This window comes from Nansenia antarctica (genome assembly GCF_963989245.1).
Source record: "Nansenia antarctica genome assembly, chromosome: 2".
NCBI classification, from domain to species: Eukaryota; Metazoa; Chordata; class Actinopteri; order Argentiniformes; family Microstomatidae; genus Nansenia; species Nansenia antarctica.
The window spans coordinates 80605671-80677759 of record NC_137675.1 but is presented as its reverse complement, the minus strand read 5'-3'; the positions used below and the strand labels follow the sequence as shown (position 1 = coordinate 80677759).

Genomic DNA, 72089 nt, shown 5'->3' with positions numbered 1-72089 from the left:
ACGAAATGCAGTTTAGCATCTAACCAGAAGTGCAAATAGTGATATAAGAACATGATATTTATTTTTAAAACATGACGATGATAGTGAACATAACCTGAGGTGACCTCTCACCCTGTGTGATGCTCTTCCTGTACGGCTGAAACTCTGCCACGGACAGGTGTCCTTCTGCCCTGTAGTCTACCTCAGTCTTGTCTCTCTCTGTGTGACACATTAGACAAAGGTTTACAAGGGGAAATAAATACAAACCATTGTATTCCATCAATGTCACTAAAGGAAAATCCAGGCTTATTTTTGCGCTTACGTTTTCAAGAGACCCCGATTTTTTGATATGTGTGACGAGACTTCACGAGAAATCAAAATAAGCCTAGATTTTCCTTTAGTGACATTGATGGAATACCCCCCAGCACTGCAGAGGAGGCTTTGTAGGCAATTGAAGGAATTACTACATAATGCATTGATTCCATGGGAAGATTATAGTAAGAAATAGGCCTATGCCATACAAATATCAAGAGGTATTTACCCGCTCTTTGCTTTTTCTTTGGGAAATTCCACTGAAAGACAGTTGGACAAAGTTATATCAGCAAAGCAGATGTTTAGTTATATTATTTAATATTATTTGAGAAGATGGACAGGGTATGACCAGGGTATGATGGGCAGGGTATGACCAGGGTATGATGGATAAGGTATGACAGGGTATGATGGACAGGGTATGACAGGGTATTATGGACAGTGTATGACAGGGTATGATGCACACAGTATGACAGGGTTATGACAGGGTATGATGGACAGGGTATAACCAGGGTATGATGGACAGGGACAGGGTATGACAGGGTATAACCGCATCACCTTGACTTACCGTTCAGAATCTCATGTCCAAAAAACAGCTTCACCCCAGGAAATGTCCTTCCATTCTCCACATTAACGACTGAAAGAGATACATCCACAGCAATAAATTACTAGCTGGTTCACTCAGAGCAGAGCTGCCAAGTCTCACGCAATCGCTGTGAGACTCACGCATTTCAACCAGTTCTCACGCTCTCACGCCGCACCTCTATTTCTCACGGCGAGAAATAACAATTGTTTAAAATTCCTTGAAAGAAAGCTACCGAACATGAGTTTCGTGGCATCTTTCTGCACGAGCGTTAACTTGAGTCTGCAATCGAAGCGGCAGGCGAGCGCTGATGGAAGAACCTGTGTTCACGCGAGCTGCAAGAACGTAGCAAGCAGTGTTGCCAGATTGGGCTACTTTTGGTCACACTGGACGGGTGGATTCGGCAGCTTTTAGACCGGTTGGGCTGGACATTGTCAATTCCATCTGGCAACCGTGGTAGCAAAATATGTGCATACATTACAACATCGTATCTGGTAGCCTACTGGACTGGGTTTCACCAATTTGGCGTAAGTCATTACTAAATGCAGGTAGTTACTAAACCCCTAGTTGTTACTAGCTAGTTTCAAACTAGTTGTTTACTAATTTCGGTTGCACCACGCCAATCTTTTGCCAATCTCAGCAAGTAAATACTCAGTTTTGGTAACAGTTTTTTGTTTCTCTACTGTAACATAACCAGGTACATTAATAATAACAATAATTCATAATAATTACAATTTACAATACAAATACAACAATTGGGGGTCCCTCAAAAAATGTGGGCGAGCCCTCATTCTGACCGAGGAAAAACCCTGGTATGTACTGTATAACATGATAGCCATCTATGAGCAATGCACTGTATATAAGATGATGACCACGGGTCTTTCTGCTGCTGACCAAGGGGCTGAGTCCTGTTGATGGGGCCCATTTTTCTTTTAGAGTCTGTAGGCTACTCCTGCATATACTGTACACAGAGGCGCCCCGTCCATAGAGGCAACCAAGGCAATTGCTTGGGGACACCAAACAAAAAGGGCCTCCAATTTTTTATTCAAAAAAAAAAAAAAAAAAAAAACTTTTTTCCCCCCCCCCAGATGGGAGTGTTACATTAGTTTTCTTAAGATAGGATAATACATAAATCTGTTCAATGGGCATTTGCCAAAGTAGCCTACTGTTAATCAGTATGTATCCTGTATAGAATAGAATAGAATAGACTTTATTGTCGTTGTACAGTTGCCTATACAATGAAATTGTAGTGGCTCTTCCGAAGGTGCAAAAAAACAGAAAACATATTCACATATTCACAAACATATACACATATAAGATAAACATTTATGAACATGTCTTATGTCTACTGTTCAGTGTCTACTGTATGGTGTATATGAAGATGTTATGACGTTTTATCATGAAAATAATGAACAGCAAGCTAGATCCAAAACTAGGGCCGGTGGAGGAGGGCAATTGTCACATTGGACAGACTACCAAAACAGAAAAATAAAGTATCTTAACGACAGCAAAAGTGATGGATGTCAGAAATACATTACCTGGAGATTCAATAAGGTACTTTTATATGACAGGATATGGGTTAGGGTTATATGACACCTGTAGCGAGATAGATAGATAGAGCCAAAAGTAAAAAGTCGCTGAGAGACGCAACCAGGGTCTGGCTGGTAATTGTATGACGCGCCAAACAATCCGCTGAGATGAAAAGTACGTTATATAAATATCATTTACATGCTCCATGTTGCATGTAATTTGTATGCTACTTGTGGTCCAGTATGTCGCAATGTGTACTAGATGTGCTACTGTACCTGTGGTCATGTACTGTTTTGACTGTTTCTACTGTTTTTACTGTTTTTATGTAATGTGCTTTGCATGTTTTTATGTGCTTTTATTATGTCAAATGTAATTGTTGTATTGTGGCTGTCTTGGCCAGGGCTCCTTTGTAAAAGAGACGCTAGTCTTTCAGACTGTTTTTTTACTTACACACACACGAGCGCGCGCATATGCTCGAACTTCGTAAAACCGTATTATATTTTAGTGTCAGGGAAATAAATACATTTAAAATTGTCCACATCGTCACCCGCCTAAGACCCTTACCAGGGGCCTCCATAATGTTGTTTGCTTAGGGCCCCCAAAAGTCTAGGGGCTCCACTGACTGTACACACACGCGCGCGCACACGCAGACAGCACGTTTTAACAATACTTTACTAATATTAGCTACTCCTTTCTTGTTTTAAGGTATTGATTTTGTTTCATTGATTCTTGATGCTTTGGCAATATTGTTGTTGTGACATTCATGCCAATAAAACACATTTTAATTTAATTTAATTGAGTATTTCAATGCGCCCCATATTCGTGTGGGTACTCGAGTGAGTAGCGGTGTAATATAAAATTATTCTGTAGAGGGAGCATTATTTGATAATAATATTGGTCGAAATACGCTACCCCTGAAATCTCACGTGCCGCCCAGGGGAGGCTGGTTCATTAGGGGCAATTGGACAATGCCCCACCAAAGGGAGAAGAGAGAGATTTTTTTCCTATGACTTCTAGACAGTGTTGCTTCTGAATATCATAGTCCAATCAGCTAGTGTTCTGTGGAGTATATCATAGTCCAATCAGCTAGTGTTCTGTGGAGTATGTTCCAATCAGCTTCAAGTCCCGCCCCTTTCAGGGCAACTTTCACTCTACTCGAAATTGCACTAGGCTGTTCTCGTAGACTTGCATGTAAAATCTATTTTGGTAACTTCAGGCCATTCGGTCATTTGTCTATGGGGTTTTGGGACATGCACAAAGAATCGTACGTGCTTACGTCATGTCATACGGCCGGCGTAGCTTTAGACGTTCGTTCACCTGCTTCACCATGGTTATGGCGGCTAGTAATGTTTGCTTCGTGTTTTTATTTGTTTTGTTCGTTTTGTGTTTTGTGTAATATGTCTATTGGCAACATTCTACTGCTGGTCTTAATTATCAGCGACCGTCTCCGCTGTCGTCTCCGCTGCCGTGCGACCAACACGCAGGGGGAATATGGAACTATACAGCAAATCACACAGCAAACCACTACCGGACTTTGTAAACAAAGTTTTGATATGTGTGACGAGACTTCACGAGAAATCAAAATAAGCCTAGATTTTCCTTTAGTGACATTGATGGAATACCCCCCAGCACTGCAGAGGAGGCTTTGTAGGCAATTGAAGGAATTACTACATAATGCATTGATTCCATGGGAAGATTATAGTAAGAAATAGGCCTATGCCATACAAATATCAAGAGGTATTTACCCGCTCTTTGCTTTTTCTTTGGGAAATTCCACTGAAAGACAGTTGGACAAAGTTATATCAGCAAAGCAGATGTTTAGTTATATTATTTAATATTATTTGAGAAGATGGACAGGGTATGACCAGGGTATGATGGGCAGGGTATGACCAGGGTATGATGGATAAGGTATGACAGGGTATGATGGACAGGGTATGACAGGGTATTATGGACAGTGTATGACAGGGTATGATGCACACAGTATGACAGGGTTATGACAGGGTATGATGGACAGGGTATAACCAGGGTATGATGGACAGGGACAGGGTATGACAGGGTATAACCGCATCACCTTGACTTACTGTTCAGAATCTCATGTCCAAAAAACAGCTTCACCCCAGGAAATTTCCTTCCATTCTCCACATTAACGACTGAAAGAGATAAATCCACAGCAATAAATTACTAGCTGGTTCACTCAGAGCAGAGCTGCCAAGTCTCACGCAATCGCCGTGAGACTCACGCATTTCAACCAGTTCTCACGCTCTCACGCCGCACCTCTATTTCTCACGGCGAGAAATAACAATTGTTTAAAATTCCTTGAAAGAAAGCTACCGAACATGAGTTTCGTGGCATCTTTCTGCACGCGCGTTAACTTGAGTCTGCAATCGAAGCGGCAGGCGAGCGCTGATGGAAGAACCTGTGTTCACGCGAGCTGCAAGAACGTAGCAAGCAGTGTTGCCAGATTGGGCTACTTTTGGTCACACTGGACGGGTGGATTCGGCAGCTTTTAGACCGGTTGGGCTGGACATTGTCAATTCCATCTGGCAACCGTGGTAGCAAAATATGTGCATACATTACAACATCGTATCTGGTAGCCTACTGGACTGGGTTTCACCAATTTGGCGTAAGTCATTACTAAATGCAGGTAGTTACTAAACCCCTAGTTGTTACTAGCTAGTTTCAAACTAGTTGTTTACTAATTTCGGTTGCACCACGCCAATCTTTTGCCAATCTCAGCAAGTAAATACTCAGTTTTGGTAACAGTTTTTTGTTTCTCTACTGTAACATAACCAGGTACATTAATAATAACAATAATTCATAATAATTACAATTTACAATACAAATACAACAATTGGGGGTCCCTCAAAAAATGTGGGCGAGCCCTCATTCTGACCCAGGAAAAACCCTGGTATGTACTGTATAACATGATAGCCATCTATGAGCAATGCACTGTATATAAGATGATGACCACGGGTCTTTCTGCTGCTGACCAAGGGGCTGAGTCCTGTTGATGGGGCCCATTTTTCTTTTAGAGTCTGTAGGCTACTCCTGCATATACTGTACACAGAGGCGCCCCGTCCATAGAGGCAACCAAGGCAATTGCTTGGGGCCACCAAACAAAAAGGGCCTCCAATTTTTTATTAAAAACAAAAACAAAAAAAACTTTTTTTTCTTCCCCCCAGATGGGAGTGTTACATTAGTTTTCTTAAGATAGGATAATACATAAATCTGTTCAATGGGCATTTGCCAAAGTAGCCTACTGTTAATCAGTATTTATCCTGTATAGAATAGAATAGAATAGACTTTATTGTCGTTGTACAGTTGCCTATACAATGAAATTGTAGTGGCTCTTCCGAAGGTGCAAAAAAACAGAAAACATATTCACATATTCACAAACATATACACATATAAGATAAACATTTATGAACATGTCTTATGTCTACTGTTCAGTGTCTACTGTATGGTGTATATGAAGATGTTATGACGTTTTATCATGAAAATAATGAACAGCAAGCTAGATCCAAAACTAGGGCCGGTGGAGGAGGGCAATTGTCACATTGGACAGACTACCAAAACAGAAAAATAAAGTATCTTAACGACAGCAAAAGTGATGGATGTCAGAAATACATTACCTGGAGATTCAATAAGGTACTTTTATATGACAGGATATGGGTTAGGGTTATATGACACCTGTAGCGAGATAGATAGATAGAGCCAAAAGTAAAAAGTCGCTGAGAGACGCAACCAGGGTCTGGCTGGTAATTGTATGACGCGCCAAACAATCCGCTGAGATGAAAAGTACGTTATATAAATATCATTTACATGCTCCATGTTGCATGTAATTTGTATGCTACTTGTGGTCCAGTATGTCGCAATGTGTACTAGATGTGCTACTGTACCTGTGGTCATGTACTGTTTTGACTGTTTCTACTGTTTTTACTGTTTTTATGTAATGTGCTTTGCATGTTTTTATGTGCTTTTATTATGTCAAATGTAATTGTTGTATTGTGGCTGTCTTGGCCAGGGCTCCTTTGTAAAAGAGACGCTAGTCTTTCAGACTGTTTTTTTACTTACACACACACGAGCGCGCGCATATGCTCGAACTTCGTAAAACCGTATTATATTTTAGTGTCAGGGAAATAAATACATTTAAAATTGTCCACATCGTCACCCGCCTAAGACCCTTACCAGGGGCCTCCATAATGTTGTTTGCTTAGGGCCCCCAAAAGTCTAGGGGCTCCACTGACTGTACACACACGCGCGCGCGCACACGCAGACAGCACGTTTTAACAATACTTTACTAATATTAGCTACTCCTTTCTTGTTTTAAGGTATTGATTTTGTTTCATTGATTCTTGATGCTTTGGCAATATTGTTGTTGTGACATTCATGCCAATAAAACACATTTTAATTTAATTTAATTGAGTATTTCAATGCGCCCCATATTCGTGTGGGTACTCGAGTGAGTAGCGGTGTAATATAAAATTATTCTGTAGAGGGAGCATTATTTGATAATAATATTGGTCGAAATACGCTACCCCTGAAATCTCACGTGCCGCCCAGGGGAGGCTGGTTCATTAGGGGCAATTGGACAATGCCCCACCAAAGGGAGAAGAGAGAGATTTTTTTCCTATGACTTCTAGACAGTGTTGCTTCTGTATATCATAGTCCAATCAGCTAGTGTTCTGTGGAGTATATCATAGTCCAATCAGCTAGTGTTCTGTGGAGTATGTTCCAATCAGCTTCAAGTCCCGCCCCTTTCAGGGCAACTTTCACTCTACTCGAAATTGCACTAGGCTGTTCTCGTAGACTTGCATGTAAAATCTATTTTGGTAACTTCAGGCCATTCGGTCATTTGTCTATGGGGTTTTGGGACATGCACAAAGAATCGTACGTGCTTACGTCATGTCATACGGCCGGCGTAGCTTTAGACGTTCGTTCACCTGCTTCACCATGGCTATGGCAGCTAGTAATGTTTGCTTCGTGTTTTTATTTGTTTTGTTCGTTTTGTGTTTTGTGTAATATGTCTATTGGCAACATTCTACTGCTGGTCTTAATTATCAGCGACCGTCTCCGCTGCCGTCTCCGCTGCCGTGCGACCAACACGCAGGGGGAATATGGAACTATACAGCAAATCACACAGCAAACCACTACCGGACTTTGTAAACAAATTGAACAAATGGATTAGAAGGAGGCATCTTTTGTTCCCAACTTGATGATATTGCAACTGGACCTATTACCGAAGTCAAACTTGTGTAAGTAAGTGAATCATCTGTCCTTCAGTCATGATAGGAAAACCAAATCGATGCTGGGAGAAGGAATGGCAGACTGTATTCTGATTGTATCTTCTATGCTCTTTGTATGTTTCTATGCTCTTTGTATGTTTCTATGCTCTTTGTATGTGTCTTGGTGTAGGAGAAACGTAGGACCACGTTGGAAACAAGTGTTTCGGTACACGTTGACGTGTAGAAACTGTAGAGAGAAAATTGTAGAAATTGTAGAGAAAACTGGGGGGGTAGAGGTGATGAAGAGGTCTGTACAGGGGGGGTAGAGGTGATGAAGAGGTCTGTACAGGGGGGTAGAGGTGATGAAGAGGTCTGTACAGGGGGGGTAGAGGGGATGAAGAGGTCTGTACAGGGGGGTAGAGGGGATGAAGAGGTCTGTACAGGGGGGTAGAGGTGATGAAGAGGTCTGTACAGGGGGGGTAGAGGGGATGGAGAGGTCTGTACAGGGGGGTGGAGGGGATGAAGAGGTCTGTACAGGGGGGTAGAGGGGATGAAGAGGTCTGTACAGGGGGGGTAGAGGGGATGAAGAGGTATGTACAGGGGGGTAGAGGGGATGAAGAGGTCTGTACAGGGGGGTAGAGGGTATGAAGAGGTCTGTACAGGGGGGTAGAGGGGATGAAGAGGTCTGTACAGGGGGGTAGAGGGGATGAAGAGGTCTGTAGAGGAGGGTAGAGGGGATGGAGAGGTCTGTAGAGGAGGGTAGAGGGGATGGAGAGGTCTGTACAGGGGGGGTAGAGGGGATGAAGAGGTCTGTACAGGGGGGTAGAGGGGATGAAGAGGTCTGTAGAGGAGGGTAGAGGGGATGAAGAGGTCTGTAGAGGAGGGTAGAGGGGATGGAGAGGTCTGTACAGGGGGGTAGAGGGGATGGAGAGGTCTGTACAGGGGGTAGAGGGGATGGAGAGGTCTGTACAGGGGGGTAGAGAGGTCTGTAGAGGTGGGTAGAGGGGATGGAGAGGTCTGTAGAGGTGGGTAGAGGGGATGAAGAGGTCTGTAGAGGGGGGTACAGCTATTCTCATGCTAAAATTGACTGTAAATCCAGATTTTAAAGTTGATATTCTTCCCCGTGGAGCATGCCCCCCATAACCTGTGCCCCCACCCAAACATTTTACCACTGCGTGCCGGCTGGGTGTGTTCAGGTCGTGTGTCACTCTCTATCATTGAGGATGTCCTCTTGACCTGACGGTAGACGCTTGGACCCAGGTTTGAACCCCGCCTGTCTGTAATGATATATATATATATATATATATACATTATTTCTCCATGGGGTTAAATGACAACATCCAAAGATTACATTACAATGCAGTAGGCCTACGTGCAGTATCTAATGACACTTCTCAGGACATCCTGGATCTGATCTGCGTGGCCACGGAATGGTGTGTATTGTTTGCTGGGTGTGCATGAGTGACTGTGTGTGTGTCTGTGTGCGTGTGGAGGGGGGGGTATCGGTGTGTGTGTGGGTGTGGGGGGTTAATTCTTTGTAACATTTCTCAAAACATCCTGCTACGGCATTGTTTTTAGACTTTCAAAAAAACCTGTTCATTAACTCCGGAACCTTGTGTGTGTGTGTGTGTGTGTGTGTGTGTGTGTGTGTGTGTGTGTGTGTGTGTGTGCGTGTGCGTGTGCGTGTGCGTGTGCGTGTGCGTGTGCGTGTGCGTGTGCGTGTGCGTGCGTGTGTGTGTGTGTATGTATGCAGTGTATATGTCTTGGCTTTGGTACTTTGGCGAAATTACAAGTTCCTTAGAAAGACTAGGAGAACCAATGAAGATTGTATTGTAGTGAATAAAGGCAAAATCTTCTCTGGCTTCCATGTTAGTTGACATAGTTCTAGAGCTTTAACAAGCAGGTGCCTCGCGCTAGTTCAATCTGATCATCAATCCTGTATATTCACATTGCAACGCATTTTCAACCATTTACGTAAATGCCACTTCAACACTCGAAAACAGCATCTGAAGTGTTGAATTTTACATTGACTTGCATGCAATAACTTCAGATTAATGCAAACGAAGCAGAAATAATGTTTTGTTTATTTATCGGCCAACAGTTAATTCAGTCTCATTCGTGTAACCTGCGTGTGTTCTGTGCGTCGCCTACAGCAGTCTGTATCATACACCATTCTTAGAAAGTGGCTTGGCAACCGTCTGTTTCTGAGAACATCTGGAAGCTGTTGCAAGAGGACCTGTGGGAAGGACGGCTCCAGTGGACCGGGAGGGAGAAGGCTCGACAAAGCATGCTGACCTATAAACGAGATGTTTATGCAAGCCTAGGCTATGGCCCTTATTGCAGGGAGTGCAGAGTCTGAACATCTGTCGGTATACATTATGTGAGTTGGGAGTTACTGTGCAGTTGATACAGCTGTCCTATCTTCTTGCTCACTTGCTTTCTCTCTCATGTGTACTACCCCCCCCCCCCCTCCCTCTCTCCCTCTCTCTAAGTGTGTGTGTGCGCATGTACGCCTGTGTGCGTGTGTAATCAGTAACATGTGTAGGCCTAAATGCCGGATGCTAAACTGCATTTTGTTGTTAGTAGGCCTACTTGTACTCTGCGATGACAACCAAGTTTAATCTAATCTAATCTAAACCATCCCAATGTCATGTGTGGGAGGGGTATTTTGAGAGGAGATTTTCACTTCAATTATAATTCAGAAATAGACTGGGTGCTGGGTGGAACCTCAACCCGACAAGGCGTGCTTGTCTCTGGCATTCACGGGAATGTTGCATTGATGTCAATGGGGAATGTGAATGATGATTCCAGTTTGGTACACTACCCAGATCCTGAGTTGGGATTCCAGCATTGTCAGGTAATTATACTGCAGATACACTGACTGACCAGCAGATGGGGCCATCGCGTTATCCTACTCTCCATACTTTCAGATTCTGCTCCATGATGACATGCTTGCAACACGCAATTCCTGCTGATGTTTGAATGAATGAATGAATGGTCTTTATTGTCATTAATATAGTACAGGTACCAAACAACGAAATTTGTGATGGGGGGCTCCCCTGGTGCTAGGAAAAAAAAAACTAAAAACAAGAAGGGAAAAGAGCTGGTTTACATAAATAAAGGCTATGTACACTATCCACTATACTATACTATACAAATAACAGGTGCACTTTCAAACTGTGAATCTCCTGTTCTACCACATCCCAAAGGTATTCTATATTGGATTCAGATCCGGTGACTGTGGGAAGGCAAGAACACGGAACTCGCATTGTCATGTTCATGAAAACAGTTTGAGACGACTGTTGCTTTGTGACATGGTGCATTCATTGTCATGCTGGAAGTAACCGTTAGAAGATGGGATGGGTATCATTGTGTTGTTCTAAAACAGTGTGTGGACTCGTGGTGTGTGTGTCGCTCATCTTCCGCTCATCCATAGGACTCGAACCCTGTTTGCTATTCAAATGGCTTCACGACTATAGCCTAAGCAAGTTGATCCTGGGGGTAGTGGTGGTCTAGTGGATAGTGAGTTGGACTTGTGATCGGAAGGTTGTGAGTTCAAATCCCGCCTGAAGCCACACCACTACTAGTGTGCCCTTGGGTAAGGGGCACACTAGCCCTCAGTTACTCCAGGGGGAATGTCCCTGTAATTCGTAATTGTAAGTCGCTTCGGATATAAATATATATAATGTGGATATAAATCATTATATCCACATTATAAGGATAAAAGCGTCTGCTAAAAATGGCAAAATTAAGTTATTACAATAAGAAAGACACCAACTAAGCCAGATGGTGTTTTGTGTTTGGCATTGTATTGGAGAGTATACTTGAGTGAGAGGCAATGTTTCCCAACAGGAACTTATACTCTTTATTAATATACATTTACAGCTCAATAAACGAATATGATTAACAAAAGTGTTTACTGCTGAATACTTTTTTCATTCGGTTTTCAAACGTTTTTGACCGTATACAGGTAAACACGCGCTTTAGTTAAATTAAGATATGGCCTATAGAAGTTAACTGATATCAACATTGCGAATGATCAGTGTTTGTTTCATGAAGTTGAGTTTTACAATGTCGCCATGGGTTGTCCCTACATCATAGACTTGTATAATCGTATTAAAGGATATAGTGCATCATTATTGTCTTGATATTCAAGTCAAGACTAGTCGAATTAGAAAGATAAAAGATAAACCGTTAACCAGAATGGTGTTTTATGTTTACAGAGAGCTGACTTAAATCCAACAACTTGAGGCTATAACCTTTTTAAAAAACGTGAGCAGAATAGGATTCGCCTTTGTTCCCCATGAATTCAATATCCTAATATCAGTTATAACATCGCAGTCATTTCTTAGTCACTGTCTGTTGATAGCTGAGTGTGTAGGCTACAGTATGTCCTTTTATGGCTAGTCCCGATAACGAAGTGCACAACATAAGGCGTGCTACGGTGCTTTAAGCCTTCAACCAGAGACTCCATGGAGAAGTGCCAAGTGCTGCAGCTATCCACTTAGATCAAATGTAGGGTGAGAGAATGTTGGGTGAGAGAATGCTGGCTGCGTTCCGAAATGGAACACTATTCCCACCGGGGTACCGGGAAACACTGCGGGCGACAACAGACAAATCAAGATTAAGATTCTTTCGCCGGGACCTTTGGAGTCCCTGTATAAAATAACAGTAGAAACCCCGACCATTGTTTTTTCTGCATGAGTACACGGGACTCAGAGCAGGCTCGAACAGAGTTGTTGGTACCAGTATAGGTCCAGTGCAGAGGTAGACAATTATTAGCATTTATTAAACATACACTGTATATAACTTTCATAATCTGAATACGTAGTCCAACAAACCATGCAGTTTCCTTATAAAGGACCTTATAAAGGTGTTATAAAGTGATTGGATGATTAGGGTTAGGGTTAGGGTTGGGGAAATGGACGGGTTCCAATGGAAAAAAGATGTGTGCGTAAAATTCACGTTACGCACAAGGAATGTTGGGTTATATGCAAAGCGATTAGTCTGAATCTTTACACATATTAGTCTGAATTACATAACAGTGGATTTGAAGTGTGTACGCTTTGATTTGCTGGAGGGGGCGGGGTGGGACAAGTGGCGGGTGTGGCTCTTCCTAACTCGGTAGACGTTGGCTCACTTGAGCGCCTCGAGTCACTTGTACTGCTGGCTTGTCTACAAGACAGCCGTCTCCAACCGTCGCGTTTTCTTAGGCTAGAGCGTAATGGTCGCTCAGAAGATGAATCCAACCATCAAATGGTTGTTGTTACTCCTCGGAATCTCTACAATAACTATCATTGCTCTATCAATATGTCTCAACTCGAGTAAGGTGTCGAAATGTTCCCCGCAGCCTCCCCATCCTCTTAGGAGAAAGCACAACGAGCGCAGCGCCGTGTTCGCTGACCTCTCCGAGAAGGAGTACAACGAAGTCCAAGCATACATGGTGAGTCTGAAAGGCATGGGTATATCCAATGGTAAGTTCACCAAACCTTCAGGGAACTTTCTCTTCTTGATAGACCTCTCGCTGCCGAAGAAAGCGGACGCGCTGCGCTACCTGGACGCCAACGGACCAAAGCCCCCGAGAGAGGCGACCGCGGTGGTCTTCTACGGTTCCAAGGGGCACATTAAAGAATACGTGGTGGGACCTCTTCCCAAACCGACTTATCATCGCGATGTCACGTTCGAGAAGTACGGGACTGAGCTCCCCATCAACGCGCGCACAGTCACCATCGGAGAGTATGTTCTTATGTTCAAATTCCTCGAAAAGGAGGTCTTTTCGAAACTCGGTCAAATTCTGAAAGAAAGTTTTGATGTGAGCAAAGAGAAGCAACTCAGTGCTTTCGAAGGCATGCCGCGGGGTGTCAGATCTGGAGACCGACACACGTGGATTTCTTTTTTCAGGGATTTGAGTGGGATGTACATCCACCCTGCGGGGTTTGAAGTATTAGTGAACCACTCGAGCACTGACGAGTCCCAATGGAGAGTGGAGAGGTTACTTTATAACGGCCAATACTTCGACGACGTAGAGCATCTTCAAAGAGACTATGACACCGGAGCTGTGACGAAAATTGTCTATAAAGATGTCCAGAATTATGCCTCACTGAAACCCAAAAGCAAACCCACCGGTTTGAGTCCACAGCAGTATTACGCACAGGGGAAACGCTTCAGTGTCAAGGGCAATGAAGTCATATACCTCGAGTGGAGCTTCGCGTTTGGTATCAGTTCTCTCACCGGTATGAGAGTTTTTGACATCCGTTTCAAAGGAGAGAGAATAGCGTATGAGCTCAGTGTTCAGGAGGCAATGTCAGTGTATGGTTCCGTCACACCTGGGATGATGCTGACCAAGTTTTTGGACACTAGCATAGGCGTTGGACGCTTTGCGCACGAGCTGGTGCGGGGAGTGGATTGTCCCTACGATGCCACATACATTGACACAACCAGATACATTGACATCGACGCCCCTCATACATTCAGGAATTCCATTTGCGTTTTCGAGCACAATATCGGTCGTCCTCTCCGGAGGCACTTTGCGGACTTTTTCCACAATAGTTACGGAGGCATGGTTAACAGTGCGTTGGTGTTCAGGACTATCACGGCCATAGGAAACTACGACTATGTGTGGGACTTCATCTTCTACCAGAGCGGCTCTGTTGAGGCCAACGTGCATGCCACTGGATACATCGCCTCTTCTTTCAAGATTAACGGCAGTTTACCATACGGACACCAGGTGGCGGAAAACACCATCGGAAACATCCACACACACTTCATCAATTTCAAAGTGGACGTGGACGTGCTAGGTGAGTGTCTGTGTGTGGCTTATTTCAATGATTATGCTTATATGAAATGTAGAGACAGACGTAACTCCCAGTGCTTCTCATGTAGCCTACATTTAGTGACACAAAGTCAGAGGCAGACTCTGGGATATGACGTCATAGCAATACAGACTTTCAAAAATGGAGATACAACAGAGACTAATAGAGCATTTACACTGTAGAGTTCTATGCTATTGCTAAAAATTGGAACTCCATACTAACAGGCTCTTAAGCTCCAATATTGATTATACGATCTGACCTGCAGGAAAAACTCAACGCCTTGGGTTTCATTACTGATATTATGGTCTAGTTCCCAGACACTCCTGCCCAAATGCACCAAAGATCTGATGGACCTTTGTGTCAAAAATGGCCTTCATTAAGCCAATGGCTTTACCTTGCATCAAACAATCTCCCACAGCACCCCCCTTCCCCCACGTTTTATTTGCTGGAATCAAATATGAACCAATCTTTACTCAGTAAATTCGCTCCCACTAAGGCCAGGTTTGAGTTGTTGTTATTCCAGGCCTATATGTACTGTGCACAATAGCATGGGAACAAGGTTACTGATCATATGAACTGACCTGCAGGAAAAACTGTGTGTGGAGTGTGTGTGTGTGTGTGTGTGTGTGTATGTGTGTAGAAAAAACTATCATCTCCATTCTCCACTCCACCAGTGCAGCTGGTACTAATGTCTTCAGCCGCTAAACTTAAGTTGCCCTTCCGCCCACAGGGGTCAAGAACGTGTTCCAGTTCAAGGACATGAAGTACGCGAACGTGTCTCTGCCCTGGATGCCGGAGCGTTACGCCATGATCCCACAGCTGGTGGAGGGGCAGCTGAAGACGGAGAAAGAGGCTGCGCTTCGCCACGACACCAAGACGCCGCGTTACCTTCACATCGCCAGCAACCGCACTAACCGCTGGGGCCATCAGCGCTCCTACCGTCTCCAGGTGATCAGCTTCGCTGGGGACCACCTTCCCGAGACGGAGCCCGAGGAGAGGTCCATGTCCTGGGCACGGTGAGGCTCCCTGACCCCCCCCCCCCCTCCCTCCTAGCCCAGGGCTGAAGTGGCATGTTTTGAGGGGATGAATCTCTGTATAAAATAAAATAAAAGTATTATATACATACAACCTAGCTTGCCCGCTTCTCTCTCTCTCTCTCTCTCTCTCTCTCTCTCTCTCTCTCTCTCTCTCTCTTCTCCCTCCCTCACTCCCTCTCTCTCTCTCTTCTCCCTCCCTCCCTCACTCCCTCTCTCTCTCTCTCGTTCCCTCCATCCCTCTCTCCCTCTCTCCCTCACCTCGCTTCCTCGCTCTCTCTCTCTCTCTCTCTGTCAGTAGCTGAGCTGTTCGCTGTTAGTTGACATAGCATCTCTATGTTGGTGGTGTGTTGTTGTCAGGTATAAAGTGGCCATCACTAAGCACAAGGACTCAGAGCAGACCTGTAGCAGTCTGTACAGCCAGAACAACATGTGGACTCCAGCAGTGGATTTCAGCAAGTTCATTGAGGATGACGAGAGTATCGAGAACGAGGTGAGAAGAAGCTGTTGTTTTTGTTGTTTATAAAGGTTGAATTGAATCCGTTAAGTCATTGGCTTCAGTTTTACCTTCAACATGGCTGCTGCACAACAACTTGGTTTTATAAATGGTGAAAAAAGGTTTTCATAGTCACCATATGTGACAGGGTCTGGTGAAAAAGCCAAAAAAGTAGGGCAAGGTAATTTTTCAGTTTATTCCAGATTATGAAAGTGCAGATTGTCAGCTTTCAAATGATGTGTATTATATTATTATATAATTATATTATATATATATTGAAAATAGTAGAAGAAGCTTATTTGAATGTCAAACCAAATACCGGAGAAAAACGCTCTGAATCACGTTTGCTACCATCGCGTTGGTAGCTAGGTAGGAGCTTTTTGGTCATTTGCGCCACTTGAGAATTGCCGAACATCGGGACCTTTTCACCAAACCATCTCACATATCTTTCCATTATTATATTTGTTTTCTTCTTCCTCCTAGGACCTGGTTGCCTGGGTAACCACCGGCTTCCTCCACATCCCTCACGCGGAGGACATCCCCAACACGGTGACCGTGGGCAACGGGGGCGGGGTCATCCTGAGGCCTCACAACTACTTTGACGAGGACCCGTCAATCCACTCTCCGGATGGCGTGTACATCAGCCCAGGGTCTGAGCTCAGTTGTGATGACAACAAGATGGCCTGTCTGGCAGAAGAGACCTGCAGCCCCGACCGTCAGCCCTTCACCTACCACGGCTTCGAGGGCACCATGAAGTTTGAGGACTGACCTGCTTGGGCCTGTCTGGAGAGCTGTCTGGGGGCGGGGTGGGGGGGGTGTGTGTGTGTGGGGGGGGGGGTGGACAGGGTTTGCACTTTTGGGGATTATTTCCATTGGTTCCATTGCGCCAGGCAAACTCAATCAAGCACAGATTAGGTCAGAACAGGTCAGCCTTCACAATGGCGCTGTGTTTTGTTGGCCAGACTGTCATTCCATGTCAAATGTTGTACAGACTTGCTTAAGAGGGCCCTCATTAAAGTGTTACACTAAATTACACAGATAACACATAGCCAATCTGGGAAGGGGACACCAGAGACACACACACACACACACACACACACACACACACACCACCATCACACACACACACACACACACACACACACACACACACACACACACACACACACTACAGTTATAAGTGAAAGGCGAAAACTATGGAACTATTTCTTGTATGTATGACACTCTAGCCTCTCAGAGACAGATCCAAAGTTTTTAAACATTTCAGGAACATTTAGACTGTCGACAACAGCAAGTTTGTGGTCTTTGTTGTCTAAATAGCCAGGAAATACATTTTAAAATCAAGCAAATAAACGAGAAAATAGCTGAATGAATTTAGTCAGAATGATCATGATGAACTTCCTACAACTCCCATAGTGTATAAACTAAGCATATAAACTAAGTTGCACTTTAGTAAACACAAGTGACAGATGTATGCGCTAGTGTGGTGCTTATGGATGTAAACAAACCTGGCAGCAGCTCTCCCCTCCCTAATTCTCCCTGTAGTTGTCATGTGAATACTACGGAGCCCCCCTGGGGTCACATGGTAGAAAAAAATATTTGATGTGTGAATCCGTTCCCTCAGTTTAGTAATTCGTTCCCTCGGTTTAGTAATCCGTTCCCTCGGTTTAGTAATTTCTTAGGGTTAGGGTTAGGGCTAGGTTTAGGGTTAGGGTTAGGCCCTACGAGCCAGAACGATTGCAAGGATTAGGGTTAGGGTTAGGGTTAGAATCCTTGCGATCGTTCTGGCTCGTAGGGCCTAACCCTAACCCTAACCCTAACAAATTACTAAACCGAGGGAACAAATTACTAAACCGAGGGAACGGATTACTAAACCGAGGGAATGGATTACTAAACCGAGGGAACAGATTTACTAAATAGAGGGAACGGATTCACACATCAAATCATCTTTTTCTACCATGTGACCCCAGGTGGGCTCCGTAGAATACCACCAAACATGCCACGCAGGGTAAAATCCTAGCAAAGGATAAAACTAGCGATACCCATCTGTTGATCTACAGGACGCATTTGGCAGATGTTTTCACATGCCTGCACATTCCAGGTGATCTGGAGGATTTTTTTTGGGGGGGGGTAAAAAAATCGATGAAGTGTCTCTTTAAAGTGCAGAAAATGTAAAACATTAGAGATGTAGGGACAGTATAGGTAATCTATTTTATATGTTTATATGTTTTTTTAAATTGTATTTTATCTGTTATGCATTGCACTGAGGTTGTCCGTCCAGTTGTACTGTGGCATCGACCGCTCTCTTGATTGATTGATTGAAAACTTTATTAGAAGATTTGCAGAAGTAGGTACATGAAAGTACATATTACATACAAGGTCAACTAAAAGGATAAAAACCCAAGAAAGCCACTGGCTTATTTCAATTGGGGTCCTTGAAACAGCATGTCCTCTAACGGGAGGACATGCTGGGACACAGAATAACAATGAGTATGAGTAGAACGGTCATGTCCATTTCAATTCCAATGATCTATTACAATATATTTGTATACAACCAGTACTCAAGTTGTAAAAGAAAATCAGTGGGGATGGTGGATTTGAATCATATGGGGACAATTTTAGCATCCCCACAGCGTCAGTTACTTCAGTGTCAGTGACTTGGTAAAAATATCATTGCATGTGTGCGTGCCCCCTCGCCCACAGTATTTTACTCAATATGCGCAAAACTAAATGTTGAAATAGCAGTAATACCACGTTCATTGATAAAATGACATAAGGGATGGAAAGGGGGGATGGCAGTTTTAGAAGGGGGATGATTTTGACTGTTTTTATGCCATCCCCCCTCATCCCCCCTCAACTCGAGTGCTGTATACAACGTACAATATGTTCCGTATTACAATTCTATGTCAGCCATCTTTGGTGTTTGTACATGCCAAATGTCCGTTCTACTCATTCTATTCCTATGTGTAGGAACCCCTGAATGTTCTGTTGTGTTTATGTTTTACATAAATAATCTCAGCGGTTTAATCTCTGAATAAAAAAAAGGAGAATATTTGTTTAAACGGACCAGAGGTCAGCTGTTTCTGTTTCAACGGTCTTTGATAACAAAGCGTGTGATACGGATGGGGGCGGGGATCGCACTCCCCAGTGCAGCCCCTAGGTGTCTCCCTCCCTCCCTGTCTCCCCGGCACTTCCTTAAGTAAATATCCTTTTGTTTTGGTACCGCTACCTACTTGTCTGCCTCCCTTCATCTCCACCGCACCTGGGTCCGCTTAGTATTCCAAAACGTTACAGCATGTCCCTGTGGTCCCCATGGAGGTAGCAGGAAATAGAAACTAAATCACACACACACACACACACACTCCCCCACCCCTCCACTAACTTCATGGGAATGGAACCAAGCTAGAGATTCTGATTGTATGTACAGTGATTATGTTTGGGCTATGTGTGCTTGTGTGTGTGTGTGTGTGTGTGTGTGTGTGTGTGTGTTTGTGTGTGTGTGTGCGTGTGTTTGTGTGTGTGTGTGTGTGTGCGTGTGTTTGTGTGTGTGTGCGTGTGTGTGTGTATGCATGTGTGCATGCGTTTGCATGCATTCACGCGTGTCTGCGATTAAAAGCAAATAAATGTACGCTTTGCAATCGCAAAAAACAATGTCTCTCTTTTCCAATGTTATAACAGAATATGACTACACATGCATTTGGTTGGCATAAGGACAGTTCTTTTTTTAAGTGCAGCATAGTCGTTTCCAATGCATCGTTCTGGGTTGAAGTGTTGGTTGATGAAGAAAAAGAACACGAGATGGAGAGAGATAAGCTCGACCTGGAGGGGTAATCAAGATGTGAGAGACACACACACACACACACGTACGTACACACAGATAAGTACAGTACACACACACACACACACTCACACACACTACACACACACATGCAGAAGCGTCCCAGCCATTGCGTAAAACATCTTGGCAGGTCCTCCCATCTTAGATCTGAGATCGTCTTTCTCCCTGGCCGTCGTAAATAGTGAAAGGAATGTCCGTGCTTCTGAGAGGCCTGTTCAGGCTCGTACCAGGAGTCACACAGACGCACACACACACATGCACAGACGCACACATACACACACACAGGCGCGCACACACACACACAGGCGCACACACACACACACACACACACACACACACACACATACACAGACTTACACACACAAACACATGTCTGTTTAGTTTGACCCTCATGTAGACATACTGTACATCAAGTGGCCAGGTGTTAAATTCATTTGACTCAATGGTGAACCGTGAAACTCAACCAGATGTGAACACACAAACACACACACACACACACACACACACACACACACACACACACACACGTGTCTCTAGATACGCTTAGATATTAGACTTTCAGACGTTGCAAGACAAGAGGATCTGATGTGTTTTCTTTATACAGCTGCGGAACGAATTGCCTCAAAAGTGGGACTATAATGTTTTCTGGATTCGGAATTGAAATCGTGTTTACTGAGATTGAAGTCCATCCATGAGAATAAACATGAAAAACAGAGCTACGAATGTGCCACTGGTCTCCCTGCCTCATCTCGTCGCTATGCCTCGCTGCCGCTTGATGAATGCAAAAGACAAAGACAAAAACACAAACAGGAAAAAGCACAGGAACTTCATTCAGACAGTTCCAAACCCTAAAATCATATCCCCTCGCCGCTTCCACCCCCAATCTCCTCTCCGCCCTTTCACCCTCAGCCTCCCCTCCCCTCCTCTCCCCCCTTCCACCCCCAGCCTCCCCTCCTCTCCCCCTTCCAACCCCAGCCTCCCCTCCCCTCCCCCCTTCCACCCCCAGTCTCCCCTAATCTCCCCCCTTCCACCCCTAGCCTCCCCTCCTCTCCCCCCTTCCACCCTTAGCCTCCCCTCCTCACCCCTCCTCTCCCCCCTTCTACCCCAGCCTCCCCTCCTCTCCCCCCTTCCACCCCCAGTCTCCCCTCCTCTGCCCCCTTCCACCCCCAGCCTACCCTCCTCTGCCCCCTTCCACCCCCAGCCTACCCTCCTCTCCCCCTTCCACCCCCAGCCTCCCCTCCTCCTTCCACCCCCAGCCTCCTCTCCTCCCCCCTCCTCACATTTGTCTAAAGTAAGTGAATCATCTATCCATCAATCATCGTAATCACAATGCTAGACACGTTACTTATTTTTTACATTTCTAAACTGTTTTGGGGGGGGGGGGGGGGTAAGTGGGGATAAAGCGATCTTTAGGAGGGACAGTTAAGATGTAGCCTGAAGAGGTAATAATAATAATAATAATAATACATATACATATAACGCTTTTCTAGACACTCAAAGACGCTTTACTAATTTAGTAATAATAAAAAGAAACAAAAATAAAATAAAATAAAGTATAGGGGCCTAATTAAGGTAGTGCTGGGGACACATGGGAAGGGGAGGGGGGAGAGGGTTAACTGGTGAAGGCAAGCTTGAAGAGGTGGGTTTTGAGGGCCTGTTTAAATGTTGGCAGGGTGGGTGGGTGAGATGGGTCAAATCCTCCTGACTCTAACCGTGACTCTAATATTAACCTAATTGGTTTTGCTGGTCAGTCACGTCCCCCTTCGCTTTCCTTCATCTGAATGAAGATAACAATTTAAAAAATACAGAAACGAGAGTAGATGTCCACTCGACTTTAAAAATAAACAAGATAAATCACGAGACTATTTAGCGTTCTTGTCTCCTGTTGGCAGACCGCCCAGCCAGACCTTGGGAGATACACACGTGTCACATACAGGATATATTTGTCGTAATTTATCGTTTATATTTATCGGTTGTTAGTTTCCTATTGTGAGATACACATGGTGTGTCACACGCAATAGTCAACCCCGCCTGCCTATTCTCACGGGAAAAATTACTAGGAATTGTTTTCACTTCACATGTAGAACGGATACCACGGATAAAATCCTAATCCTAACCCTAACCCACGCATGGAATGGAATGAGGAACAACACCAAACACGTTATCAAACACCATTCCTCATTCTGTTCCAACCCTCACCCCTGATCCTAACCCAAACCCTAACCCATCCCCTAACCCTTACGCTCACCCAAATCGTTATAATGACATTCTCAAACAACTTCAAACAACTTCAACAACTTCAACAACTTCAACAACAATGTCAACTTCAAACAATGGTAGACACTGTTCAGACCACAGCTTCTTCGGTCTATTTGATTATTTTATAGTTTTTATTGTAGGTCCCTGGCTTTTATTGTGTTATTGTTTCATTGTTTTTAGTCCTTTTATCTTCTCTTTTAACTTTACCATATCTTGTATTGCATTGTATTGTGTGCATTGTGCATCTTATTTATTTCCTGCATTTTATCTATTTTACAACTGTGAAGCACTTTGGTTCAGCACTGCTGTATGTAAACGTGCTATATAAATAAAGCTGACTAGACTTGACTTGACTTGACTATACTTGATTACGGTCAGCTGGGATGGATGGATGAAGGAGAGGGGGGGTATGCAAGAGGAGGAAGGGGGGGCATATGAGAGAGAGAGAGAGAGAGAGAGAGAGAGAGAGAGAGAGAGAGAGAGAGAGAGAGAGAGAGAGAGAGAAAAAGAGAGAGGAGAGAGAGAGGAGAGAGAGAGAAAGAGAGAGAGAAAGAGAGAGAGAGAAAGAGAGAGAGAGGAGAGAGAGAGAAAGAGAGAGAGAGGAGAGAGAGAGACAGAGAGAGAGAGAGAGAAAGAGAGAGGAGAGAGAGAGAGGAGAGAAAGAGAAAGAGAGAGAGAAAGAGAGAGAGAGGAGAGAGAGAAAGAGAGAGAGAGGAGAGAGAGAAAGAGAGAGAGAGGAGAGAGAGAAGAGAGAAAGAGAGAGGGAGGGGATGCTGCCATGCATTAAACACTGTTTGACTTTGAAGGAGGGGCGAGAGAGGGGGAGAGAGAGAGAGAGAGAGAGAGAGAGAGAGAGAGAGAGAGAGAGGGAGAGAGAGAGAGACAGAGAGAGAGAGGGGGGAGAGGAGGGGGGACAGGACAGGACAGAGTCCAGAGGCTTGGTGAGTAAGTGTGACCTGTCATCGCCACCTAAACACATCACCACCTGTGGAAAACTACAGTCCTACTGCCAGAACCTGCAATGTAAACACCTGCCACCAAGGGGACCACGGCCATTACAAATCTTTTGTTGTATGTTCTGTTTAGGCATTACTGAAGGTGAATATGTTTTAACTTTGCCCTAGGTAGGTAGTATGTTAATAAGGCACGTTCTGGACCCACAGAATCCAGGGGAAAAAAATGTTTTAAAGTTACGGTTCAAAAGTTACAGGCCAAATCGTAAAGTTTGTTGTTATAGCGCCACCATCTGGCCAAATGGCACCAACCACTCCCGTGACTCCTTGGCAAGACACCTGTCAAGCGTGGAGTTGATCGGATGTTCGGTTCTCGAGATTCAGCTATGTTGGTAATAGCATTTCTGATGAAAAAGGGTATAGTCTCCGGATAGAGATTTTGGCACACATCCCAAGTTGTTCCTTGGGGTCATATTAGCCTATAACTGTTGAGTTATCCTCTCCTAAATTAAGTGCATACAAGTCTAAGCCAGGTCCTAAACTAGAAAGGACATTAATCTTACATTCGGCAAGAAGAAGAAGAACAACAACAGGCTCTTGAATCGTGGTGTAACATTAGCCAGCTGGAAAGCAGTGTGGCTATAAGACCAAAGAACTAATCATGTGTACAAAGCAAGATCTGGAAACTGAGCCAGTTTCACTTGATGGCCAACATGTTGAAACTGTGAATACATTCAACTATCTTGGTACAGTCTTAGATTGTCAGGTGAGCTTCTTTGAAAACACAGAGTATGTTTTTCAAGAAATGTTTACAGCGACTCTATCTTCTGAGAAGACTCCGGGACTTCGGTGTCAGTCAGCAGAACTTTAGAGCTGGTGTACAAAACTCTCATTGAGAGTGTTTTTTTTGTTTTCCTGTTTGGTTCGGTCACCTGAACTGCGAACTTAAGAATAAACTCTCTCGCATTGTGTCAATGGCCAGCAAGATAGTGGGCAAACCCCAAAAGCCCTTGACTATACTCCTCACAGAAAGGACAAGGGAGAAGGCGAGGAGTATCTTGGCAGACAGCTCCCATCCTTTATTCAGCCAATTTGAGCTCATGAGCTCTGGGAGGCGCTATAGAGTTCCCCTGGCAACAAGGAGTCCTTCATTCCAAGTGCCATTAGCAATCCTTAATTCTGCAAAGTGACCAACAAGATGGAAGCCACAGACATGAACTGTTTTGATGTGTTTCTAATGTGCAACCCTGTCTATGCCTGTTTGTGTTTTATGTCATGCTGGTTGCCTTCTGGCTTCTTGTGTTGATTAAAAACAGCCTGAGGCTGGAGGCTGGAGGCTAGAGGCTGGTGGAGGTAGAAATCGGAGGATGGGCTCATTGTAATGTATGGAATGGAATGAGGAGTGGTACCAAATTGAGTGTCACTGAGGGTCTAACGACTCTAACCTATCAGATCACTCTGGGGTCTAACCAATTAGATCATTCTGGGGTCTGACCAATCGAGACCTGCCTGTTGCCACATCACAGACTCACAATGATTAAATCATCCCTCTATTAACCAATAAACATTTACACAGACTTAGCTCAACTCGACGCCATGTCTGAGTAAACACATGGTTCCAACATAGATACTTTAGATGGAATGATAAATAAATAGACACACACACACAGGGGCGCCGCTGGGGGGGGGGGGGGGTAAATTAGGACGATTCTAAGGGCCCAGCACTGACAGGGGCCCAAGAGAATCTTATTTTTTATATTATATTTATAATAATATTATTATTATTCTCATAAGGACATTAATGTAGCCGACTTCAAAATATAATTCTATGTATTAAAAAAAGTCACAAAAGAAACAAACTGGAGTTTTGTTTCTCTTTGTTTGACAAAATTAAGCCTTATTATTTACCCCTCTATTTATTCATTGCATGGTTCAGTCCACCGCGTGCGAGCTGCTAGACTAGATAGTTGGGGGCCTCAGGGCTATATGAGGCTATGTTCGTGCAAATTTGTGCAAAAGCACCGAATTTGGCCCAGATGTAGCTCAGAGTATGCTCTAATGATTTAGCCAGGGCGCCCGAGCCAGCGACCACTGGGGTCGCCATGGCGGCCAAATCAATATGGCCGCCCTCCGAAAAAAGGTTTTGGCTATAACTTTTGAACCAAATTAGCTTCAAATAAAAACTTGGTGTCTTATTTATGTTTCTTGGCCATTAGAAACACATTGGAATGCTTATATTTATAATTGGGTGTGTCTGGACCCCTAATTTGCATATTTCCAAGATGGCGGCTCCCCGAAAATGAGTTTTACCATAACTTTAAAAAAAAATCTAATCCAATATTGACCCATTTTGAATGTTGGGGAGCATGTGGGAGGGCCAGACCTCGTGAACGTACAGACAGTTACAATTTGAATTTGAATTTTAAAAAGCTGTTTACAGTAGTGTGACTTCATGCTTGTGTGCAAGTCATAAAGATGGACAGTAACGTGTACAACTACTATTTTCTTCCTCACGTAAGTTATAATTCATCATTCATCATCAGTCATTTTCATAATATTCCAGGATCCCGCTCTCTGCACCTCACAACATTAGCTAGCTAGTTAGCTGGCTAGCTAACGCCCAGGCTCCACTATGGCCATTGATTGATTGATTGATTGAAAACTTTATTAGAAGATTTGCAGAAGTAGGTACATGAAAGTACATATTACATACAGGGTCAACTAACAGGATAAAAACCCAAGAAAGCCACTGGCTTATTTCAATTGGGGTCCTTGATACTCAATTCATCGAGCGTTGCGTCTGCGTTGCGTCCGGAATTGCTGTCAGCCAGGGAACGTTTCTTTTGTAATCAATGAAAGGTGCTCCGTTGCGGCCGCGTTGCGTTGCGGCCGATGGCTGCGTCCAAAGTAAAAATTCGGCAAAGTTTGATTTATGATGGCGAACGCAAACGTATATTTACAATTGTATATTGGCTGTTGGTTATAATTGTATATTGGTTGTTTTCTGGTGTTGTTTTCTTGTTTTGCTCTGTTTGTAGTCTACTTGATGTCTTTTTATCATCAGTTAAATCACCACAGCGGTTAATCCACTAATAGAGAAGATACCAGATTGAAAATGCACGTAGCCAACTACTCTATAGCTCGTGCCTGGTCGCAGCTATTGCGAATTGTGAATCACCACAGGTGCTTGAAGCTTGTTGCAGAAATGGATGACGAACGGCTGATACTTGAGGTAGATAAATCTATATTTTTATATGCGACAAATGACGGTGGAGCACGTCAAGTTAATGCAACGCTGATGGCGAGGTGACGCAACGCTGGTAGTAGAGCCAGCCTGTAATATTCTACAGTAGCTAGCTATCAAGATAACAATGACTGATGCCTTCTTCTGTTTACACGAACATAGCCCATTGTCATATGCATTCTTATCATTTCAATTGATAGGAGACATGCTGAAAATAAGGTATTGTCTTGTTTTACTTCTGTCTACAACTACTATTTCCTGCAACGACAACATGTAGGCTACAATTTCCTCAATCTCACGTAAGTCATGTATTATGTCATCACAATATGGCCTCTACCTCTACCTCTAGTAGCGGCACCATTAATTGGGACCTATGCTGTCTCTGCCAATGAGATGCTGATGAACCATTGCAAAGACCCAAGATACAACGACTTGTATCACTAGAAAGGGAAACAATTATTTCTTCGCTATTGCTAATGTTCTTCCTTCTTCTGTTAATGTTACAATTGATCAGTTGAATGACGGTTCAGGTATTGCAGCAACGCTTAAAACACATAATGCTATGTATCACAAACGCTGTAGAAGCTACTGTAGTAGTTGTCGTGTCAAAAGGGCTCCAAAGTATGACATTGGCTCCTCCTTAGTAGTGAGTCCTAAAAAGCTTAGATCATGTCAACCCAAAGCCTGTGGCATTCATTGTGTCACATGTGAGGGAGAGATATGGATGACCTTCACAAGGCAGTAACAGATAATGTTGATTCCAATCTGAAAAGCTGGGCAGAATCCTGTAAAAATGTTTAGCTTCTTGGTAGATTAGTTACACAAGCTTCCGATGTGCACGCAGCAGGTGTGTACTACATGCCAAATGTTATCTCATGTTGCGATATGCAGCAAAACGGCAAGCATCTCATGACACTGCCAGGCCAGGGTGTCAGAAGGGGAAGCATCTACCAGTGAGTGGGGAACAACCTTTGACCATCTAACTATTGCACAAATTGTTGTCCTGGTTGAGGTTTCAGATCCTCCTTCACAATCTCCTATTACGGCAACTCTACAGGAACCTTATGAAAGAACGCAGGTGTTTCAAGCAACATCTCCTCAGCTATCTGCCTGAATAGAGTGAACACCAGAAGGGAAGGGAAACCTACATCGCAAACAAGGAACAAGTGGCTAAGAGGAACAATTGGCTCAGGATGAGGCAATTCTGTTGATGAGGGCTGCCTTGGTTTTACACATGTACTGCTTACAATGAGGCCACACATTTGACGGCTCCTTACTGTCCAACTGTCTCACAACATCTGTTGCTGAACCCTTACGAGTGTTCAATGATATCGTCCTCCATGGTCCAGAGTTCCTCAAACCCTGTGCAGCTAATACAGAAGATGCCAACCTGCAACCGAGAATGTCAATGTCAGAAGTACAATGCATTTGGCGGCACCCATCACACCTGCAAGACCGACGCAATACGTCACAGCAAGGAAATTGACATTTGCCAATCGACCTGACCCAAAAGCCAAACAAAACAAAAAAAATGCATTATGCAAATTAGGGGTCCAGACACACCCAATCATGAATATAAGCATTCTAATGTGTTTCTAATAATCAAAAAACATAAAATAGACACCAGGCTTGCATTTCTAGTTCATTTGGTTCAAAAGTTATAGCCGAAACCTTTTTCAGAGGGCGGCCATATTGATTTGGCTGCCATGGCGACCCGTGGCGGTCGTTGGCTCGGGCGCCCTGGCTAAATCATTAGAGCATACTCTGAGCTACATCTGGGCCACATTTGGTGCTTTTGCACAAATTTGCGCAAAAATGTAAGGCCCCCAACTAATTCTTATTATGTTTGTTCTGACGATCAAGTTCAACGCGCCCACACTCCGTCGCGCATTGTTCATGTTCCTTGTTTATTGTCTCTGAATGAAAGAGATAATATAACGGTTTTTTTCTCCCACAAACTGTTACAAGGGGGGTCAGCGAAGAGGACTCCCCATCGCCCCTACTGGTCGAAGAGCGACAGTGCTCCAGCCCTGGACTAATTATCGAATGATTGTTGTCACCTGTGCGTGTTTGTCAGTGTATTTAGGTGTGTCCCATTTCCTCGTTCCCTTGTCAGTCGATCACTTGTGTTACACCGTATGGAATGCTTCAGAACCCTGTGTATGTATTACCACTTCACGTATCCGTTACCCGGAACGTAATTTGAACTTTGACTTTGTTTGCTGGTTTGCAACCTTGTACCGCCTTTGGAGCCCTTTGCTCAATCTTTAGTTTTCGTGCACTTTATTATTGACCGCAGTGCCGGAGTTATTATTACCTGCGTGCTGAGCCCTACTGCTCCCTTTTTTGTTGTCCGGCTAAGAGTTTATGTTTGTACCTATGAATCATACGTCTCAGTAAAGAGAATCTTTATTTTATTACATCTCCGTCTCATTCTTTACTTACACCGCACCTGGATCCGACATTATTGTGTACACCCAGAACCTATTGAGAAACATAACAGAACCTATTGAGAAACATAACAGATCGACTGACCACTATGGATCCAGCGGATGTAATACACCTTCGCACCGTACTGGCCACCCAAGGTGCCATGCTGACCCAGCATGAACGTCTCCTCCGGGAGATGGGTGAACATCTCAGCCAGCTGTCCCTCACCGTCTCGAGCCTGGTGGACCGCCAGGACAACGCGGAACGGGTCGCCGCCGCAGCCAACGCCGCAGCAGTCCCACCTCCACTACTGGTCCCTACACCTCCGCCTACACCTCGTGAGCCTCGCCTTCCACCTCCAGAGAGGTACGACGGACGTCCAGAGGGCTGCCGAGAGTTCACCACACAGTGCACCTTAGTCTTCAACCTACAGCCGACCTCCTTTCCCACCGAGCAGTCCCGGGTGGCCTATATCACCACTCTGCTAACGGGACGTGCCCTGTCCTGGGCGACGGCAGAGTGGGAGAGGGGGACGGCGATATGTGCCAGTTCCCAGCTCTTCATAGCAGAGCTGCGGAAAGTCTTTGATCACACCCGGGTACTCTCTACCTACGAGGCAGGCAGGAGACTCACCGCCTGTCGACAGGGTCATCGCACGGTGGCGGACTATTCCGTGGAGTTCCGCACCCTGGCCAGAGAGACCGGGTGGGAGGAGCGCGCTGTGGTCGTCCTGTATGCGCAGGGGCTCTCGGAGGTCATGAAGGACGAGTTGTCCTTCCGAGAGCTGCCTGAGCAGCTGGACGACTTAGTCGACCTCTCTCGGCGGGTGGATAATAGACGCCGGGAGCGGGACCGCGAGAGAGGCTCGGCTAGGGGCGCGCCCTCCCACCTAACGCCGGGTGTGAAACCACCCAGTGGCTTCATGGAGGAGGAACCCACCTACGATGAGCCAATGCAGCTAGGAGCGGCACGCCTGTCTCAGACCGAGCGACAGCGGCGTCAGAGAGAGGGGCGCTGTCTGTATTGCGGGCGGGCTGGACACCTAGTCGCTACGTGCCCGGAGAAACCGGGAAACGGGAGGGCTCGCTAATGTCGGGAGGGGCATTGGTGAGCCACGAGTCACCTTCCGCAATGGGCGATCACCGGACTTTTTTGGGGGTAACGATAGAGGGGGGACGCCGCATACGACGGGTGTGGGCGTTGGTGGACTCGGGGGCGGCGGGGAACCTTATGCACACGGGCTTAGCCCACGAGTGGGGACTAGCTCTAAAGGACCTTCCCGTTCCATTACCGGTCCGCGCCCTGGACGGCCGGCCTCTGGGGACCGGCTTCGTTACCCAGTGCACACCACCTATTCGCATCCAGGTGGAGCAAGAACAGTGGGAGCTCATCCAGTTTTTTATTATTGAGTCTCCCGACTGTCCTCTGGTCCTGGGGCACCCCTGGCTGGCGGTGCACAACCATAACATTAACTGGTCCACGGGGCGAATTACCAACCCTCCCAGAACCCCAACCCCATTCCCAGTCCCCTCCCACTCCCTAGCTACAGCCCCTAGACCCTTTTCCACGCTAGCGGCGGGGTCTACAAACATTCCAGTGACTCCGGCCGTAGTGGGCGTTCCCCAGGTCTATTGGGATCTGGGGGAGGTTTTTAGCAAGCAGCGGGCTAGGGAACTACCCCCCCACAGGACTTACGACTGTGCCATCGACCTCCTGCCCGGTACCACGCCCCCTCGGGGGAGATTGTTCTCCCTCTCCGGTCCTGAGACCCTGGCCATGAAGGAGTACATCGACGACGCACTCGCTGCGGGCCACATTCGCCCTTCCACCTCCCCGGCGGGTGCAGGGTTTTTCTTTGTGGCCAAGAAGGACGGGGGGCAACGGCCGTGCATCGACTATAGGGGGTTGAACAACGTCACGGTGAAAAACAGATACCCCCTTCCGTTGATGACGACGGCCTTTGAGTCCTTGCAGGGGGCCCGGGTCTTCACTAAGCTGGACTTACGAAACGCGTACAACTTAGTGAGGATCCGGAAGGGGGACGAGTGGAAAACAGCTTTTAACACCCCCAGAGGACATTACGAGTACCTAGTAATGCCGTTCGGCCTGGCCAACGCGCCAGCGGTATTTCAAGCGCTCGTTAATGATGTCCTACGAGACTTCCTCGACCACTCAGTCTTCGTCTACCTCGACGACATTCTAATTTTCTCCAAGGACCTAGCCCAACACCGAATCCATGTGCGACAGGTGCTCGAACGCCTTCTCCATCACAAACTTTTTGTTAAAGTGGAGAAGTGCGAGTTCCATGTGGACACTGTTTCCTTTCTGGGCTTCGTGGTGGACAAGGGGAATCTACTCATGGATCCCGGAAAGGTCAGTGCGGTGTTGGACTGGCCCCGACCCTCCTCTCTCAAACAATTACAACGCTTTTTGGGTTTCGCAAACTTTTATCGGAGGTTCATTCGCGGGTTTAGCGCCTTAGCGGCCCCGTTGACAGCCCTCACCCAGACTAGCCTACGCTCCTTTTCTTGGTCCCCGGAGGCGGACACCGCGTTCACGGCATTAAAACAGCGCTTCACCTCAGCACCCATCCTGGTGCACCCGAACCCGTCCCTACCCTTTGTTGTGGAGGTGGATGCCTCGGACATTGCGGTAGGGGCGGTTTTGTCACAGCGCTGCGCCAAGGACAATAAGACTCACCCCTGTGCCTTTTTCTCTCGCAGGCTGTCCGCGCCGGAGCGCAACTACGACGTGGGGAACCGCGAGCTGCTTGCAATCAAACTCGCGCTGGAGGAATGGAGGCACTGGTTAGAGGGGGCCGCGCACCCTTTTATAGTGTGGACGGACCACAAGAACCTGGCCTATATCCAGGGGGCCAAACGCCTCAACTCCCGACAGGCCAGGTGGGCGTTATTCTTCACCAGGTTCCAGTTCACGATCTCCTATCGACCGGGCTCTAAAAACACCAAGCCCGATGCACTGTCGAGGCAGTTCGATCCTGTGGACCTGGTGGAGAGTACGGATTCGATCGTCCCCACTGGCCTGGTCGTCGCCCCTGTGTCCTGGGGAATCGACAGGGTAGTGAGGACAGCGCTGAGGCGGGAGCCTGACCCGGGCGGGGGTCCGCCGGGGAGGCTCTACGTTCCGAAGACTGCGCGTGCACGACTGCTGCAGTGGGCGCACGCCTCCTCCCTCACCAGTCACCCAGGGGCCACCAGGACATTGGACTTCATACGAAGGAGGTTCTGGTGGTCCACAGCGGAGGGGGACACTCGCGCGTTTGTGGCAGCCTGTGCCCTATGCGCGCGCAGTAAAGCCTCCCGGCAACGGCCGCCGGGACTCCTACACCCCCTGTCCATCCCCAAACGTCCCTGGTCGCACATAGCCCTCGATTTCATATCGGGTCTACCCCCATCTGATGGGTTCACCGCCATACTAGTGGTGGTAGACCGGTTCTCCAAGGCGGCGCACTTCATCCCCCTCCCCAAACTCCCCACGGCCCAAGAGACGGCGGAGCTAGTGGTCCAGCACGTTTTCCGGGTGCACGGACTACCCCTGGACATGGTATCCGACCGGGGTCCTCAATTCGCCTCCAGGTTCTGGAAGGCATTCGCCACCAGCCTTGGCGCCTCCGTCAGCCTGTCCTCCGGGTTCCACCCCCAATCCAATGGGCAGACGGAGCGCGTCAACCAGGACCTGGAGGGGGTCTTGAGGTGCTACGTCTCCAGCAATCCGGCGACATGGAACCGGCGGCTGGCGTGGGCTGAATACGCCCACAACACCCTCCTCTGCTCCTCCACTGGCCTCTCCCCTTTCCAATGCCAGTACGGGTATCAGCCTCCCCTTTTCCCGGAGCAGGAGGAGGAGGCAGCTGTACCATCGGTCCAAGCCCATGTCAGCCGCTGTCGCCGTACCTGGAGGCGGGTAAGGGCGGCGCTTGTGCGGGCTTCGGACAGGTCCCAACGCCAGGCCAACCGCAGGCGCCGTCCGGCCCCGGTCTTCCGTCCTGGTCAGAGGGTCTGGCTGTCTACCCGGGACCTCCCCCTCCGGGTGGAGTCACGCAAGCTGGCTCCTCGCTTCGTGGGGCCGTTTAAGGTGGTGCGGCGGGTCAACGCCGTGGCCTACAGACTGCTACTCCCACCCTCCATGCGAGTTCACCCCACCTTCCATGTTTCACTCCTCAAACCCGTTGTTTTCTCCCCCATGGCCCCTCCACCCCGCCCCGCCCCCCTGCCCCGTCTCATTGATGGACAACCTGCCTACACGGTTAACAGGATTATTGACTGCCGGAAGGTGGGGAGGGGTCTCCAATTCCTGGTGGACTGGGAGGGTTATGGGCCTGAGGAGCGTACCTGGGTGCCTCGGCGGGATATTCTAGATCCGAGCCTCATCACGGACTTTCGCCGGCTCCATCCCGAGGCACCCGGGTGAACTTCTGGTGCCGTTCGTCAGGGGGGGGCACTGTTACAAGGGGGGTCAGCGAAGAGGACTCCCCATCGCCCCTACTGGTCGAAGAGCGACAGTGCTCCAGCCCTGGACTAATTATCGAATGATTGTTGTCACCTGTGCGTGTTTGTCAGTGTATTTAGGTGTGTCCCATTTCCTCGTTCCCTTGTCAGTCGATCACTTGTGTTACACCGTATGGAATGCTTCAGAACCCTGTGTATGTATTACCACTTCACGTATCCGTTACCCGGAACGTAATTTGAACTTTGACTTTGTTTGCTGGTTTGCAACCTTGTACCGCCTTTGGAGCCCTTTGCTCAATCTTTAGTTTTCGTGCACTTTATTATTGACCGCAGTGCCGGAGTTATTATTACCTGCGTGCTGAGCCCTACTGCTCCCTTTTTTGTTGTCCGGCTAAGAGTTTATGTTTGTACCTATGAATCATACGTCTCAGTAAAGAGAATCTTTATTTTATTACATCTCCGTCTCATTCTTTACTTACACCGCACCTGGATCCGACATTATTGTGTACACCCAGAACCTATTGAGAAACATAACAGAACCTATTGAGAAACATAACAGATCGACTGACCACTATGGATCCAGCGGATGTAATACACCTTCGCACCGTACTGGCCACCCAAGGTGCCATGCTGACCCAGCATGAACGTCTCCTCCGGGAGATGGGTGAACATCTCAGCCAGCTGTCCCTCACCGTCTCGAGCCTGGTGGACCGCCAGGACAACGCGGAACGGTCTTTGTCTTTGTAATAATTTACTGGATAAGAGAGAAACCTGTACACATACACACTAGTGTGCACACACTAGTTCTATATGTAGAACAGGCAATAAGGGATGATAAATATACATATATTAATCACATATTAAGATGGCCACAAATTATGGCCACACTAAAATATCTGCTTGCCACCCCTTTGCCACCCCATGTATAAATCTCTAGAATCGCCACTGCCAGGGCCCTCTTCAAGCAAGGCAGCCAGAGAGGAGAGCAGAGGTAAAGAGGCAGAAGAAGAAGAGCAAGAAGTAACAAAGGACAATGACAGCCGCACAGCAAGTTGGCTTTATCACTAGATTTCAAGGATCTTATTAAAGATTTTGCTACTAAGAAGGCCCAGCGTTTAGCTTTGATTTGATTTGATTTGATCTCTTTACTCCTATCTTGAATCGTTGTGCAATAGGCTAGATATAGTTTTTAGCTCTCCAGGTATACTATTCCACAGTACTGCCGCAGTGTGTAAAAATGACCTATTTCCCATTTCACTATTCAATTTCACTGGCACCATGTCTGTGTTGCTCCCTCTTGTATAAGACACTTTTGTCTTTGTGTGAAACAAGCAATGCTGAGTCAGTACATATCGCTGCTGTAATTCTTCATTGATCTAATCCTGACAGTATTATGGCCAACTGATCTTTAAAAGATCTACATTTATTTAGACACAATACCACCCCATTAAAATTATATTTTTTCTTTTTGTGTGATTTATACTTTTATAATTGGGTTCAAATCTTCATTTAATTATACTTTTGTCCTTGTGTTGTTCAAGTCTTAATTTAATAAGTTAAAGAATGTTGAGATTTCTTTGCTGAATTGTTGATTCCTGTATTAACTGTAATTTTAAATTACATTTACAAAAGATGTCCATCATTTAATTTCTTACAGTGCATCAATAGTTCATCAACTTCAACTGGGTTGTCTAGGTTGATGGGTGGTTTAGGTGGGGGGGTTGTCTAGGTTGATGGGTGGTTTAGGTGGGGGGGGCCCAAAATGATATTCTGTCATGGGGCCCAGAATCTCTAGCGGCACCCCTGCACACACACACACACACACACACACACACACACACACACACACACACACACACACACACACACACACACACACACACACACACACACACACACACACACACACACACACACACACACACACACACACACACACACACACACACACACACACACACACACACACACACACACACACACACACACACACACACACACACACACACACACACACACACACACACACACACACACACACACACACACACACACACACACACACACACACACACACACACACACACACACACACACACACACACACACACACACACACACACACACACACACACACACACACACACACACACACACACACACACACACACACACACACACACACACACACACACACACACACACACACACACACACACACACACACACACACACACACACACACACACACACACACACACACACACACACACACACACACACACACACACACACACACACACACACACACACACACACACACACACACACACACACACACACACACACACACACACACACACACACACACACACACACACACACACACACACACACACACACACACACACACACACACACACACACACACACACACACACACACACACACACACACACACACACACACACACACACACACACACACACACACACACACACACACACACACACACACACACACACACACACTGTGTGGGGTCAGGTTTCATTCCAGGAACCGTAGCCTGAATGGAATCTAATCATTTACATTACAATGACCCTAACCTGACACTGACCTCCCTATAGTCCCTGACCCCCAGGGGGAGGACGGATAAGGGACTGGAATAACAGGATGTCTATGCTACGGCAAGGGAGGGGGCTGAGTGTGTGTGTGCGTGTCTATGTATGTGTGTGTGTGTGTGTGTGCATGAATGCGCTCTAGCGTGCATGTGTGTGAGTATGTTTGTGTATATTTGTGTGTGTGTGTGTGCGTGTTTATGTATGTGTGTGTGTATGTGTGTGTGTGTGTGTGTGTACATGTGTGTTTGTGTTTGTGTGTGTGTGTGTGTGTGAGTGTGCATGCATGCGCTCTAGCGTGCATGTGTGTGAGTATGTTTGTGTATATGTATGTGTGTGTGTGTGCGTGTTTATGTATGTGTGTGTGTGTGTGTGCATGCATGCGCTCTAGCGTGCATGTGTGTGAGTATGTTTGTGTATATTTGTGTGTGTGTGTGTGTGCGTGTTTATGTGTGTGTGTGTGTGTGTGTGTGTGTGCAGTGGCCGTCATACTCTGCGCACTCAAAACTGTGCAAAAAATCTAATCTAAATAATGTTTTTATTGCGCAAGCTTCCTGTATTTCATAGATAGACCTTCTTCAGGCATACATCAGTGACAAGTGAATGCAGTGTTTTATGAATAACAAGTTAAAACATCTGAAAGCAAATCATTTTTTGTTGCCCCTATGCATCGTCTAACTTCGATTTGATGTGATTTGTGATGTCACACACACACACACACACACACACACTGTGTGTGATTGTGTGTGTGAGTGTGCCAGTACCTGTGATTCTGGTGTTCACATTGATCTGCCAACTTCTGAAACCATGATGTAATGTTTTCCCTGTTCTCACACCTCCCCACCCCCTCCAACCTCCCCCCCCCCCCCCATCATCCCTCCTCACCCCCCACCCCACTGTTCCTCCTGGTTTCCATGGCGACGGACCTGGCGGCGGAACACCTTCTTCGTGCTCTCTCCCGTGTGGTTCCGTCTACGGCAGGCGGCGGGGGTCAAACTAGTGTGAGAGGCCGTGGTCGGAGACTGGGTCAACCTTGTCTTCAAATGGTGAGTGATTGGTGACAGGTGACTAATGCTGGTTTCCGGGCTACGGTAGCGGAGGGGGTTTGGAATCACGCTCTTGATGCGTGATGAGGATGGTAGCCCTGTCAGCGACCTCTTGACCTTCTTGGTCTGTTGGTCAATGTCTGCTGTTTAAGGCAAAGATCATTTGTGGTCAATAAAGTAAAAAATAAAATAAGTTGACCAAATCTACATTTTTTGTTTAAATCTAGTCCAGATTAGTTTTTTTATTCAGTTAAATGAAATGAAATGAAATTACATTGCATTAAAATGTATACAATTAAACAAATTTCCATCCAAATTCAAGGCATGACAGTGGTTGTCATGACAACAACAACAACAACTGTCTCTTGACAGGAAGTCCCTCGGGCCACGCCATGCAGGAGTCTACTACGCTATGATGTCATCACTCCTCGCCATTCTGCGGTGGAGACACATTTTAGTCGAGGATTAGGCTTAGTCTGTGTATGGAGAATAAGCTCTAGATACAGTATAAAGAACTGTTGGGTTATCTGCGTTTAGTGGCTATGGTCATCTCAGATCAGGGGTTATGGAGAACAGGCTCATCGTAGGTTTTTGTACCATTCCTCATTACATTTAACACATTTACAATGAGCCCGTCCTCCGATTTCTACCTCCACCAGCCTCCCCTGAAACAGCCTGAATCTAAACCACACTGTTGTACTGCTGCTATGGTCAATAAAGTGCATGAAACACATCAAATCAAAATAGTGGACTGTAGATTCAGCCTTCATATGGTGTAAGAGCACCTCTATTCATGCTTAGTGTCTGTGTGAGGTATCACCAGAGTGGGCTTATAGAGTATCACACAGGGGGTTAAGAGTATCACCAGAGAGGGTTGAGAGGAATGCGGGGAGAAATGGAGGGCGTGAGACTTTTCTGAAGAGAAAAGGAGAAACGGAAGAGTGGAGTGGAGGGGAGGGAAGGAGAGGGATGAGGGGAAGCTTACATAATACCCCTATCCCTATAGTTTCAGAAAGGAAAGGGGAAAGTTACGTAAGACTCTCCTCTCACTGTTCTGTCTGACATGAAGAACAGAAAACCGTTGAAATGTATTCACCACGCCAGCAGGTCAGAGGTCAAATGAAAATGGATCTGCTGTGTGAGTAAAATAAAACGAACTTGACATAAAACATATACAACATTGATTTATGTTTACTTTCTGAGTAGAATTCTTCCTGGAAAGTTATGCTTCTCAAGCGACCTGTTTGGCCAACTGTTACGAAGTTCACTGTTCGTATCGACTCGTTCTGGATGGTGTTCTTCATTGACTAGAGTGTGTTATTTTAGAAGAGACTGTATTTAAGACTTGACAAAGGCTACGGCCGAAACCGTTGTCCTATTAAACCACATTTTGTTGCATCTGGAACTTCAGTGTGCGGCTTCTACTTCTTTTAATCGGATTTTGTTCTGTTGCCAGCACCTCGCTTACATTTTCTGCGGTGTGCTCTCTCTCCTTTTCTATTTTAGAAGAGACTATCATCATCTAGATAAAGCTATATATATCTGATAGCCAACGGCGAATCTAACATTTATTTTTCACTTCCTTCAGTGGGACTAGAGTGAACAAGATACAACACTGACATCTAGTAGTGGATAAAATGTATAACACCAAAACACATTTTCAGTCCATTTCTCTCTATTTCATAATATTCAAGGGGCTTGTTTTGATTTTGACCATAACTTTGCTATTCCCTCAAAACCCATCCTTTTAAACTTGCTTTTGATCTTTAACTATTTGTATTGTTGTTTTTAGTGATTGTGCTTTTGTTCTCTCCATGGAATGTTGTGTCTTTAAGTACTGAGAAAAGCGCTATACAAAAATGAATTATTATTACTATTATTATTATTATTATTTTTATTATTATTACTATTATTATTTTTATTGTTACTATTATTATTATTGTTACTATTATTATTATTATTGTTATTTTTATTATTATTATTGGGAGTTGTTGGGAATAATGAGTTGTTCCATAGTGATGTCATCCACCATACACACAATACAAATGCAGCACTTTGATCACAATGGATGATCACTGTGGATGATGATGTCACACAGAGCTGTTCCATTCTGATGTCATCAACCATACACACATTGAAAGCTGTTTGTTTGAAGAAGAAAAAAATAACAACATGCTACGTGCTGAGAACTAGTTCACTAGGAATGATTCCCACCAGATTATCTGCCTGTGCCAAACTCTGGCCTGAGGGGTATTTCAACCGCCCTGTGCTTGTTGGAGATAAACATGCGGCCGAAGGTTATAAAGATGTCCTCCCAAACTCAGTGAAGCCTGTGGACCTCTCACGCCACACCAGCGAGAGGACGGACCGGCAGCAGAGTAGGGGTGAAGCTGAGAGGTACAGGTGTGAAGCCCAGAGCGCCCAAACAGCAAGATCCTTCAGTCTTCTTAACACAGCGCCTCACTCTGGACACCCTACAGATCCAGTGTCCAACCAAACACCTGATGGCACGTTGTGGATCAACTTCTACTGCCAGGGGGTGGACCCAGACATCGTCAGCGCCTATGAGTCCTTCCCCGATCCTAGGGCTGCTTATCTGGGTTACCAGGGTAGCTACAGACCCCGCCCTCTCTGTAGGGCCAGCTTTGTAGCTCAGGAAGTGGACGTTGGAAGGCCTGAGGCCCCTGAGGCCCGACACACAAGCCCAGCTTTCCTCCTTCAGCTGCCCACCAGGAGGGACAACATTGCCACAGTGTTGCACTCTGGGAAAGATACAGGGCCCCCTGCAAGGAGATGAGGGAGTTTAGAGAGGAAGACCCTGTCTGGGGACAGTGACATTTAACATCCTTCCACAGCCATTTTTCGTCACCTATTCTTGCATAAGAGATTGTAAAATAAACAATGTTTTCAGCATATTTGTTTTGAAGTGCAGTGGTGGAAGAATTATGTGTGGAATGGATGTACAGTGGAGGTAATCCATGTTAATGCATGGAATGGAGTCAGTAATTAATGGAATGGAGTCAGTAATTAATGGAATGGAGTCAGTAATTAATGGAATGGAATAAGGAACAGTGTCATTACACTCTGATACCTGTGTTGGATACTATTCCTCATCCTATTCCATGCATTACAATGAGCCCGTCCTCCGAAGTCAACACCCACCAGCCTCCACTAAAAATACATAAGAGTGTTCAGAGTATTCTGAAAAAAGTAGGCTTTGATCCTCTGATCTGATAATGGAGAAGGCCTATGACAAGAACTGCCTCACCCAAATGAATGATGAATGGTCTTTATTGTCATTGATATAGTACAGGTACCAAACAACGTTTTTTTTTTTTAATGAATGAATGAAATCAACTCTATTTTAGTAATGCATTCATTCAAATGATCATTTCGAACTTTCAACTAGGGGCGAATAGAACAGAATATGTATGAAGGTAGATATCATATGTGTCTTTGTGTTGCAGTCACACAATCAAGGGAGGCTCGCGGGGTTGAAATTAAAAACGTTTCAAAAACGTTCCCAGACGTGTGTGCCTTGAACGCAACCCGGAAATGCGGGCAAGAAAAAAAAATTGTTGCGCGCATACTTGGCCCCTCTCACTGTATGAGAGGATTTCATTTCCAGTATTTTAGACTAATTAGCCAACACGGTGTGGATATCGACAGCTTGAAATACGTGCACAGTCGTGGGATAACGTCCTTTCGTGAGATATGCCTCGGAGAAAGGTAAGATAAACGGTTCTGTTCATTTGCATAAACGTAGCAGACAGAAGTGGCGAAGTCAGCTATCAAGCTAGCTAGCTAGCTACCAAATAATCGTGTTGCAATATCAGTGCGGCGTCACCTAGATGCTTCGCCTATATGCGTATAAACGGCGGTGCAGCGAGTGAAATGCATTGGTGCGTGTACTGTTTAGGCATACTGTTAAATGGCATGCCATGTCAAGGCATGCATTGATCATTGCAAACAAGCTAAGTCTGCCATATCAGTTGAGCTTCGCTGGCATCGTCATAGAAGTGGGAGCCATGGCTATTGGGCGTGTATGAGGACGCGTGCCAATACAGTTCCATTGTGTTGTTGCTCAAGACGTGAATTAAGACCTGAGTTGGACGACTAATCAGCTCATTTATTGCAGATATTCAGAGTAATGGAGCAATTGTCCAGCTCGTTAGACGTTAGGGGACAAGTTGTTCCTCGCAAGCGAGTTAAGTGTTTTTTTACGTTATGATTGGGCAGAATCAGGACTCGCGTCGTACCCATTGGTTGAATGTTTTCATGACCCGCCCCTCCTCGACTACCATTGGTTACAGTAAAACGATGCCCCCCCCCCCCACGACAACAACGCTTCCTTGACAGCCTTCAGACGGCTTTAGCTCAAGCATATTATCCACAGATACACACGTGAATGCTTAGTCACTCGTGTTAACGGTTTTGAAGAGGTTGTAACCGATGTATGACTTGTTTCGATGTTTATGAGGACGGTTCTCCAGCTGATTTGATCGCCTCCCCGCTTAGTTTATGTTTTGACAGCGTGCATTGTGGGAGATACGGAAGTGTTTCTCGCGTGCGTCTGTTGTGGTTGTGGTTAATGCCTGCCCCCTTCATCTGTTGTGGTTGTGGTTAATGCCTGCCCCCTTCATCTGTTGTGGTTGTGGTTAATGCCTGCCCCCTTCATCTGTTGTGGTTGTGGTTAATGCCTGCCCCCTTCATCTGTTGTGGTTGTGGTTAATGCCTACCCCCTTCATCCATCCATTGTCACTGAGGCTGTCAGGTCCATATCTTGATGTGCCCCATGCACTATCTTTGTCAACAAACGTGTTGTGGGTTATTTTTTAGTGGATGAGTTGCAATTTTGATTTATTTGACTTTTTTTTTTTTCCAACCTCTGCTGGTTAATGTGTTTTATTGGTCTTCCTGGCGAACCATTCGAGAGTCATTCAATCATTCCGTTTTTTTTAAACGTAGCAGGCTAGCTGTGATGTGTTCCTTGCGCTGCGGTTATTTTGATAATAATTGTCCAGAGTGTGGGGACATGGTGTTCCGAACATGGGAGCGTTCCTGACTTCTCCTGTGGTAAAACTGTCCTCTAGTCATCCAAGCTCACACCTCTCATTCATGTTTGGTTCATATTATAGGGACGCTTACATCTGGGGGGGGGGGGGAGTTAGTCGTTTTACCAACGCAACGTCGCATATTCGGGTTATTGTATATATTTGTATATGTATTTACTCGTTCACGTCTTATACTATAGTAATTCTTAGGCTATATTATTGAGTTATTTTTGTTAAAGCACTTTGAGTTGCAACGTTCGTTAACAGGAAAAAGTGCTCTACGAATAAAGGTCACTATACTATAGTAAAGGTTACTACTAGTATCTATAAAGCCTACACCTTTTTGGTCCTGGTACGCATTGTGACTGTGTACATTTTTTGTATTGTGAATTGTATAACGGGACCAAAATAAACATTCTCAATCAATCAATCGATATCTGATGCTCCGTCTCGCCTGTGTGCTGGTCAAAGAGGACCGCCGGGAGCAGCTCCGACGGCACCGAGGACTCGGACTTCTCCGCGGACCTGGAGCTCCACACCGACAGCTGCCCCGAGACCACCGGCAAGCACCGGCGGAGGAACACGCGACTCACCCGAGCCTCGCTGCGACTCAGCCAAAGCTCGCAAGGTCGGTATCTAATCTATCTGGCTTTGTTTTAATTGAATGACAAACATTTACAAGCAAAAAAAAGAATGAAACGAGAATGCATAATAGCATGTTCAGAATACCGGTCATATTTGCACATATAGGCTACTGCTGAGTTTTTAAATTTATCTTTTGTCTTTTCGTGGTCATTCATTAATTCGATGGCTCTTGGAGTTCTCTATGCAGTTACAGCTACTTATATGCAGTGTGTACGACGCAATATAACGTTAAATTCAATGTGAAAAACCCCATGGTATTTTTCTGATGTTGTGGGTCTCCTTTGTGGGCCTTGTCCATAGATAAAACCCCCTCTTTCACAATAGCCATTGTGTGGGGATAATCAGGGTTATAAGTTGTGAATAGTTTTAGACAGGCAGGCCCCCGACCCCCTAACCCCTGCTTGTTCTGTCTGACTTGGTTTCAATAGGGAATGACATCGTTTCCACCCCATGTTACCCCTTTCCTTGTTATTCTAGGAAACTGGATACACTTGTGTGATGTTTAGAAAGCTTTCAACTCCCCTTGCTACCGGCTTGTTGGGCCGGAGGTTGACTGAATGTGACCGGAAGTAGTTAGTTTGCAAATTGTATTATTCTAGTGCTTTTAGATTTATAAATGTTTTAAATATATGTTTTGGCTACAGCAGTACTACAGCCATGTTTAATTCAAGTTGCTTGCACTGGGCTTTTAGATTGTGTTGGGCAGGGGAGGCTAGTGGAGGTAGAAATCGGAGGACAGGGTAATTGTAAAGCACGGAACAGAATGATGAGACACGTTTAATAATACCATTCCTTATTCCATTCCATGCATTGCAATGGATGGGGGCGGACAATCACGGGGCGACTGTGGCGCAGGAGGTAGAGTCGGTGTCTAATGATCGGCGACTCGAGCCCCGACTGGCCACAGGTCAGTGTCCTTGGGCAAGACACTGAACCCCAAATTGCTCCCAATGAGCGGGGCTGGCGCCTTGCATGGTAGCTTGCTGCCATTGGTGTGTGAATGTGTGTGTGAATGGGTGAATGAGAGGCCGTCGTAAAGCGCTTTGGAAGTCAGTCCATTTACAATGAGCCCGTCCTCCGATTTCTACCTCCACCAGCCTCCCCTGATGTGTTAGATAGTGTTGAGTCTTGTTGGTGGTACAGAGTGTTAGGCCTTTGCTTTGAGAAGTGAAAGTCCAGATTAAAAAACCCTGGAAGGAGAAGAAGGAGAAGAAGGAGAAGAAGAAGAAGAAGCTGCCTTGTTTTACAAACTGTCTTTGCAGATTCCAGCCCGGTCCAGCGGACCCCGCCAGCACTGGACCCGGAGGAGGTGGTGACTTTCTCAGCCCGCAGGGTGACACGGAGCCAACAGGGGGCGCCAGTCACCCCCAAGAAATACCCCCTAAGACAGAGTCGCTCCTCGGGCTCTGAGACAGAGCAGCCTGGTGAGCTGGCAGAGAGGAGGAGGAGGATGGATGGATGGATGGATGGATGAAGGGAAGAGGTGGAGGGCAGAGTTGGGGAGGATGGATGGATGGAGAGAAGAGGTGGAGAGGAGGATGGATGGAGAGAAAAGCTTTTCTATTTGAAGTTATCTTTGTTTACCTGTATACTACACAGTTCTGTTTAATAATGTCTTAATTCTAGTCGTACATTACACTCTTTTGTTTGTTTTTAATCTTCACATTTTAGGCATTTTTTTCCCATGCCAATAAAGCACTGTCAATTGAAAAAATAATAATTGAAAAGGTGGAGGAGAGGTGGATGGATGGATAGAAAAGGTGGAGAGGTGGAGGATGGATAGAAGGAAAAGGTGGAGGAGGAGGAGGAGGAGAATCTCAAAAGTATTTTCCTGATTCCTTGCATCCTCTATCCTCATTGGAGGAGAAGGTTTGGGGTACCTCCCCTTTGATCCTCTCCTCCAATGAGTTTTGAGAAGGAGTAGGAAGTGAGTAGAGAGGACGTGAGGAATCAAGGAAATCCCTGTCCTGTCAGATTGGACCACGGTGTCTAGGATGTGAATTAAACCCCTCCTTCATTTCCACCCTCTCTCCTCATTGGCTCAACAGACCTGAAGGCAGCTGCGGACCAGGACGAGTCTCCGCCCCGCACGCCCACAGGCAACGCCCCCTCGTCGGAGTCGGACATCGACATCTCCAGCCCCAACGCCTCGCACGACGAGAGCCTGGCCAAGGAGCTGTCACTCAAAGACTCCGGCAGTGACCTATCTCACAGGCCCAAGCGCCGGCGCTTCCACGAGTCCTACAACTTCAACATGAAGTGTCCCACGCCGGGATGCAACTCCCTGGGTAAGGGACCTTTACATGACCATCAACAATCTGGCCCCCTCCTACCTTGCCGACCTCGTCCCCCTCCACACCCCCTCCCGTTGCCTCAGGTCTGACAACCAAACCACCCTCAAGACCACCAGGACCAAGCTCCGGACCCGGGGTGATAGGGCCTTTTCAGCCGCAGCCCCGTCCCTCTGGAACGCCCTCCCCAACCACATCAGACAGGCCAACACCCTCCCAACATTTAAACAGGCCCTCAAAACCCACCTCTTCAAGCTTGCCTTCACCAGTTAACCCTCTCCCCCTCCCCTTCCCATGTGTCCCCAGCACTACCTTAATTAGGCCCCTATACTTTATTTTATTTGTTTTTTGTTTCTTTTTATTATTACTACTCGATTTTTTTCAGTTTGTAAAGCGTCTTTGAGTGTCTAGAAAAGCATTATATAAGTCTAATGTATTATTATTATTATTATTATTATTATTATTATTATTATTATTATGACTGCACCCTGATTCAGTCCAGTCCAGTCCAGTTCATTAATCCTCCACTTATAAATACAGTGCAAGACAACAGACAGACAACACTCACCATACATCATATTCCCACCACAGACCTGACTTCCAGCTGTCCCCATTGCCAAGCATCCTGATTCCATTCTGTCACATTCAAAGTACTGTATTTATCCTGCCCTACAAATGACATGAGCGACATATTACATGAATCAATGAATGAAACACACAACATGAATCAGAAGAGGCAGGTGGACGTAGAAATCGGAGGACAGCCTCATTGTGATGCATGGCATGGATTCCTTATTCCGTTCCATGCATTACACTGAGCCCGGCCTCCGATGTTCTACATTCCTCCAACCTCCCCTGAATCTCATATTGACATCTGTATATTATATCTATACATATCTAGTGGGGGAAATAAGTATTTCACCCCCTGCTGATTTTGTGAGTTTACCCCCTTACAAAGAAATGAAGAGTCTCTCATTTTAATGGTAGGTTCATTTTAACAGTGAGAGACAGAATATTAAAAAAAATGCCAGGATATATATTGACATCTAGTAATGCTTATTGACAGTCTTCTTCTCCATTTGTCTCACATGATTTTTGACCCTCTTAGGCCACCTCACTGGGAGACACGAGAGGCACTTCTCTATATCAGGTTGTCCTCTCTACCACAACCTCTCTGCTGACGAATGTAAGGTAAGGCAACATTTTCAAAACTTAAAGGAGACCTATTACGCTCTCTTCCCACAAGTTAATGTAGGTCTCTGGGGTCCCCAAAACAGCCCAATAGAGCCAATAGAGCCCTCAGGTCTTCTGATGCTGGTTTTCTCTGTGTACCACATGTACAAAAGAAGAGATCTGTTGAGGCTGCATTCTCATTTTATGCTCCAGATTGTGGTCATTGAAGTTTGCCGAGATGCAACTCACAAGTTTTCTGAAATACGCAGCCCACAAAAAACCCCAGACCGAATTGCTTTATTTCACAGTTTCTGTGTTAGTAGGGTAATCAGAGACCCAAACAGACAGCACTGAAGCACTGAAAAAGTCTGAGTTTTTCATAATATGGGACCTTTAATCTTGATCGGAATGACCTTATGCTATCCAGGGATCAGATATATCTGGCAGATTTGGAGCAGTATTGAGGAAATCAGACAGCTCATTCTGATCTGGATTGAAAATGTAGATACCCTTTGCCTAAGACCTCCCCCCTGGCTTTTGGTGTCTCAGATGTTAGAGTCCTGATTTCTGTGGGAACACTCCAAGCTTCGCGAGGACATACCCATCTGTCACAATGAGCCCGTCCTCCGATTTCTACCTCCACCAGCCTCCCCTGGTTTATCTGGCTCTTGATTCAGAGACGCCTATGCAGATGTTAGGATTGAGGCTGAGTTCGCAGTGCGCTCGGAAGTACGCAACTTGGAAACTTCGTAATTCGAAGATGTTTCCTACTCGAGACACGAGTATCAGAAACAACCAATAGGAAGCTCTTCGCAAATAACTTGGAACGTTACAACTAGGGATGCTCCGATTTATCGGCCACCGATTTAAATCAGTCGATTTCACTGAACTTTAACGTTGTAACTTGCAACGTTAAAGTTCAGATTTTCCAAGATGGCTGACAGGAAGGGGCGTGTCTCTCCCCAGGTGAAGGCCACGTCACGTGACAAACAGGTGGAGGAGCGGACGCTGTCACACCGGCAGGACGAAAACAGACATTCCACGCGACACCAGGTAACAACATTCTCTCTCCAACACCTCATCTTAATATATACTCCAACCTCTCTCTCTGGCAGGGGTTTCCAGAAGCTGGGGTTCGGGACCTGTCGAATCCAGCCAATTAGAGGCGGTTAGAATACCCTTGGACGTCGTTATTATGTGTTAGCACAGCCTGCGGTAGAGTTGTCGGGGTCACAGGAAAACACTGGAGGTCACTTCAAGGCAAATGAAACTATTTGTGACAGCAGCTGGTGAAACCCGCGAGCGAACAAGTCGGCAAACCAATCAAAACGTTCAGACTTTTGTTCTGAAAAATGAAGGTGGAAGGTTGAAGGTCCACCCTCCACAGTCTCACAACATCCTGTGGGAAACACTGCTCTCTTCTTTGTGAGAACGTGGCAGGTGGTTGATGTTGATGTTGATGTTGTTGTCGTGTCCTGTGGCTCTACAGGCCCCGAGCGACAGGCAGATGAGGTACAAGGAGAGGGTGACGGAGCTGAGGAAGAAGAGGAACTCTGGTCTGATGAAGGAGCAGAAGGACAAGTACATGGTGGGTATCGAGCAGGGGAGGCTGGTGGAGGACGGGCCTGGGTTTAAAGCCTGGTGTCAAGTGACTGATTATTTAGTTTTTTTTAAATACTGTGATATGATATTTAAGCAATATCACCCAGCCATAGAGTTTGTCCAGTTGAGGTAGAAGGCATGTTTGTTTAGCCTTGTAAAAAAAGCCAACTTCCTTTTCTCTCTCCATAGTAAAGTGACTACTTTGAGGTCACATGTTTTCTTTCCTCCTCCTCCTCCTCCTCCTCCTCCTCCCCTCCCCCCCCCAGGAGCACCGACAGAGCCATGGGAACCACCGTGAGCCCCTCCTGGAGAACATCACCAGTGACTACGATCTGGAACTGTTCAGGAAAGCCCAGGCACGTGCTTCAGACGATCTTGTAAGAGAGAAAACTCATCGCCCCGTCGCTCCTCTTCTCCTCCACCTCCTCCTCCACCTCCTCCTCCCATCTTCTCTTCCTGCTCCTATCTCTCTCCCTCAGCCCATTGGCTACTGACTGACTGACTGACTGACTGACTGACTTCCTATCTGGGCAGAGCAATTCGACACCAAACTCTCTCTCACTCTCTCTCTCTCTCTTTCTCTCCCTATCTCTCTCTCTCGTACCACTCTCCCTGTGGGGCAGTGCATTCTGGGCAAACGGGGGAGCATCCTGGGTAAACTGGCTCCCCACATCTGTGTGGACGAGCTGCATGGGGGTTTGATGACAGTTCCGTTTCTGTCTTTGAACTAAACATATTTGATTAGTGGCTCGTTTTGAAGTTTCTTTACTCTATTCAGTATCTTTATTCTACTGAAGTTCGAGGCGTGCCTTTCATACTTCCAAATCAGGGGAGGCTGGTGGAGGTAGAAATCGGAGGACGGGCTCATTGTCATGCATGGAACGTGTTTGATACCATTCCCATCCAATCCGCATTCTGTCCCATGCATTACAATGAGCCCGTCCTCCGACTTCTACCTCCACCGGCCTCCCCTGTTCCAAATCAAATCTATGTATCCTCCCCATGCACATCTCAGACCTCAACGGTGTTTCTCTCTCTTTTTACATACAAAATTTGACAACAGCAGGCGAAACCGGGAACAAGTTGCCAACCAATCAAAAAGTTCGGACTTAATGACACACTCGCTAGTCAAGCCAAAACATTGCAATGCAATGGATTCGGTGAGTAATCCCAGTGGGATTACACACTGAATCCATTTCTTTGCAACATTTTTCAGAATAAAAGTCAGAACGGACCGTTGATTGGCGACTTGTTCCCGGTTTCACCAGCTACTGTCACAAATTACAAAGCTCTCCAAACATCTAGAACATTCCACAGGGCATCTAGCCCTCTAACTCAACTCTGTAATCAAGCCTCTCTCTCTCTGTCCCCTGCACCTCTTCTCTCCTCTCCTCATCCCCTTCTCCCTCTCTGTTCTCTGCCCTCCCCCTCTTCTCTCCTCTCCCCTCCCTCCTCTTTTCCGTCTCCCCCATTTTTCTTCCCCTTCACTCTTTCGCCTCTCACCACCCCCTCCATCCCACCTCCTCCTCCCCCACCACTCCCTCCCTCTACCACCCTCTCTCCTCCCCCACCACTCCCTCCCTCCTCCCCCTACGACCCTCCCTCCCCCCTTCTCCCCCACCTCTCCCTCTACCACCCCTCGTCCCCCCACCACCCTCCCTCCCCTCTCCGCCCCCTCTCCTCCCCCTACCACCCTCTCCCTCCCCCCTTCTCCCCCACCTATCCCTCCCTCCTCCCCCCTTCTCCCCCTCCACCCTCCCTCCCCTCTCCGCCCCCCCCCTACAGGAGAAGCTCCGTCTGCAGGGTCAGGTGACGGAGGGCTCCAACATGATCAAGACCATCGTGTTCGGCCGCTACGAGCTGGACACCTGGTACCACTCGCCCTATCCGGAGGAGTACGCCCGCCTGGGTCGCCTCTACATGTGTGAGTTCTGCCTCAAGTACATGAAGAGCCAGACCATTCTGCGCAGGCACATGGTGAGACACCTCTTTTCTTCAGAATGTTTTTTGTTGTTGTTGTTGTTGTTGTTGTTCTGGTGTTTTCGATGTACTTTGTCACCCATCAAATTGTCGACATTCTAGAGTGCAAACGCAGTGACTTTATTTACCGAAAGAAATTGTGAAGTGATGAAAGTATTGTTGCGAGGTAAACACCACATAAAACACTTGGTACTCTAGGTGGTGAGTGTTCCCGGAAGACTTGGCAATTAGTGAAATATTAAAGCAGAATGTCATTCTGTATTCCAGTGAATTTGTTGTTTTCTTGTGTCTAGTTTTAGTCAATAGTAGACATTGTGTCTTTAAACAATCTGTGAGTCAAGATATCTCGCTTTCAATGCTCCTGATTAGTCCAATGTTCCAATTTTAGTCAATTCTCATGTCTCCCATTTGCGTCAATTTCTACAACTCCCAAGATTCCCATCTCTCTCTCTCTCTCTCTCTCTCTCTCTCTCTCTCTCTCTCTCACACGGAAGGTCCTTCTGTTGAACAATGCAGACGTGTGTGCTGCTCTCTGGGAATCACTGCCAAAGTAGAGCAAAGTCAAAGGTCAAAGTGCCAAAACTTTCGTCTTAACGTATTTTAACACGGTATGAGAGGTTTTTAAGAAGTAAACACAGGCCTCGCATTTCGATAGCTATGATGCAGCTGCACGCGAAATGATGGTAGTTGGAGACTGTATCGTGAACAAGGATTGACGCGGTGCTTGATGTTGTTAGTCATGTAGTAGCTGCGCTGTTCAATGTCATTTCAGCAACCCTCCAATCACAGGCTCACACTGAACCAGCAACCTGTGTGTGTGTCTATGTGTAGGTGTCGGTGTGTCTTCAGGGGCTGGGTATAAAGCAAACGCTTATATTCTGGCGCGGCTGTGGCTCAGGAGGTAGAGCCGGCGTCTAATGATCGCAAGGTCGGCGCCGGTTCGATCCCCGGCTGTCTACATGTCGGTGTCCTTGGGCAAGACACTGAACCCCAAAATTGCTCCCAATGAGCGGGCAAGCATGGTAGCTTTGCACAAGGCCCATATTGCCCATGTCCTGTACATACCATACTGTACATCACAATTGTACGTTATTGTTTTATTTCCATGCAATCAACTTGTCAGTCAATTGTTGGAATTTGGTATTTTTTGCTCTAGACACTCAGCCATAGACGACGACCCTGGAGCAATTAGGGGTTAAGTGCCTTTGCTCAAGGGCACATGTAGCTTCCTCCTGAGGCGGGGATCGAACCAGCGACCTTTGGTTGCTAGCCGGCCTCTAACCTCAAGGCTACCATCGCCGCCCTTTTTTTATTAATACTCATCTAATTTATATTCACTTTTTATATTCTGTTATTTATACTCACTGTAATACCTCATACTGTAACACCTCATACTGTAATACCTCATACTGTAATATAGGGCTGGGTTAAAAAAATCGATTTCCCGATTCTGAATCGATCTTCATTGAATGAGCGATTATCGATTCATAAATCCCGAGATCGATCTTTCATGCATTTTCCTGCTTGCAGCTTCAACCCGCAACGAGATCTCGTGGCCAGATCTCACGCTACAAGAATTTATCATATCTCACGCAACGAGAGGTCTCAACACTGTAAAATCTAAAAACATGGCGATGGCAGGGACACTCAAGTCACCACCAGGCTTAAAGGCAGATGTCTGGGTGCATTTTGCATGTACAAATTATGACGATAGAGATGAGCAGGACAAAAGCAAAGCCATATGCAAGCTGTGCGCAGTGGAGGTAAAATTTTGTGGAAACACCACAAATCTACGGAACCACTTATTGAGGCATCACCCTGACGTGAAACATGGAAAAGCGGATCCGAAACAAGCCTCGCTGATAAAGACGTTTGGTTGCAAATTACAATCAAATTCTCTGCGTGCCCAACAAATTACCGAGGCTGTAGCACATTTTATTTGCAAGGATATACGCCCCGTACAGCGTTGTCGAAAATGCTGGCTTTCGAAGCCTCGTCAGTGTACTAGAACCACTCTACGTGTTACCGACACGCAAACAGTTGAGTGAAGTGATAGTCCCAGACATGTCCGCGCAGGTGAAACGTGACATCGCAACTTCACTTCAGCCAGCAGAGTTGCCATAACGTGTGACAGCTGGACATCCAGAGCAATGGACTCGTACCTGACAATCACTTGCCACTTTATCAGCGAGGCTTGTTTCGGATCCGCTTTTCCATGTTTCACGTCAGGGTGATGCCTCAATAAGTGGTTCCGTAGATTTGTGATGTTTCCACGAACTTATTGTTACTGTATACTACAGTATTTTAATAATCATTGATTTTCCAATTATTTTTATTCCTGAATAAAATCTTCCAATCTCCAAAAAGTGAGAAAGCAGTAATGAAGGGCTTTAGTTTCATGGACATTATGGTTTACAATGTGTTTTTTTGTTCCCCAAAATACCCTCATCTATTGCACTATTTTCGTTTGAGTTTTGCACATTTTTATTTTGTATATAACATATATACAGTATATATTATGCAAATAACTATTTGAGACAGTCCTGAGGGATATGTGATGTCTTATTTACCGATAGGCTATGTTTGTAGCCCCTTTATTTACACTGGCTGCAGTTAAGCAAATGTTGGTCAATGATGTTTATTTATGTTCCAATAGGAAGTACATTCATGTAACTGCTTTGGAGTCAATTCTTAATGTAAACATTGACATGTTTAACAATGCTACATGTTATAGGGTTCCTTGAACCATTTATAGCATTAGTTCTGAGAATCTCTTCATATTCAAGGAAAATTGATATTGTAACTAAATCGAATCGGAATCGAATCGGGAGCTGTGAATCGGAATCGAATCGTTTTGGGAAATCAGTGGCGATACCCAGCCCTACTGTAATACCTCATACTGTAACACCTCATACTGTAATACCTCATACTGTAATACCTTATACATTAATACCTCATACTGTAATACCTCATACTGTAATACCTTATACATTAATACCTTATACTGTAATACCTTATACATTAATACCTCATACTGTAATACCTCATACTGTAATACCTCATACTGTAATACCCATGCATTGTCTACATATCATGTCTTTTGCACTATGACACTATTTGCCCCATCTGGTTAGATGCCAAACTACCTTTTGTTGTCCCAGTACTTGTACTGTGCATTAACAATAAAGTTGAATGTAATCTAATAATGCAAGTCCTTCAGGTCTGTGGGGTGAGATTTGCTGTATTCTGACTCGAGGTTATCATGGCAGTTAAGACTTTTATTTCTACATTTTTCATTGTTTTGGAAAGGCTGGTTGTGTCGGTTCTGAATCGATCGGGTCTCATTTTTATGCTGACTCACATCCCCATGTCCTCATCTCCCCTCTCCTGCCCAGGCTGGTGGTTGTGGCTATGCGTGGTTGTTTTTTGGTCCTGGTGTTTTCATTGATATGTATTGTCTGTTCTAACCTCCAGAGGCCAGTGTGTCTCTCGGTGGGAGGTCGAAATCAGGACGGGCTCGTTGTAATGCCTGGAGTGGAATGAGGAACGGTATCAGACACAAGTACTATGCCCAGGACATTGATATATATATACTATATTATATAAGTATATACGTATATGTAAGTCAGTCCATTTACATCGCCTGCAGGCTTTTGGTTTCTCTGATGTTGGGAGTCCTGTTTTGTGTAGGGACATTCCGTGCTTTGTGAGGACATTCCATGCATCACAGTCGGCCCAGCCCGTCCTCCGATTTCTACCTCCACCAGCCTCCCTCCCCTGATATACTCTCATATTCTCTTCTTGTATTCTCTGTTCTTTGTGACGATCTTCACTAGAAATTCACATTTTTGTCGTGTCTCAAATCCTTTCCTCTTCCTCTCCCATCTTCCTCCCCGCTCCCTCTCCTCCTCTTCCCTCTTCCCTCCCCCCTCTCCTCTCTCCCCTCTTCTGCCCAGGCAAAGTGTGTGTGGAAGCACCCGCCTGGGGACGAGATCTATCGCAAGGGCAACATCTCCGTCTTCGAGGTGGACGGCAAGAAGAACAAGGTGAGCGGGAAAAAAACCAAATACACGGTGTCCTCTCACGACTCCCAAATCCATATCTAGTATATTTTATTACAATATAGTGCTGTTATAACTGCTTTTCTACTGGATCTGAGTCAAGAAACTCGGGATTTAGACCTTTTGGGGGGTTTTCTTTGGGGGGTTTCGACCTCAAGTACTTTGAGCCTCTTTGGAGTGAGTGATAACTGCCCCTGTTCAGCCCTGCCTGCTCACTGTGACGTCTCTGTCTCTGGTGGGCCTGTGTTCCCTCCCGTTAGCCTGGCTACCGGCCCTGTGTTGTCTTCTGCATGTTTTATCTGTTGAACAAAAACGTACCTGTTCTTATGTAAGGTAACCTTGAGTGCCTTGAAAGGAGCCTAACAAGTAAATTATTATTATTATTATTATTAATAATACATATTTGTATCTGTACTGTATCTTTAGTTGTTCTTATGAAAGGAGCCTAACACATCAAATGTTATTATTATTATTGTTCTTCTTCTTATTATTATTATGTATTATTATTATTATTATTATCATTATTAGATCTACTGCCAGAACCTGTGTCTCCTGGCCAAGTTGTTCCTGGACCACAAGACGCTGTACTACGACGTGGAGCCCTTCCTCTTCTACGTCATGACGGAGGGGGACAACACCGGCTGCCACCTGGTGGGCTACTTCTCCAAGGTGAAGGTGATACAGGACTACTGTACACACAGACACGCACGCACACGCACACACACATACGCTTCACACACACACACGCTTCACACACACACACACACACACACACACACACACACACACACGCTTCACTCACATACACAGACACATACACATACATATATACATACACAGACACATACACATACATATATACATACACACACACACACACACGCTTCACTCACACACACACAAATACAAATTTGGGTTAACTGAGTTCACAGTAAAGCATTGCATCAAAGAACCCAAAATATATCAAAGGTGGTACAGGTAGTCATGGATACAGGTAACACCATCTTTGCCACGCAGCTAAGCTTCCTCTAACAGCTGACACAGAACGAACAATACCTTGGCTTTTTTCTTTGGGTTCTCCTGTTAGGTAGTACACATGTCTGCCAAATATCAGTATTACAAGCTGACCCCTGAAGCCAAGAAGTAGTAGCTATTAACTCATTAATTAGTGACTAGGAGCTGGTATTTGAACAGTTTTGTTCCTCCATGTAAAGATGAAATTAGCAGCCTACATCTAATAAGGTCATCTCTCCTTGGTGAATTTAACTGTTGATGGTGATGCCTGTCACACCCACACACACACACACACACACACACTTAGATTTACATTTTTGGCATTTAGCAGACCCCTTTATCCAAAGCGACTTACAACAAACACATTTGTCGAAGTAAGTGAATCATCTATATACATCAATCACCAGGTGTCCTCACAGTTCATATCACAGTTCTGAGTGTGCAGATCACACAGATGAATCGGTTCACATGAATCGCTAGTTCACATGAATCGCTAGTTCACATGAATCGCTAGTTCACATGAATCGCTAGTTCACATGAATCGCTAGTTCACATGAATCGTTAGTTCTGAATCTGCAGATCACACAGATGAATCGCTAGTTCACATGAATCGCTAGTTCACATGAATCGCTAGTTCACATGAATCGCTAGTTCACATGAATCGCTAGTTCTGAGTCTGCAGATCACACAGATGAATCGCTCACTTCAGAGGCATCTCATCGCAGTCGTCACACCTACCACACCTGACCCACGCCAAGTTAAAGTAATAGACCTGTACTCAAGGTGAAGCAGGCGGAGAGATAACTTGTGAGGTGCTGTTCTTTCCCCCGCAGGAGAAGAACTCGTTCCTCAACTACAATGTGTCCTGCATCCTCACCATGCCCCAGTACATGAGGCAGGGCTACGGCAAGATGCTCATCGACTTCAGTGAGTGTGTACACACACGCACACACACACACACGCATACCTGCAGCACCTCTGTTACGGGGAGAACAAGATCAAGACTGAGGTGACCTCACACACACACACTTATATTTATATTATATTTATAAAACGTATATTGTAACAACGTAGACCAGTACAGTACGTGAGATGCTCTCTAAGCTGTTCTCTCTCTCTCCCTTCAGGCTACCTGCTGTCTAAGGTGGAGGAGAAGGTGGGCTCTCCGGAGCGCCCCCTGTCAGATTTGGGCCTCATCAGCTACCGTAGCTACTGGAAGGAGGTGCTGCTGCGCTACCTCAACAGCTTCCAGGGCAAGGAGATCTCCATTAAAGGTGAGGGCCACAGCAACACGCTCTTAAAGGGATATACCGACGACATCGTTCTCTGGTGAATATAAATCCTATCAGAGTTAGCGTTATTTTGACCTCATCTTCACAGATTCTTAAAGGCAAAGTAGACTGACATACAAGGGGGGCTAGGAGGGTCCTAAATGGCTAAGTCCTTGACTAAATTGCATTTTCAATGGTGCCCCGTTCTAAATGACACTCAACGCTCAATCAGCGTTTGACCTCCCGTCCCTCTGTGCCCCATGTGGTGGCCGGACACATGCCCGTCACAGCACTAATGAAGGCAATAAGGAAATGAGAGATGGTAATCAGGGTGTTGTCAGGGTGATGTCTGAGGTTCTAATTGTAATTCTAAACCCGACGTTCCGATTGGGATGTTCTATTTGTGGCCCTCTGTGCACACAGAGATCAGCCAGGAGACGGCAGTGAACCCCGTGGACATCGTCAGCACCCTGCAGTCTCTACAGATGCTCAAGTACTGGAAAGGGAAGCACCTGGTTCTAAAGAGACAGGTAGGTGTCTGGTGGTGGTGGTGGTGGTGGTGGTGGTGGTGATTCCACAGCAGAAATCGGAGTATGTATTAATCAATCAAACTTTATTTATATATAGCACAAGTCATGCATTGACTGCAACTCCATGTGCTGAACATAAAAAACAATAGTAAATAAACTACAATACAATAAAACAAGCGCTAGGAGATAAAAAATAGATAAAATAAATATAAAACAAGAAATAGAAGATAAGATAGGAGTAAAAGTGCAAGTTGACATAGACACTAGATAAAAGCTAAGGCTAAAAATGTGTGCTTTAAGTTTTCTTTTAAAGATATCCACACTCTCAGCCCCCCGTTCCACAGTCTGGGGCCATAGTGGCTAAAAGCGGCCTCGCCATGGGTCCTAGACCCCTGAAACAACCAAGAGACCAGTACCAGAGGACCTGAGGGGTCTAGTGGCTACATAAAACCATGTCAGACATGTAGTCGGGAGCGAGTGCATTTAGTGCTTCGTAAACCAATAAAAGAATCTTAAAATCAATTCTAGGACTAACAGGTAGCCAGTGCAGCCATTTTAAAACAGGTGTAACGTGTGTCCTCCACCTGGTCCTGGAGTACGGGCTTGTTGTAATGTATGCAGGGTTCCCACAGGTCCTTGAAATCCTTGACATTTTGTGAATTTGAGAAATTCACAAACTTTCAAGAATAAAAAAAATATATGTTCAAAAATGTTTTACTTAGCTCGTCAACTAGTAAATAAGTCTCTGTATTGCTTAACTTTGCACATATTTCACAATATATTGTTTTGCTGTGCTGTAGTAGAGAAGGCAAGAGACCATCTTCTAGTATTCACACATTCAAGCCTCTCTTTTTAATTGTTGTCTGTGAGGGATAGTTCCTATTATATAAATTCTCATCTAGATCTGTCTCAAACTATGCCATGTTGGGTCCTTGAATTTGAGGGAATTGAGTCTTGAAAGTCCTTGAAAGGTGCTTGAATTTGATGTTTCAGAAGGTGTGGGAACACTGTGTATGGAATGGGATGAAGAACGGTTTGGAACACGTGATTTCCATCCCATGCATTACAACGAGGCCTCCTCTGATTTCTTCTCTCTTCAATGTGGAGTGACGCATACATACTAACACGTGGTGGATCCTAGCATACTAACACACTACTGTATGCATGTTAAAGTGTACTGCCTAGCCATGCTTAAGCGCTACTGTGTGTGTATCCTCCAGGACCTCATAGACGACTGGAAGGCCAAGGAGACCAAGCGTGGCAGCAGCAAGACCATCGATCCTACAGCCTTAAAATGGACGCCACCCAAAGGGACCTAGAACTCTTCCCCCCCATCACCACCACCTCCACCCCTGACCTGGGGGACCTGACCCCTGCTCACCCTTTCTGCCCCACGACTTGGGACCCCCAGCAGCTCAGCAACTCCCAACCCACCTCAACCACCCCTAGCTCTGCAAACCAAGGGCCTGGTTCCAACAGTCGCCAAACAGGATAGTTGACTTCCTTCCCACCGCCTCACCCTCCGGTCAGCTAGTAGAGTATGTCGTGTAATTATGTGTGCATAATTATTGAGAAACAATACTAAGTACCCTGGCGTATGTAGTGCGTTGTAGTCAAGATGGATGCTGATGGCGATGGTTTGCTTGAATCCAGACCCAAGAAAACTCTGGCTTCCCTTTCACATAACAGCTCAATAACAACAGTGTTATTGTAGTAAACCTGTCAGTCACTAGAGGGAGCTATAGCTTCCATTGGGCACTACTCCCCCCTCCTTCTCTCTCCCCTCCTCAACAAACACACACTACTTTTGTGTGATGTCAGCATGAGGTCACTTCCCTGGATGACATCACAACATTCCGTAGAGAGAGGTGAGGGAGCACCACAAGGTTCCATGTTTGTGTTTTTTTTTCATTGTTAAGTTTTAGTTATGTTTTGTACAACCTTTCCTTGTCTATTTTTTCTACCTCTCTTTTGGTTTTACCACTGTTTTAATATAAGCTCTGTGGCCAAGTTTTAAGCTTTTTTAATTGTATTATTCTAGTTTGTTTTTACTTCCTGAAAGTGTGAAAGCACAGTCTGACTGTTTTGAGGTCAAACAAAGTGCAAGTTCAAGTAACCGTGTTAATATATTTAAATGATAAAAGATTTTATGGTACAGGTTTGGCCTTGCAAGACAAAGTAAAGTATATTTGAAGAATGTGTTAAAGTGCAGGACTGGTTTCCTAGCTATAACGATGAGAAAACTAGATTTTAACGTTGGAAGAAGAGATTCTCTCAAAGATGTCAGAGGCAGGGTTGGGCTCAATTCAAAGTTCAATATACCCAGACAGGGTTCCCGCACTGGTCTTAAAAAGCCTTAAAGTCTAAAATCCAGCAATCCAATTTACAAGGCCTAAAAAGGTCGCAAGTTTCAGTTATTAGGTCTAAAGAATGAGATTAGCTTGTCCTGCAAGGAAATCTGTCCGACCACATCTATTTACGTGGAAATTAATCAAGCTGGAACCCCAAAAATGCCAATTCGCTGCCCCCGGGAGAAATTATTGGCGAACGAAGCTACGGCAGGATGACAAAAAGCTATCATATGGTGTCGCGACAGGTCTAACATTCTATTCAAAGAGGTCTAAAAAAGGTCTAAAAAGGTCTTAATTTGACTTGTTGAAACTTGTAGGAACCCTGAAAGCAATCGGCCATGTTCAATCCACTAATCGTCTCATCTTCCATTGAATGAATTAATATTCAAATTGATCCCAACCCTGGTTTGAAAAATAAGCAAAAAATACATTTAGTATGTATACACGACAACAGCGTATTCAAAATGTGTGTTAGGGTCGAGGAGCATTTGGAGATTTGTTTACATTATTACTCCCATTGAAAATGAGGTTTCTGACTGATAGATTTATTGCTATAAAAGTTGTTTTGCCAATGCCGCTAAATATATAGTCCTACATTTCACGGTCATATATTTCACTGCAGTCGTGTTTTTCAAGGGATCCGGTTTGTTCAGGTTCTTCAGTAACATGGCCATTACGATTGCTTCCCTATACACCCCTCACCACATTGGAGTGTTTTAAGAGTGCCATTATCAGCATCATCTGATTGCTTTGGGCCTCTACGGACCTTCTTCCAAATTCTTCTCCTTTTGAATGTCGAGAAAAGAACATTCTAGAAGACCGTCTTTCAGATTATGTGTGTTACTGTATGTTCTCATTCAGCATTTCAGAAAGTGAATTGCGCCCTGCATTGCACACATGTTTGGATGATGCATCTTATTGCTTCTTGACCAGTTGTTTTGGAATCATCCACAACGTTGACTCATACTGTTACTGTCCCTGTACTGTAAACAGGATTTCTCTGAAGGCCAAGTACACTCTGTTCTCTTCCATCTCCTACCAGGGGAGGCCGAGGGAGGTAGAAATCGGAGGACGGGCTCGATCGGATGCACGGGACAGACTGAGGAATGGTGTCAAACACCCTGTGTTCCTCATTCCGCTCCACGCATTACAATGAGCCCTTCCTCCGATTTCTGCCTCCCTGGTCGCCTGTCCGACCTTCGACCTTTGCCCCTACACTCATCACTTCCTATTGTCCCATGTGTTGTTGGTGCTTCCTCCCCGTGCCGGTGACAGTGTTGCCTAGCAACGCCAAAACACTCAAAAACATCATTTTAAACGCGCCTGTTCTACATCATATATTCCTACTGTGGGCTGTTCAGATATAGAGATGTATGATGTCGAACCTGAATGCCTAACTGGCGTTTTTGAGTGAGGCGAAACCCCGCGGGTCTACCTTGAAGCCCACAGGTGGAACGTGCTCACCTTTGTGTACTGTGTCATAGAACCTAGGCGATCCATTCTCTTAACAAGCTAAGAGCAGTATAGTCCACTGTACTTGTACCTACAGCACACAGCAGGGGAGGCCGGCGGAGGTAGAAATCGGAGGGCGGCAGCGGCGGGGGCTCCTTGTAAGGCTCCGGAACTGAATGAGGAACGGCGTCGTGTCGGATACTGTTACCGATACCTCGTTCCGTTCCATGCATTTTACAATAAGCCCGTCCTCCGATTTCTACCTCCGCCGGCCTCCCTTGCCTACTACCCTGCACCACAGTGAGAAGTAGTGCCTCCGTCTGAAGTCTGAATGGTGTCTTAGTGCAGCCTCAGTATGTAGTTCCAGCTGCGCACCTGCTTTTGTACTTGCTTCCTCTCTCTCTCCAATAAATCTATAGAAACAAATCGTGAAACATGTCTGAACTGTGTCTTTAGTGTTTTCTTTTGTTGTTGTTATTGTTATTATTATTATTATTATTATTATTATATAGGGGCGGCTGTGGCGCAGGAGGTAGAGCCGCCGTCTAATGATCGCACGGTTGGCAGATCGGCGGTTCGAGCCCCAGCTGGCCACATGTCGAAGTGTCCTTGGGCAAGACACTGAACACCAAATTGCTCCCAGTGAGCGGGCCGGCGCCTTGCATGGTAGCTTGCCTCCATTGGTGTGTGAATGTGTGTGTGAATGAGAGGCCGTTGTGCAGTCCATTTATTTTTATTATTATTATTATTATTATTATTATTATTCCTTTATTGATGCAGGGTATGCCACTGATACCAAGGTCTCTTTTTCAAGGGAGCCCTGCTTACAAAATGTATCAACAGTATGTTTAAAATTACAAACAATTACAACAACAATTTACACAATATAATCAATTAAAAAGCAATACACACATTCCCTGGGATGACGAATCATTTATCAACGTCTTTTACACTGCCCCGAAAATAGAATCTAATTTCAGTATGTTTTCATGCATGGGAACAAGTCTGTCACCTAATTTGTTTCCATATGGCGGAGGTGATTCAGAATCACTCTTGTGATGCGGTCACCCTAGCAACCCTGCCTGAGACACGTCAAGTCAAATTGCCCTCGGAACTTCAGGATGGTCTCTTGGCGAGTTTCAAACCCTGCCCGCCTTACTGCCTATATAGCGTCTTCTACACACCGGGGGGAGACCGGGGTGAGCAGTGCCAGTTTTTACTTGAGGCATCTTTAAAGTGAGGGCATGACAGTAATGTCTCTCTAGGTACACATATTTCAGGATGTGGGAGCATCCCTGGGAATAATCACTTTGGATCTAAAATAAACAGTTTTCAAAGTATGACTTTCCCCCCAAAAAGTGGTCTCTTAGCACAACTTGCCCCCAAGGAGGGGTGAGTTGTGACATGGGAGAAAATACATTGGGGTAAATTGTGCCATTTGATTATGTTAAAGTAAAACTGAACATTTTCATCTCAAATAATGCTATATCAATGTAAGACAAATTCAATAGCAAATTACAACTTAAAGGTTTATTTAAAGATGATGTTTACAACTTGAAAGGCCAACATATTAAACAAAGGCCTCACCTATTGTATAGTAGGACGGCTCTAGAACTCTGGGAACTTAACTCAAGAGTTTTCTGGATTAATAAAGATGAAGGAAATCTGATTTTACTGGGACAAAGAAAACGATCACACAAGCTCAATTTCCCATAATTATTCTCTCTTCAAGAGTAGTCCCATCATGGCCTGGTTTCGGTCTCTTTGAGGCACAAAACCGTGACTGTGTAACAGGCTTTGAGAGGTTGGTGAAAGGATGGAATGAAATGTACAGTAGATACCCTGTCAAATATATGAGATGTCTTAAGTAGGCCTACATATTACAATTTTCTGAACAAAATCGATTGCAATTCTCACAGAATGAGGCTACTACTCAACATCCCACTTTGCCAAAGGCCTATTAAACATTTCAAAATGAAGACCTAATCAACTGCAATTCTCTTCACGGATCTGTTTATAAATGCGTGGCTGTTGAATGATGTTTTTTGTTTTTGTTTTTTAACCATTTACACTACCGTTCAAAAGTTTGGGGTCACCCAGACAATTTCATGTTTTCCATGAAAACTCACACTTTTATTTATCAAATGAGTTGCAAAATGAATAGAAAATATAGTCAAGACATTGACAAGGTTAGAAATAATGATTTTTGAAATGTAGTGTACCTTATTATGGTTTTTGGTCTAAAATTCAAAATGTCACATAATTTCAGTCTTAAAATGTAAGAATACAATGTACAGTAAAATTACAGTAAAATAACATTTTAATAATAATCATAAGTGGGGGTGAGTTGTTATCACCCCACCCCTGCCATTTTAACAAACATGTATCATCCAGCTGTTTAGAGCTAACATCATGCTAACATGATAATTGTCTATACTTGTTCAGACACTCTAGGTAATCATGTCTTCCTCCTCTATATGGCCACCCGGGATGCTATGTTTGAGGACACTCTTGATGTGGGATATGCAGATGACATTGCGCTGTCGAGAGCAATTCCCATATCCAACATCATGTCAGACCCATCAATGCCCCTGGAGGCACAAAGGCTGGACGAATGGGCAGCCAAGAACAAAATGACACTCAATGGGAAAAAGTCGGTTGAGCTGCGCATATGTTTTGCCCGGAACCCACCACAACCCCCCCCCGCTGATGCTGGGGGGACAGGAAGTACCTGTTGTGGAAACAACAAAGTATCTGGGATACCATCTGGATCAAAAGCTGACTGGAGATGTGCACATTGAGAAGGCAATAAAAACTGCCTCCAAGCGGCTGCACTATCTCACGGTCATGGCAAGACACGGTCTACCTGCGGATGACCTCATCACCATCTACACCACTCTCATCAGGCCGTGTCTGGAATACAGCTCAGTGCTCTTGGTGGGCTGCTCTAAAAAACAACAGGCTGAGCTAGAGCGAGTCCAGACACGTGCCTGCAGAATCATCAGAAGGAGAGCTGGTGAGATCTCACAACCCCTACCATCACTCCAGACAAGGAGGGAGGAGGCCGCAGTGAAGCTGGTCAGGAACATGCATGACGAGCAACACCCTCTGCATGACCTGCTACCTCCAACACGAGGCAGCTGCACTGCCAGGACACTGAGGAACCAGCACAAGCTGGCTGAACCAAAGGCCAAAACCAGCAGGCTGAAAAACTCAACCCTGCATACTGCAGTTAGACTGTACAATGACAATATCTAGACTCACACATAATACAGCATGGCTACCATGACTGCTACCTGCCCTTGCTCTGCCGCCTTGAAATATTTTTAAACTTTACAATTGTTGTGTAATTGTTGTGCTGCTAATATTGTGTGTCATATCTATGTAAGTTCTGCAGTTTTTCTGTGGGGCCTTGGCTCCACTGCAAGCATGAATTAATAAAATAAAATACAATAAAATCAAAACACAACAATCAAAAAACCTTTATTTTTTATTTTTATTATATATATTTTTTTTTAAATGTGCTTATCATTTGTGCCATGTGCCTCTCTTCTTTGCAGGATGAGTAAAATGAATGACTCTGCAAAAAAGTGTGGTCATATGATCAACTTCTTCTATGGTTTTCTAGACAAATGGGGTGGAAACACATATCACCCCGGTCTCCCCTACACGCTAATGTTTCCATATGTTTCTCTTGTGCGCCAATTACCACTCACGTTTACAATGAAAAGATTAACAGTACACTCAGGGGATCCGTTTGAACAAAAATAGTATTTTATTAAGGAAATTACAACAGTATTTAGACATTGTGGTCACATTGAGGTGTTGTTGTATAGGCCTACATTATAGATCTCTCCTTAGTTAGAACCGCTAGGGGTTATCATCATCATCATCATCATCATCATGTGGCACAAAACATCAAGGAGGGTGTGAAAAGGAATTTATGTTTATTCTGCAATTAAAGCGAAGTCTCTTCAACATGGTCTTCATTGTCAACCAATCTTGCGGTTAATTAAGCTGCACATGAATGATTATTTACTATCATGATTATGTATAGCAGATTCCAGATTGTAAACTATATTTTTAACAACCACGATGAACCTCCGAACCACTGTCTAACATGATGTCGTTGATGTTTTTGTTATATTGAATCTCTTCTATTGGTTTGCTTTGAGAGAAATTGATTACCTATTTGACCAAAGACTTGAAGTTGAATTATTACACTTTAGGATATCAAGTTTAATATCTCTAATATCTCAATCTCTAATAAAACTGTGGCTTGTTCCATTCCTCCTGCATCTCTGAAAAAAAGAGATAGAATACGTTAGATGTCATAACATTTTCTAAGACATTTACCAGCTGGAATTAAGTTATGTTGTGTAACTCCGTACCTCCACTTGAAGATCTTCGCCCCATGAGTCCAACAAACATTTCTCCTTTATTTCCTGAGAGAGAGCGAGAGAGAGAGAGAGAGAGAGAGAGAGAGAGAGAGAGAGAGACAGACAAAAAGAGAGAGAGAGAGAGAGACAGAGAGAGAGAGAGAGAGAGAGAGAGACAGACAGACAGAGACAGAGAGAGAGAGAGAGAGAGAGAGAGAGAGAGAGAGAGAGAGAGAGAGAGACAGAGACAGAGAGAGCGAGAGAGAGAGCGAGAGAGAGAATAAAAATCACCTCACTTGAAATACAGAGAAGTAACAGTATCATAGGGAATGATGAGGACATTGAGAAGAGCAACTTACTTTTCCTGCCAAGTCGAACTGGTTGACCGGCTCCTAAAATTAAACAAAAAGTGTTTTAATTGATTAGAGTTCGATTGTAGCCACTAGCCAGCCTATAATTGATTCAAGTTGGCTAAACTGTTGTGCGAGGCTCGGCTGCGAATCAATACTCAAACTCAAAGACGTGGAAGTGGTGCAGGGTACCTAAGCTTCGCCCCATCAGACCGTGAAACTGCTGCGATTTGGACCGCTTGATAAGATCAGATAGACGGATAGACAAGCCTGCACCCTCCGACGGATCCCCTTGCTGCAACGACATAAAAGACGACATTTATATTACAGTTGGATAATTAAGCAGCAATTGTACAGTTCGCCTGAAGAACGGAAACAACCATACATCCACAATCAACATAAAAAGTGCCAGAAGCATTCACAGAGCTAGAGAAAGCGAAGAAATTATAGTTTTCAAGTTGGAGAGAGGATATATATATATCATATAGGCTAATGAATATAACAATAATAATAATAATAATAATAAACAATATAATAGGCTACTATAATATATATACATTCCGATATATATTCATATTCATCATATTTACCAATAATATGATGAATTATTGTTAATTTGGGAGCAAGCAACACAACAAAATAACTCTAGGCTACGGGGCGCTGTCCATGGTGCTGAGTGATGACCCAGATCAGTGGCGGGCGCTCGTCTTGTTACCTGCCAGTTCTCGACGGACCAGATATCCCCTCCTTCCTCGCTGACGGGGGTCCCCAACGCACCGTACACCTGAGCAAAGACCGCCACCGCTAAAACCACGAACTTCAAAACTTCCATCTCGGCAAGCCTGAGGGAAAGATTTGGTGACTGGACCTATAGGCTATCGTATCAACAAGTCCTGGAAAGTATCGCAGTTTCCTCTATTGGAAACATACAAATTGAATCTATCAATTGAGCAAAAAAAAGCAAAGCCAACGATATCAGTGACTTAGCAGGGGTCCTGTCTACCGTTAGCACAGTGTGGCGTTTTTATACACACTTCGTCGGCTCCGCCCCCAACTTCTCATAACATCAAATATATAATAAATATAGATATATTGCCTGCCTGCCTGTCTGCCTGCCTGACTGACGCATGCCTTTGTGTGCAGCGTGGTGAGTAAACCCATTCTTGTCTAACGACATATGACCCTTTCCCAACCACATGATAAATGTGTTGACATTAAATCGCCTTTGTTTTACAGGATGTGATTGTGTTCGTAAAGGCTGAGCACCTGATGAGCTGGAGTTAATTCCCATGTGTGGATGAATGATAATCTAATTAAGGAAGCCCACGGGGAAAACCGAAGTGTGCTATCGAGTTACAGAAAGAGCATTTAAGACACTTCGGTCTCACCCGACAGCAACGGTAGTTATTGCACTCGAATTTGTGTCCAAAAACGGACACTCTAGTGAAGATAAAGATTTGGGTTTTTAAAACGCTATACTCAGAACTTAAGATCTAATTATCTATCTTTCGCTCTCTTTCTCGATCTCTGTCTGTCTGTCTGTCTGTCTGTCTGTCTGTCTGTCTGTCTGTCCGTCTCTCTCTCTCTCTCTCTCTCTCTCTCTCTCTCTCTCTCTCTCTCTCTCTCTCTCTCTCTCTCTCTCTCTCTCTCACACACACACACCAGACACACACACACACACACACACACACACACACACACACACACACACACACACACACACATTATAGGCCCTACCTTTACATAATGCTGCATCATCTCATGCTATCTCTATGATCATCCACGTAACATGTTACTTATGACACGTGTCATCACATCTATAACATCTATGGTGATACACACACAGTGTCATAATTAGATGTCTAATAATTAGAGGCCCCCAGACTGGACATGCATCACTAGAGACATAATAATACGACCTTTATAAGAAGGGCCAGAGCAGGCTGTACTTCTTAAGAAGACTTAGGTCTTTTGAAGTGTGTGGAGAGATGCTGGCCATGTTTTACCAGTCTGTCATGGCCAGCATTCTCTTCTACGCTGCAGTCTGCTGGGGGGGAAACATCACCAAGAGGGATACCGGACGGCTGGACAAGCTCGTAAAAAAGGCGGGTTCAGTGGTGGGAAGGAGCCTGGACTCTCTGGGGACGGTGGTGGAGAGAAGGACTAGGAGTAAGCTGCTGTCCATCAGGGACAACCCCAACCACCCCCTCCATCATGTCCTCGCTGGGCAAACCAGCAGCCGCCGCAGAGGGCGGTTCATTACGATCCGCTCCCGGACGGAGCGATATAAAAAATCATTTATCCCGGCTGCACTAAGACTGTTCAATGGAAACTAAAGTAGCAGTCGGGGTCAAGGCTCCTGAATCTGTATTTATTATTTATTTTAATCACCATCATCACTTTTTTAGTATTTTAATATAAATAACTATAGCCATCCTTTTAATCCACTTTTATATCAGATCTCACTGTTTTTTATATACTGTACATGGCTGGCCCAGTGTTGTTGTCTGTCCTTTATGTTGTGTTGTGTTGTTATGTGTGGTTTTTAGTGGAGTGGCGTGGCAAAATGAATTTCCCCACGGGGATAAATAAAGTATTTATCTATCTATCTATCTCTCTCTCTCTCTCTCTCTCTCTCTCTCTCTCTCTCTCTCTCTCTCTCTCTCTGTCTCTCTCTCTCTCTCTCTCTCCCCCTCTCTCTCTCTCTCTCTCCCCCTCTCTCTCTCTCTCTCTCTCTCCGCCTCTCTCTCTCTCTCTCTCTCTCTCTCTCTCTCTCTCTCTTATTGCCTATTTGATATATGGGCCTAATACAAGGCTGACGTATGGCGGTGCTGTTTTATGTGTGTGTGTGTGTGTGTGTGTGTGTGTGTGTGTGTGTGTGTGTGTGTGTGTGTGTGTCTGAGAGACTAGTCCAATCAGTGCATGGTCATATGTCCTGTATTCACCTCTCTTCGCCAGCCTGCAGGGTCCTTTAACTCATTCTCCCAGGGTGCACTGGGGTCAACACTGGGGATGGATGAGCAGAATTAGATGGCGGCTGCAGCTCGATCCAGGAAGTTGTTCCCTCACACCTGCCCTCATTCACTCCACTCCACAGACCTAACAGGACTGGGGATAGTGTAAACTCCACTTTTGCAGTGTTTCTTGCACCTATCCAGTCGGCTATCGGATCTGTGAAGAGGAGTGAACAAGGGAATAAAAAAATGTAAATCTAACTTTTCTATATATTTTGTTTATTATTATTTCACACACTGATGAAGCACAATGCCTGTTTTTCTTTTACATGAATATGAATAAAAACAATTGAAAGACAACAAGACAAAACACAAGACGTCAACAATGTGTCATGGCCATGGGTGTTTAAAACAGTAAAAGGGAGACAACTTTCTGGATCAACCTTCTGTTCAATTCCATCCAGACAGCCGGTGGCACAGAGGCAGCGTCTGTGGGACGGTAGGTTGCAGAGGGCACACTGTCAATCTCAGACATGATGTCTCTCTCCGTATCAGGCCTGGAGATGGAGGATTTAATGCATTTGGGTGGAGGCCCCTGTTCCAAAACATTAAAAGTGCCTTCTCCTTTCCTTATCCCATTTTGGCTGCGTTCGTAAATTCGCTCTGCAATCTGATCAGCACTCATGCAATGCCTCTTGTCCTATCAAATTAATCGGTGAAGCCAGTGTGCGCTCCGGCGCTCTCGGAACGAATTTACGAATGCAGCCTAACTCACCAACTGCCAGAGAATTCTGGAACACTCACCACCTAGACTGCCAAGTGTTGTATGTGGTGTTTACCTAGCAACATTGTTTACCTAGCAACAACTTTGATTTAATGAAGTATCATGTTTTATGCATTTTTGGTGAATCAAGTCTCCCTTGGTACTCTAGTATGTTGACAATGGTTGAGGCGACTTTATGAAATGTCAATATGTCAATGTTATTGCATCTGTCCCTACTCAAAGAAACACATAAATAAATCCAAAACATGTATAATAAAGAAGACAGAGACATCAGACACTGACACAGACACAGGATTCCCCCCCCCCATTGATTAAGGATTGCTTGCTAAAAGAAAACGGGGACAGTTCTGTGTATTTATGTGTGTGACTCAGGGGAGACTGGTGGCTGTAGAAAGGGTATGGAATGAGGAATGGTATCAAACATGTGTGTCCTTGTTCTGTTCATGCATTACAATGAGCCCATCCTCCGATGTTGACCTCCTCTAGCCTCCATTGCGAAGGATAACATTACAGTCTAACTGGACAAGCAGCCGATCACAATTCCGATCATGACTATGGTTAGGTAAAATGGCAGATACAACACTATGAAACCTCCCTGCTCCTTTATAAACGGTGACACAGCTTTACAGCTAGAGACCTAGGTATTGTTACATGTGTGATCTAACCTCACTACTATGTAATCAGTGTCCTTTTACAATCATGGCCTATTGGAGGTGAGCTGTAATTGCGTGTCCTATGGGTCCCCTGTAGGGTCAAAATCAGTGGAGATCCTCAGGGGAGGAGGGACCACTGAAAGAAGGTTTTGTTGGAGATGATCTGTGGGGAGAATAATAGTTAATTGTCTGTAACTGTATGTTACAGCCTTGTACCACCAGAGAGTATCTGCTTGGTAATGCACCTATGTCCTGGGGGTTGAGGGTAATAACAATGAAGGGGTGAACTTTGAACTTTGTCCATTATGGTGCTTGATTCATTCAAAATAAAAAATAAAGGAAACAAAAAAACTATAAACTAGACTGACACACCAGACATGTTAAGTTTAGCCATTACCTCCTGTTACTTATATATGACAGAGAGAGAGAGAGAGAGAGAGAGAGAGAGAGAGAGAGAGAGAGAGAGAGAGAGAGAGAGAGAGAGAGAGAGAGAGAGAGACTACAGCACTTTGTATGAATACACCAGCAGACTAATGTTAGCTCTCTGCGGGTAGGACGTAGCCTACTTGTTTTTGGATGAATCATTTCCCCCCATCCGAGACGAAGGAGGCTTTTGTTGGACTTAACCTTATGGTGGATTATTGTTTAAGCATTAAATACGCCTGGAGTGACTGACTTGTACACATTCTCTGTGTGATCTCTTTAGCTTGGGTGGGTGTTTTCACTGTCCGGCTGCCACAACGCGCAATTGTGTTTGTTCACGTGTACATATACCGGTATATCCATAGTTCCGTAGCACCCTCAATTAATAGTCAAGCTCCCTATCAGCACCCGCAATGAAAATCAGCTTAATTCAGCCGCTATAATTGAGCCGCTATCACAGGGCGTAAATACAAAGCTCATTCGCACCTGCGTTCAATTTCAAGTATATTTGTTATTTATAGACAGAAGTACGTACGACAGACGTACACAATTTTAAACAAGCGTAGCCCGTTTTATAAACAATGCTTATTTCGTGCTTACGTGCAAGTTAAAGAAGTACATTTTTATAAATGAGGCCCCAGGTCTAGACAGCAGCGGAGATGCTAATAAAGACATTGCTGACAGGAGAAACAGCTTCATTATCAAAGCCTCTTAATCAGGTCTTTTCTATTGGTTACGCAACCGCACCTAACATGGATATGCTGCATCTCCACCTCTCTCTGACACTCTCTTCTTCTCTCTTCTTATTCTCTTTCTCTTTTTTTTTCTTCCTCTGCCTATCTCTCTATCTCTGTCTCTGTCTCTCTCTCTGTCTCTGTCTCTGTCTCTCTTTCTCTCCCCCTCTCTTTCTGTCCTCCCCTCCTCTCCCCCTCCATGGATATACTGCATCTCCACCTCTCTCTGACACTCTCTCTATTTTCTTATTCTCTTTCTCTTTCTTTTTCTTCCTCTGCCTATCTCTCTACCTCTGTCTCTGTCTCTCTTTCTCTGCCCCTCTCTTTCTGTCCTCCCCCCCTCTCCCCCCTCCTCCTCCTCCTCCATGTCTCTCAGGTAGGTGTAGGCGTGGGTGTAGTGTTGCCACGGCGCCCACAGCTCTCTCACAGTCCACAGTAACAGGTGCCATCACAACACCTCCTTCATCCAGCTCTGACAGCTCCAGGCCTGGTACAGTGTGTGTGTGTGTGTGTGTGTGTGTGTGTGTGTGTATTACCGACCAAGTACAATCTGTCCACCTGGTATCCCCACACTCACAGTCCATTCTGTTTAAACCATCAGGATTCACAACATCTAGAATCCATTGCACACATAACAAATGGATGTAATGCATACAAACACCTGTACATAGCTCGTCATGACCGTATTGTGGACATTGTGTCTGATACAGTACAAAACATCTTACCATCTAGCGCAATTATGTACAAGCATGCCAGAGTGTTACCAGAGTGGTTTGGTTTTACCAATGACGTTTTTGCCAACATCCCAAATACACCTGATGTTGTCTTTGTTGACACCGGCCACAAGGAGGTGCTGATTGTAGAAGTAGGCTGCCCCTTTGACCTGTACATGGACCAGACTTTCCAGGACAAGTATATCAAATACCAACCACTACTTAGTACGATAACCAGCTTTGGGTACAAATGTAAATTCAGCATACTTGTATTTGGAAGTCTGGGCCATGTATATAAATTCACCATGAGGGGTCTGAGAATTGCTGCAATGTCTAAAAGAAAGGCCAAACAGGTTGCCAAATTTTGCTCTGTCTCAGCTATTATTGGCAGCTTGGCCGTGTGGAGAAGGAGGTGTTATGTGTACCCTTGAGTGTTCAGTGCTGCTTAGCCCCGAAATATTTGATTCCCTGTTTGTGTAATATAATTTGTGGAACCACATAAAGTATTCAAATGTGTGTGTGTGTGTGTGTGTGCGTCAGTATGTCACTCTCATTGGGTACTAGTGTCAAATCAAAGTTTATTTATTATACTGTCAGGATGTGCAGGGGTGTGTGTGTGTGTGTGTGTGTGTGTGTGTGTGCGTGTGGGTGTGCGTGTGGGTGCAGGGGTGAGTGCAAATAGCCCTAGTGCTGGTGAACAGCAGGTATTGGGATATCAGCTCAAAAGTATTGAAGCTTGAAGGTGTAGAAGCTCTCCGTGAACTTAACTTGTGGTCATCACATGCTCTGAGGACATATATATATTGTGGTGACCACCACGTAGACCCGGTAAACACACCACCCAGACAGG

The 72089-nt window shown here is 45.2% G+C and overlaps 2 protein-coding genes across 2 annotated transcripts; both read left to right on the top strand.

The window, feature by feature from the left end:
* Positions 1–12807: 12807 nt before the first annotated feature.
* Positions 12808–16749, top strand: LOC308151087 (primary amine oxidase, liver isozyme-like). Its single transcript, XM_080523905.1, has 4 exons — positions 12808–14423; positions 15169–15454; positions 15833–15965; positions 16452–16749. The coding sequence occupies exons 1-4, from the start codon at positions 12851–12853 to the stop codon at positions 16734–16736; spliced, it is 2277 nt and encodes a 758-aa protein (XP_080380031.1). The 5' UTR covers positions 12808–12850; the 3' UTR covers positions 16737–16749.
* A 25125-nt stretch (positions 16750–41874) lies between these two features.
* LOC308150715 (histone acetyltransferase KAT7-like) lies at positions 41875–57765 on the top strand (the record flags this gene model as incomplete). The annotated part of the gene is made up of 15 exons (XM_080523517.1): positions 41875–41901; positions 42351–42507; positions 43787–43948; positions 44573–44812; positions 45924–46006; positions 46955–47041; positions 47478–47576; positions 47857–47967; positions 49376–49567; positions 53527–53616; positions 54160–54300; positions 55479–55572; positions 55773–55919; positions 56340–56446; positions 57667–57765. The coding sequence occupies 15 exons, from the start codon at positions 41875–41877 to the stop codon at positions 57763–57765; spliced, it is 1836 nt and encodes a 611-aa protein (XP_080379643.1).
* Between the last annotated feature and the right edge of the window lie 14324 nt (positions 57766–72089).

Excerpts from the sequence above, each read along its gene's own strand:
- LOC308151087 (XM_080523905.1), top strand. The coding sequence starts at position 12,851 with ATGGTCGCTCAGAAGATGAATCCAACCATCAAATGGTTGTTGTTACTC. Across the intron at positions 15,455-15,832 it reads AGGTCCATGTCCTGGGCACG|GTATAAAGTGGCCATCACTA; the intron begins GTGAGGCTCCCT and ends TGTTGTTGTCAG. Across the intron at positions 15,966-16,451 it reads ACGAGAGTATCGAGAACGAG|GACCTGGTTGCCTGGGTAAC; the intron begins GTGAGAAGAAGC and ends TCTTCCTCCTAG.